Below are 72,089 nucleotides of genomic sequence, written 5' to 3' on the forward strand. Positions count from 1 at the left end.
ATCATAACTCCTTAGTCACCATGAATGCTTTGATGGTCCCTACCATTCTATAGGCCTCTATCCTCCCACTACACTAGGAACTCACCTGATTCCCTCTGCACCACTACAATGTTGAAGCCTGCTAGAATAAGCAATAGGATTAGAAATGTTGTTGGGCCCCTATTTTATATTCTTCATGTTATGTCTAGAATCTAGCTGGTGCAGTCAGTTGGGGGCCCCCTTCTTTCCACCCCAAGCTCCAAGATGTGATTGCCCATATAATAGTAGGGGAGAGAAAGATTCTATATGTAACCTTCCCTACCATTCTATAGGCCCCTACCATTCTAGAGGCATAGGGGCTAGGTGGGTAGATATAGCTGAGCCTCCTATCCTCGAGTGCTAATGCCAACTAGAACTAGAAGTGTTGACTAGATATATAGCCACCCTGACTATAGACCATAGACTATAGATAGTCCCCTTCCCCTCCTAAACTAAGCTAGTTTACTAGAGATAAGATCTAGATGACTATAGAATAGATAGATCTATAGGTAGGGGGGGAAACTCAACTCCATATAGTCAAGGGCAACTAGGAAATAGTCAATAGTCTGCACAAGAACTGGTGATGAAAAGAAGGGGGAAAACTATATATCCTCCACCATAGAATGGTAGGGGCCCTTATAGATAGTAGGGGTAGGTAAGATGGTAGGTTTCCCTATAATGATATGAAGGGGGGCCCTAGGGTAGAGTATAGAGCCATTGGGAATATATAGTTCTTATTCTAGCAGGAGAGAACTAATTAATTAAGAGAGAGCAAGTCCAACTATTATTAACCCCAGTGCAATGAAACTCACTATAGTTCATAGCTATCATTTTTGGGAGGATGGGGGGTAAGGGGTTGACTCATTAAATGAAGTGAGAACTAAGAACTATAGAAAAAGGCAAGTGGGAGGCTATAGATTGGCCATTCCTATGAACACCCAGGCATATTATTGGCTATTATTGACTATAGGGTTTCTTTAGGGAAAGTTAACTAATAGATGTAAGGGGAGGCTGGCTCAAACCACATCTTTCTAACTATGGTGTGCTGGAAGGGGCTGCCTGCTTGTGCATGCATAGGGGTAATTCATAGTTTCAATGTCCCCTGTTGATAGTCAAGTTTTGCCTAGCCCTTCCTCTCCTGCCTCCCCTACCCCTCAATAGTCAATTCAATACTGGGTCTTCTACCAATTAAGGGGCTCTTGCCTTCCCAAACCCCTCAATCAAGAGCTAACCTCTATCTTGCCTACCTACTTGGAAACTTCCCATACTATTAAAGGACTAGGTGGTGTAGAATCATAGGGTTCCTTGCCTGCAGGGTGGGAACAAAAGAGCCAAGTGTGCATGTGCCTCACTATTCATGGGTAGAAGGGCTCCTACTAGTTAATGAAAGTTGTGATTAAACTTAGTTTCTAGTTGGCTCATGCTAATCAATGTTCAGGTGGGAACAAGATACCCCACCATAAGCAAGGATATTACATAGATAGATTAGCCCATAACACTACTATTCTAAGGGAGGGGATTGTCAAAAGCATTAGGTTAACCCACACACCACCACTTCAATCCACTGCCCCACCCTAGGGGAACAAGGTGAGCACATGGGGAGGCCAAGAAGGAAATGATCTGCATCCAAATGGCATCACTAGACTAGAAACATAGGAGTGACAAACCATAGATATGAATGCATGAATCTACATGTAGGGTTATGCTATATGATATATACTAGGTAGTAGGATTAAGGTCCCAACTCACTTAGGCCCATAGTTTAAGAAGGGCCCACTGAGCAACCCATAGAATTTTGAGGCTTAAAAAAGCTCGCATTGGTCACTCATGCTAGCCGAAGCCACCATGGTTACCAGGGGGCACTCTATTAGGGCCCTAGCATTCCATGGGGGCATCGACTAGGACACAAATTACATAGTGATACCAGGGTTTCATATTGTTCTAGAACATGAATTGATGATTTATGGGTGTAACATATAGAAAATAATTGCAACATTGACTCTATGGATACCAAGGTTGGTTCATGCAAAAGAATTGATCAATTCATGCATCATGATCTCCCTTTGGAGCTCCTATTGAAGTGTGAATGCATCAACTTCCTCTCTAATCTCCCCATTGGGATGAGATGATAACATTTAGGTAGAAAGCATAGCTCATTCTCTCCATACCTCTATTTTAGGCATCCCGTTGATAGTCAATATCACTTGTCCCTACCCTCTCCCTATATAGCTTAGTTGAAGGTGGGTTATAGACAACTTGACTGTTGGGGGCCCTACAGCCTAAATGAACTCTTCAATAATCTATTTTAGGGAAGGGGGTCACGGCCCCTATCTATATCTCTTTGAGAATAGGCCACCTAGTATATAGGTAGGGAGCCTAATCGGGGAGAACTTTATAGGTCTACCCCTACGTCTATATTGGGGATCCCACCCTTGCATGTATGCCTATAGAATGGTAGGGATCCCCCATTCTTTGGGGCCCCCTAGAGATATGGATAGGGACAATGGCCCTTAAAATAGATAATTCAACTACTTAATTGGGAGGTGATATCCCCCTGATAGAATGATGGTGCAGAGAAGGTATCTATCCTTTCTATATGTGATACTACATGTAGACCGATGACCCCTATCTATATAAATCATTCCTATAAAATGGTATGGCAATGCATACATACTTTTTCTATATATAAAATAGGGCTTCAGTTGGTTAGCCCTATCTATATCCCTAGGGATTGACTCCTGCATCAATACTATGATTGACTCCTATTTCAATGCCCTATAGATAGCAGGGCCTTACCTATATATTTCTATCATCAGATAAGTAATCCATTGGGAGACCCCTACGTACCCTAGGCCCTACTATCTTGAGTGCATATCTACTCAGATTGAGCCCTACTATTTTTGTGTTGCACTACGCCACACTCTCTTGATCTAATCTATATAGGTTGTGTCTAGTCTAGTTGGGATCAAGGGGCATATTGGCCAACTAGAACCTTTTCTCCATAAAATTCTAGGTTCCCCCTATATTTTAAGGGTGGGCCCTATGAGAGTGTTACATATAGAATTGGCCTAGTAGCATGCCCTTGCAGTCGGCTGCCCCTACTATTCTATGGTCCCTACCCTAAAATAAGATAGAATAACATTAATTAATGCCCTAACCTTACTATTATATGGCATGGATAAACCTACTATAATAAGGGCTATAATCAAGGGGGGGCAGGTTGGGTGAGAGTGATAGAGCCTCACACCCACTACAATTATGCCATTCTGATGTAACTATCAAGTGCAGGGGTATAGTTATTGACTGCTCCCCTTCACCTACTATTCTATGGCATGATGAAAAAAGGGGTATAGTTATTAACTGCTCGTCTGCCGCTACTATTCTTGTGGTGTAGTGAGACCTAGTTCCCCCTATGCTATTAAAGGGGTAATCCAGTCAATCAAGCCCTATATTTGAAAGGCAATGCAATTAGTCTTAGGTTGAGCAAATGATCCAGTCATTTCCCCAATCTCAATGTCAATTATGCTACTATTGACTTAGTGGTGGGAGAGCCTTAGCCAATAGCAACAACCCTTCACTATCTTTGCTGGGCCAAAAGCATAAGTAGTGGAATCCATTGATCCAGTAGCTCTAGATCCAAACTTGGTGTCGGTGTCATATATGGATCCAACATCAGTAATACCATGAGCATGCATCATTTGGCTCTATTGTTAAGCAGTGTGCATGTAGGCATACTAGTGGTAGGTCCTATAGAAGTCAAAATAGAGGTACTTGTGGAGTGCCCAATTGAGGAGTAGGGCACAAATTCAATGGATGGGGACCTAGTTTCAATGGTGAGGTAGGGAGCAAGAATAACACCCATCATCTCTCTCTTAAAGTTCCCATTTCCTCCCACCCCAGCCCCTTAGAATAGTAGGGTGGGGCTAGTTCTAAAGCCCCTGGTTCCCTCTGTAGATTCCATTGATGGAGCAACACTTTATAGCTAGCTATGTTATATACATAATTCTTCTGGCCAAACCCACAACCATCATCCTAGCCATCATGGGCATCGGCCACCGGGGAGGGGAAAAAAGATCTGATTCTTATCCCAATGAGTGACTATAGATGGTTCATTTAAAAGCCAACAAAAGTGCTTGTGCATGCATCAAACTTCACCATCTTGGCAGGGGGCATACGCCCCTTGTATCTATCCCTTCACCGAAAAGAACTTGAGGTTGCTTGCTAGGCTCCCATACCTTGGCTTTTGATACCCAATGGCAACATGTTCTTCTTCATTAGATGGTGCCCATATTATTAGTTGCATCACTCCCCCATCAGTGCCACTCCAAAAGCATTCTTTGTTGGTCACCAGTCCCGTGCCAACCATCCTAGTTAGTTATAGAGGGGAGCATCTCGCTTCCCTATGGTACAATACAAATAGAGGTCAGTGGGATGGGTTGGCCAATGCTAGTATCATGTTGTGCCTTGCTAGTATTGGGCTGTGCCTTGTGGGTATACTGACATGGGCATAAGTAGGCTTGTCTCATGCCAGTGTTGGGGTAGGGGTGCAACGATACATTCTCCATTTGGTCTACATGTAGAGTGAGGTGGAAAATAGATTTTGGAGGGTTGACTGTGGTAGTATGTTAATGGTTTCAATGCTTCTTATAGAGTGAAGTGGGTGAACCTTCCAATATTGTGAATATGAGGGAAGGAAAGACTAGATAATTTTTGAGTCACCTTGGGTTGCCCACTCAGGTATAGGGAAATCCATCTTGGTGGCCCCTAGGGCTAGGATGGTTCCATATTCTAAACCTCATATATGTATGCGTATACTGAGTGAATAGTTTTTAGGACAACAATGCATCTATTGTGGCTTTATTTCTTAAGGCCTTATTGTTATGTATGATAGCTTATCAAAGCCTACTATTTTAGGGACTGAACTAGCCCATAGAGCGATCTTTGAATGGTGGGAATTGGATCGAGCCTAAACTTAGATGGGGAATATGGCTATGGACAATGATTATGGATCAAGGTAGCAATTGAAGAAAGTGTGAGTCATCCCCAAACTCAAGGGGATGACTTAGATTTATGCTAACTAATTAAACTCAACTGAACCCCTCTTGGGCAACTAGACTCAATACGAAATGATATGGAGAGAGCTTACACTCACAATAGGCTTGTCACTTGATTGCTATTTTAAAAAAGGCACTTTATCTAGCCCTAACTAGATAATTGGGCACTCAACCATTGGAATGTTGACCTTAGTCACTGAGCTCAACACCATAGTTCTAAAACCCCTATAATTTTATGCGCCAAAGGTTTCAATCTATAGTTAGCTCAATAGCCATTGTAATATAATAATAGGGGCCACCCCCCTACCATTTTATAGGACCCCCTACCCTACCCTATATTGAGTGATGAGTGGGGACCCCCACAATGGCCCCCACAATTTTATAGGGCCATTATGGGCGAATCTATTCACCATAGCCCCTTGACATGCCAACAATCAATTGAATGAAAGGCTTGTCCATAGAATTGTAGGTGCTCCCTGTTGATGAACCCATAACCCTACCCTATTATTGTAGGGGCCTCTACTATTATATTAGCTATAGATAGTAGGGCCTAGAATGGTAGGACACATGAAGGATTCCTCATCTATTGCCACATTCATATGAAGTTTAAGGTTTGTCCTTCTTAAGAAGACATAGGTGACTTAGGGTTAGGTATATATCAACGACTGTGATTCATCCATTTTTCTACTTAAATCTTCCCTTTATCTGATTGGCTACATTTAATTGCATTGAGATTCCAACTTAATATTTGTCCCTATCTCCAAAATATCATAAATTAATCTTTAAGTTGACTCAAAAATAGTTTACATAGTTGTTTGTGCCATTACAAACAACTATGACAAAACTATGTCGCTCGGCATCTAAAGTCTCTGATGCTCTACATATACTAAATTATATTTTGACTTGACATCAAAGTTACTCAACATGTACTACTTTCTTGGCTCCTAAATCACTTTGCACACACTGTCTACTTGGCACTTGAGTGACTCAACACATGAATGGCTCGACACTCACTATGGAATCAACATGCTCTAATATCTACATGTTCTGCTCAACATGTGTTACTTGTTTGGCATAAACTAAGTAAATGACTTAAGTGTGTAGACACCCATTAGTCAAAACCAATATGAGATCAGAAATCTCTCCCTTTGACATGAGTTTCAAAAACACTTGGTCATGCATTAATATCCTTATCCTTATAAGCATAACATATCTCTTATATCTCTTATCTGGCTTATGTACAAAACTTAAAAACTTCAAATTTTTTAACAACACTTATACCTCAAAATTTGATAACTCCCCCTGATTTGATAGGTCTATTCTGTATTCAAAATTTTATACTCCTACTAAGTAAATGTATCAACTAATACTCTTTCATTTGATACTCTTTTATCTAATCTCCCCCTTTTCTCTTATTCTCCCCAAAATTCTATATCCCCCCCAATACCTTACTCTCTCCCTTTTACTTTATCTCTCCCCCTTTTTTACACTTATGTAAATGGGATATACATGTATAGTGTGTTTGTCTAGAAAATATTTATGGACATCAAGTATTACCTTGAAACTTGTATCCCAATTTTCACATGCTACATCCAAAGACTCGATCTAGATGGCCAACTTGACAGCAAGGTGTACTAGGCCATCTAATGTTGAAAGATTGGGATCTTTCTTTAGAAGTGTTTTAGCATAACCTACTTCCTTGTGAAAAGTTTCCATGTGTGTGGTAAAAGTTGTTTGGATTCTAATCAATTTTACCTTTATATTGGCTTCATCTACAGACAATGCTACTATCTAACTCTAGGTTTGTAGCAAAGTGTTGAAGTGGTTCTCGCTTTGAGCTAGATTCATAGGTAATTTTACACTTGATGAATGAATTTGATTCTCCAAGCTCAAAATGTGACTTTTGGTTTCTTGGGTGAAGAGTTTTGGATTGAACAATTTCCTATATAGTGAGAAAATGTTCTCAAGTACCTTCTTCACATCCTCAACCTTAGTTGCCAATGCAAGTTGTGTGAAACTATGTCACCTGATATTTTCTCATTTAATTTTCTTTATAATTTCTTTCCAAACCATTCTAAAAGTTTAACATTTGTATCTATGTCTACATCACTAACCCTCTCCACTATATATGTCACTTGTTTAATTATTGGCTTGGTCTCATTTGGAGCTGGTAGATTAATGCATCTAAAAAGATGTCTTTAATATCTAGCAATGGTTGCTTCTACCTGTGCTCCCTTTTGAGTACTTCTTGATGCTTCTTTCTTGCTAGGGCTTCCTAGGGTATGCCCATCTACTCAATAGCCATTGTGTCAAATTCATACTTTGGTAACACAATCTCTTCATCAAGGCTCACATTTTCATATGATATCACTTCTTTAGCCTTTGATGAGCTTGGGCCCGACACTGAGATTTGTAATGGTGTTGCATCTGTGCTCTTCTTCTAAAGAGTATGACTTGAAGGTGTGCTAGTTTCTAGTAAAGTTACCAAGGCTTGAATTGCTACTTGCTCCTTCACCTTTAGTGTCATATCAGTCTCTTTAGGTTTTTCCTTGTGTTCCACAATGCCTTGTGATGCACCTTGTACTTGTGCTAGAGGTGCATATAAGATTATTTGACCTGTTTGACTTTGTTCTTCTATAGTGGCTTGCGTTTCCATTGTACTCTTCTCAACTATATCATCTTTTTCAATTGTATCAACATTCTCTAATGTAGCTTTAGGTACCTTATCCAAAGGTTATACATTAGTGACTTGAGGGGTGATAGTAGGTGGTTTGTGTGTATTCACCTCTTCCCTTGGAGTTTTAGTCACTAGTTTTTGTAATTCATCTACACTCACCAATACAAGATTACCGCATAGTTTTTCCTGTAGCATAGACTGATCAAGTATCTTTCTGAGATCTTCCTTTGTAAGGTTATTGATGTTCTGGGTTGATAGATCAGAAGCATCCTTAATTGTTACTATTTTAGTGGTTATACTTGTTACATGTTGAGGGTTGACATTTAACAATTATGTATCTGGTACACTCTATTCTTCTTGCTACTCTACCTCAGTTGTTGCCTTGTCATCTACTTGCATTTCTATCCCTCCCTCAACAGTATTGTCATTGTTATAATCTTCCTCATCATCTTTCACCCAAATAGGCTCTTGTTCACCTTCCTTAACTATAGCAAGCCCATATGTTACCTTCCACATTTGTTTGGACTTCTTAACTACATCTTCAATGTTATTTTGTAGTATGCTAGATGCTCAATATTTAGGTACAAACCTGACTTCATATTTCTTCATAGCCTTAGCAATTTGTGCCTTATTGAGTTTAGGCATGACTTGTGATAGTGATGTTTCCCTTATTTTCTTTTCCATGTCCAAACAATAATGCCATTTCTACTCAACTCTCTCATATAAACCCTTAGGCATAGAGTTAGCAATTTTTAGTTGAGCTTTCTTAAAAATTGCCATCATGACATATATGGCTTCCTCTACATGATTCTTCTCAACTTTTCCAAGATTTTCAAAATCAACATGTGAATATCCTAACAAGTCTACACTATTCTTAATATTCTCACATAAGTTTTCAAGATCTAAGAGTGGATTATGACTCACCAATTTGAATTGGGTATTGCCATCTGATTCTATTCTCTCCTTATCAGATTCAGCTTATGCTACATATTTCCTTCTTGGCCTTTTCTACACACCACCTTCATGCTCTACTAGTTTGGCTTTCTCCTTTTCCTTTTGAGAAGTCACACATGCACTAGCCCTTGTAGTAGGTACTATAGGTTTGGGCTAGCTAGGTTTGACAATTTTCTTAGCCCTTGTCACTGGTTGTACCTTGGCCTTCTTCTTCTGTTGTTTAGTGGGAGTAGGTTCTTCCTTGACTTCTTCTCCCTTGGCACCTTTAGCAATTTCTATCTCCTCCTCTTCTTGATGTTCTCCCATTCCTTGTGTTAAAGTAAGTAGTGCTTGTGCCTGGATGTCTTCTTCCTCTTCATCCTCTTCTTCCTCATCTTCTTCCTACTTGACACCACCACAAAATTTAGCTTTTAGTTACTTTAATAACTTATCCTTCTTCTTTATTACAAAGGTTGTCTTCAATTCCATGGTAATCTTGGACTTAGCCAACTCATAGTTTCCAAATGCCTTGGCATTTTTATCAATTTCTTCCACTAGTAAAGCTTTGATAGCTCTAGAGGCTTCATCTACATTTATTTCATATCCTAATGATCTCAACCATCTTACCCTTGGTGTAGCATCTTGAACAAAAGTGTAGATAACTTCCACTAGGAAAAAAATGTCAACATAATTCTTTTCAACTAGTGACACTGGAAATCTCAATCTTTCCTTCATTGATTGCTTAAAGTCCTAAAAATAGCTAGTCATCACAGACTCAAAGTCGTCAACCAATTGTTCAATGAATTCACTAATCTGAACTGCCACTGACTTGTTAGTTTTCCATGCAACTATGCTATATGTAGGGAATTTGTTTTAAACATAAAAGAATATGCATATCAAAATAGAACTAAATTTCCATTGTGCATTGTTTGTCTTTCTTATAGCTCCTAGGTTCTCTATTAGTTGTTGTAATTGTAACTCTGGAAGATCATATGTGTGATATTTCTTAACAATCTTATAACCCACATCCTCTACAATACAGGGCACACTGTTTAATCTACTTGATTGGTAGAATTTGTGTGAAATAACTCTTACTGCAAAGTCAATCAATGGATCTATAATGGTATCAATTGTCATTCCTCTCTTATTCCATTTTTCTCTTGTGTTATTCTAAATAACCTCTTTTGAGTCACTTCTCAATGTCTCAGGCTATTCAAGGGTTGGATACCCTATTACCTTATGGATTATCCTCTTGGTTATTTTTATAGGTACATTATCTAGCCATAGTGAACTATCATGTATTCTGCTTAATACAATTCTTATCCATTTAGTTTTGAATACATTCACAAAATCTAAGGCTTGTATTAACCCTTTCTTCTCTATGATTTTGAATTATTCTTTCACTGCACCATTATCATAGAGTTTATCATATGCTTCCCTAATTTCCATATTACCAATGCTACCAATTTTACAATTATGACATTTCCTAACATCTTGCACCACTAAAACATTCGGTGGTATCATGGATAACATACCATAGGGGTCTTGTTTGTAAGAAATATTAGGTATGGCCTTGAATATAGGTTGCTTAACTTTATTACTAACTAGCTATACATTTAAAACCTCCTTACCTTCTACATTCTTTGAACTAGAAGCCATTGTGTGAAACTAGGGTTTACAAAAATATAAACATCATAGCTCGGCACGTGATAAATACCTTGCAAGATCTAATGAAATGGTGATAAATAGCTAGACAAATCTTCTACAATCACTTTGAATGGATTTCTAGATCACCTCTTGCTCTCCTCTCTTTCTCAATTTTGAAATGATGAAAAATGAGTTGAAATTGATCAAATACCCTTTTGAAACACTGTAATAAATGCTAGGTGTTTACACAACTATAAGCTTGACATCTATAATTTTCAGTCTCACTCGACATCCATTATGAGTGTGACATCAACTAGCTAGTCTAATAGCTTGACATCCTCTTATGTTTCACTCAACACATACATGAAACTTTTCATGCTCAACAGTAACATGAAAAACCTAGAGATTTTCCTTGGATTCCTAATAACATCTTGCATCTTTGTTCATGCTAATGTAATCTCTCTAGTACTAAATCCTTTTGGAACTAATGTATGATATAACTTTTGAATATCAATCCCACATACCTCTTGATTGCTTAATTTGATGAGGTGTGATCATCAGACCCCATAAGTGAAGTGATCTCTTCTCTATTTGATGTGGTGCAATCATCTTTATTCTTCCATGTCTTGTTCATTTCATTTATGAAATTTTCAACATCTTTCTTTCCTTTTCCTTTATCAAACTCACAACTTGGTGCCTTTGACCTTGTTGGACAATATCAACTACTATGACCAATTTTCAAACAACTAAAACATGTGGTTTGACTCAACCACCTTTTATAGTCACCTCTGAAGAGTGTTGTAATATAATTCTCATGAACATGTCCATATTCTTGACAATAATGACAACTGTATCTTGTTTTACAATCCTAGTTATAAGAGTTACCATAGTTTTTTACCTTTGTTTTCTTTTTTGATGACCACATAGGTTTGGATCTGCACTCAAAAGCTCTATGTCCATACTTTTGATAGTTATAGCAATATCCTTCAAATCTTTGAGTGTGCATGGTCTTAGTTCTACATTCATGTGCCTGATGACCTTTTTTTTGTACTAATAATAGTGAACCATGCTCTTATGTTTGACATTCTGATCTACACTCTTCCTCCTACACACATTAGCAGTATGTCCTTTCTTACTACAATTATGACAAGTAGGTTTGGAGTTCTTACCTTTGTTACTCCTTTCTTTAGCACTTTTGGATGATTCTCCTTCCTTAGTATTTGTTTATCTCAGTCTAGCTTTATCATTATTGGATCTAGGGGATCTCAATAAATGATCAAAGCATTTGATGGCTTCACTTGGTTTATTGAAATTTTTAGTAAATTCCTTTTTCCTTTTTAGGTCATTCTAAAATTTCTCATTTTTCAACTTCAATATTGTTATTTCAATGTTCTTGACATTCAACTCATAGTTGGGATTCATCATTTGACTCAGTGTATCCAATTACATGTTGGAAATCTTGGTTAACTCTGATGATTTCTCCTCCAGTCTATTGCTCAAAACTCTTTTGTCTTCTTCAATCATGTATTTGTCTTCCATAGGTTTCTTCTTCTATTCAGTCACCTCACATAGTAGTATGGCTTGTGATTCTTGCTCTAACTTGAGATTTCTAATTTCCCCAACTTGGGCTCTATTGTTTTCCATTAGATCTTCAACTACTACATCAAATTCATTGGAGTCTCTATTACCAAATAGCTTAGTAGTGTCCATCTCTTTGTATTGTGTGTCATTCTCCTTAATAGCAATTTCCTTCCTTTTCTTTATAGATTTCTTTAACTCTTCTCTTTCTTCATTCAACTGATGTAAAATGAGATGTATTTCAATATCTTGATTCTCAATAATCTTTGCCAACTCCTAAACTTCCATTTCCAAGATCTTTCCTCAAAGCTACAAAGCTTCTCTTTCAGAGAACTAGGCTTTGATACCAATTGTTGGAATTATAGTAGGAAAGATAAACTTCTTGGGCGGGGGGGTGAATCGGTACTTCAAACTTATACCCATAAAAAAATTCACCACATATCAATCTCATACATTCACTTTGTAAATGAAAATACCATGTAAAACATATACATCTAAAACATGTAAACAAGTAAAAATTCACACATGTATGACACCAGTTATGATTACCCACAAACTCTCCAATGGGAAGGTAAAATTGGGGTGGGGATGATAACTACAAATCTTCACTATTATAGTAATAAAGTGTATCCAATTAAGGTTACAATTTTTTAATCATGAGACATGATCTATCTTGTGAAAGGTCTACCTTGTTAAAGGCTTACACAAACTATTAGGTCTCACCCTGTTAAACAATTTCAACACCTTGTTAGAAGTGTGCCTTGCTAAAGGACTTCAACTCACAATTAAGTAAGCACCTATTAAATGATTTCAATACAATCTATTAGGACTACTTTGTTAAGAGATATTGATTGAAATCATCTATTAGAATGTCTAAACATTGATCTTTTAGTTAGCAATTGGTTGCTTGATAAAAAATCACCTCTAAACTAATGTACTCTTGATCCTTCTTGATCAGATGCCTCTTTGCTATAATCTCTTCTCTTTCTCTATTCTACTTTAATTGATTTTGCAATGCAATTTCAGATCATAACTCCTTAGTCACCATGAATTCTCTAGTTGTGCATGCAAACTTCTCTCTTCACTCCTTCCATATTCATATGAAGTTTAGGGTTTTTCCTCCTTAAGAAGACATAGGTGACTTAGGGCTAGGTATGAATCAATGACTGTGATTCATCCATTTTTTTGCTTAAACCTTGCCTTTATCTGATTGGCTACATGTAATTGCATTGGAACTCCAACTTAATATTTGTCCTTATCTCCAAAATATTGTAAATTAATTTTTAAGTCAGCTCAAAAATGGTTTACATAGTTGTTTTTGACATTACAAACAACTATGGCAAAAATGTGTCACTCGACATCTAAAGTCTTTGATGCTCGACATATAGTGAATTCTATTCTATGACTTGACATCAATGTTACTCAACATGCACTACTTGCTCAGCTCCTAAATCACTCGACACACACTATCTACTCTACACTTGAGTCACTTGGCAAATGAGTGGCTCAACACTCATTGTGGACTCAGTATGCTCTAATATTTACATGTTCTGCTTGACATGTGTTACTTTTTTGACATGAACTAAGTAAATGAATTAAGTGTGCAAACACTTACTAGTCAAAACTAATCTAAGATCAACAATGTGTTACCCTATCAAGTGCCTTTAAATGTGGGAATTGTAAAACTTCTATGGTAGATAGGATCATTAGGAGAGACATAATTATTGGGAAAATCAAAAGGTACTTTTTTTCCCCAAGTTACTATTATGCATCATTTTTTTTTGTTAAAAAGGGATGGAGACATTTGGAAAAATTTATAAACAAATATCAAATGGCCCAATCCCATTCTCACTTTATAGACCCAGAGGGTTTCTATGACATACTTAGAAAGAATGAAATCCAAAGCCCAAAAGCATATTGTATATTTTCCTAAGGATATAATTAGGAACAAGTTTTCATTGTAGGAATAGGAAGTTAGAAAGGAGAAGTGGAAAATGCATAGCAAGGTTCTTAATTTCATAAGGCTTCTCACTAGAATATGATACCATTGTGAATAAAAAATAATGGAGTGCCAAGATAGATATTCTTATGGATAATTTTGTAGGGTTCATGCAAACTTTGAATAAAAAGAAGGAGATTTTAATCCTAACTTATCTAGATAAGACCATTGAGATAGAAAATGGATTGGTTAATAGATTGATCATAAACTTGGGCAATACACATCAAAAAGGAAGGCTAGATATGTAGTGGCAAAGAGTATGCAACTTGCACCTCTTTACAAAATAAAACTTTTAGAAAGCCCACCTACTACACCTATTCCCAAAAAGTAGAAGTTAGAACAAGGTTCTTCTTCTTCTAGGGCTGAAGAATACTCTCCTACACAAACCTCTATTTGGATAGATGATGAAATATCCCCGAGAGAATAATTGAGGAAAATGGGAGGGGAGAAAGACATTTTTATAAATACAATAGATATAAAGGAGGGAGTTCTTGAGGAACCACCTATGACAACACTAGCCCTCACTATAGAAGATTTCAGAGGTAAAGAAAATAGATCCTGTAGTAGAACAAGAATCTAAGAAATTTTTGGATGATGAGAGTTTTTTCAAGTCAAGGGCATTTACCTAATTTTTGTGGAGGAGAAATATCAACAATTTTGAGGCAAAGTGTAGATTGATCAAGATAGAGCAACTTGGCAAGAAGGACTTTGAAATTGAGGAAGAGGTAAAAGCTAGTCTTATAGAAGAGTTTGCACACATAACCCTTGAAGGGGGAAGGTCATTGCTAAAATATTTTGGGCTCTTTTTATTACCAGAGAGGGATATTTCCAATGCTATGATTTTTGATACTTTCAGAAAAGCTAAAGACACCCAGTGCAGAATGGAGGAGGAAGTTCTACAAGCTCATAAGGGGCTAAAATATAGTGATGACAATCAAGCCTTAGTGATGTGGTTCATGCATAAAAGTGACAAAAATTGAATTCAAGAGGTTTCTAATATTGACACACAGGTAATCTTATGGTTTACAGGGTGGAATAGGTCAATAGTGATAAAGCATCTTAGATGACCTAGAAAATGGTAAATTTTGGAGCTGTGGTTACAACTAAAGACAAAAATAAATTCTTAGAGTTAAATGCTAAGTTTGAAAGACTATTAGAGGCATATGAGGAAAGAGGAAACATAATATGTCAGATGGAAGGGGCAATAGTTTAGATGGAAAAACAATTGGGGAAAAGGAAAGTAGGAGAAGAATTAGGTCAACCAAGAATCACTTATCCTTCATGTCCTCCACTTGAACCTTTCAAATCAACTCTTCTTATAGAAATACCAACCACTCCATAGGGACTCCAAGCATGTACAACTACAAAAGTAAAAGAGGATAGGGCTAAAATATGGAAAATGCATGTGGAGTTGGGTGTACAATATGAAAGCAAGTTGAGAGATTCAATTATATATTTGGTAGACAAGATAGAATGGCTCGTGTTTCATGATAAGCTGTCACAGTTGATGAACATGTGGAGAATGAGCTGAAAGATAATGAGGCCATTCTAAGGCCAATTGTAAGAAAATGGAATAATAGGGACACTAATGTCACTATCCTGTGCTGTTCAGTTATTAGTATTTCTTATGAACAAATTGAGAAAACTTTTGACATGACTAATGGTCTCTTTGAATTTGATGACAAGGGAGTTGCATTGAAAAGAAGAATTGCTAATTATTTCTCAAAATATCTTAATGAAATTTTTGAGCTTTTCCCTCATGTACTTAAGGTTGTAGATAAGTTGAAAGAGAAAGAAGAATGGGCCAAGAAATTAGATGAATTAATGTGTATTAGACTAAATAATGTTTTAGATGAGATAGAGCACATTTGGTTTGCCAAAACTATAGAAGATGTTTTTTGATTCCAAGAATTTTTAAATTATTTTAAAAAGGAGTTTGATGAGATAAAGAAATTGGGAGAAGAAATTTTGAAGAAGCAATTAGAAATCCTGAACTTCAACTGGCCAGATGATGACATTTTTAACAAATGGATGGCAGATCTTGCCAAATCGAACCAATTGACATCTAAGGAAATTGATGAAAGTAGTGTGGAATTAGATGACTTGAAAATTATAGATCTACTAGAAGTAAGAAGAGAAGATGAGCTAATTTTACTTGTAGAGGCAGTTGGTTAGACTAATGATTTGGTAGCAGAGAAATAAGTCATAACTATTGGTTTGTTAGTTCACAATGTCCTGGAGGGAGAAACACGTGTTGAAGTTAGTTTTCAAATATTTGAACATGGCCCACCATAGGAAATCAAATGGTCCCAAAATTCAAGGAATAACCACTACATCTAGGCCAATCATCAAATGAAATTCCTCAACAACAAGAAACTACAATAGAAATGGTCCCACAACAAGAAGATATATGATGTAGACATTCAGTTGCACAAAATTTTGTCTAATTATGACGATGATATTTTGTTTGTAATATCTTTTTGTCTTTAAGGATAGTTTTCATACTCCTCTAAGCCTAAATCTTGTTACATCTCATGCTATATGAGTGAAATCCCAAGGCTAGAGAAAGGATCTAAACTGTGTGTAAATTTGAGTATCATGCTAGTTTTATTTTTAGTCTAGTGGTCCTTGTGTAATTCTATGATTTATTTTCCTCTATCAATTCTGACAATACATTGACATTGAAGGATCATGTTTTCTGGTCTTGAGTTATTATGAGTTTATATTAGGATTGTTAAACTTTTAAGGAAGATTAATACAAAGGAAGTATTTTGCTATATTTGTCTCCTATAATTTTGTTGCCATTGTTATATGCTGGTAATCTTGATATTGTATGAACAAGAGTTGTACAATTTAATGCAAATAGGGTTAGCTATATATCAATTTATTGTTGCTTTTAATTCAAAGAGTTAAGTAAATTATTCATTAAATTGATAGGGTTTCCAATCATTTAGGAGGGATATCCATAAGAATAGGGTTTTGAGGTTGATTACTAATAAAATTGATTATAAGGCAATTAGTTAGGTCACAATTTTTGGGCTAGATCAGTGAGATCAACCTTACTGCTTAGACTAGGCTATGGATTTAGAAATGCCACATTCTAATTGATGAGGATCTAGGTCTACTTACCTGGTTTGAAGCTAGCAAAGGCTAGGCACATTTTTTAGGGTCTTCATTCTTGTCTCATGATTTTAGCAACCTAAGAGTTCCTATCAGCTTAATAGAGGTCTGCAAACAACTATAAATCAGATCTAAATGTTAAATGTGAAGGTTAATAGCCTAGATTAGATGTATGGCAAAAAAAAACATATGCATCATAGAAAGTTGTAAATGTGCTATAAGAATAATCAAATGTGCTATTTAATAATACAAATACATTGTAAGAATAAGAAAATGCACTACATAAAGCTTCAAAAGTGTTACAAAATACTTTAAATGCATTAAAAGACTAGTTGGATGTGTTAAAACATTGCTTAAAAGCACTATAGCATCAAGAACATGGCAGATCTAGTCTTCGTGAGCTTGGGAACATCTTTGAAAGTTTGTTGATCTTGTTATGAAGCTTCCCAAACACTATAGTACTTGCAAAGGGTTAGATCTGCATTGAAAACTAGAGAAAAATATAGATCTAAAAGAAAAAAAAAGATTAGCAAAAAAACTTGAAGAACAAAAGGGCTTTAAGATAAAGCCCCATGGTGAGTGCCAATTTGTACATGATGGATTTTTATATTCATGAGACTTTAGAGAAGAGTGCAAATAGAATGGTAAAAAACTAATCTAAACACAAGAAATCATTGGCAAATAGAGACTTTACAAATGTCACATGTTTCCCTAACTACAACCACTAAGATGGCTCTCAGACTAGCATCTTCATTATAGTTGTAGAATGGGAGTATGCTATGAATGCAGATCTAGAAGTATGTATGAAAGATCTAATTGAAAATGCAAATTATGTGAGTATAATAGCCCTAGAATACTATGATATGTGCATGCAATGGAATAAAAAAGTGCTAAATAATATCAAATGAACAAATAACAATGCTAAAATGACATTAGAATGACATAAACTTTCTATAATAAGAATGTTAATATGCTAACATGAAAACTCTAAATATGCATATAGTGCAGATGCATCAAAATTGGGTCCTTTTTCTCTTGAACTTTCCTCCTATTTATAGGGTTTTAGAAGGGGTTAGGGTAATAATCCGAGTTTCACTTTTGACTAGGGGTAATGGTGAAACTGTAAATATCTCATAAGGCACCAAGAGGAAGAGTCCAACAAACTTAGATTTTGAGGATAAATGAGGATTTTTCCAATTATTTAAATTTCACTTTTGTGAGATAAATGGCTTTATAGATTTAATAAATATTCTATTTATTTTCAACTTTTGTCTTTTCTTTTCCCTTTTATATTTTATTTTATGATTTTGAATTATTTTTCTCCTGTTTTTAAAGTTGATTTATGTCCTTTTTGATTTGATAGATGATTTTAATGACCTGATGTAATCCTTGATTTAAAAGTTTATTATTTTTATTTGGTTTTATCCTTAATTTACATTGCTTGATCAAAATTTGCATTGTTTTAGGTCTTTGCTAATTTTTGGGTGTCTAAAAATACAAGGAAAAATAATATGCTCTTCATTATCAGTAGGAGGAAAATCCTCAGAGGAGAGGTTAGAAAAGTACTGAGTAGCCTCCTAAAACACAATTGGCAAGGAAGATAACTAGATACCTTCAAAATTAATCAGAGAAGAAATATAGCTTTGATTTTGATGAGATTGCACAATATTATGGAAAAAGACAATGTACCTATCACCTTCCTAGAGCCAACTGACCCTAGCTTTTTTTTTTCTAGAATATTTCCTCATAAAGTTCCCATTCTTCTATATCTCTAGACGCAAGGATTTCAACCTTACCTAGATCCTCTAATAAACCAAGATCCCAAATTTGTCTAGTAATGACACCTAGAAACTCTTGAATGAGCCTCTTCATGGAATGAAGATTCCAAAAAAAATCTCTGCTCCATCTCTTGGGCTACCTTTTGACATATCAAAGTTTTTTGGAAGGAGAAAACATAGTAGTACCGAAAGTAGGGGCACCATCCCTCCACTAGCTAGAAATAAGATCATGATGAGAGGAATCCCAAAGCCACATGTGCTAAAACTTAAAAGGACGACTCTTAGGAATAATCACCCCAGTAGAAAAAATATTAATTGGCCAATGATCAGAACCCCTCTAGTGAAAAATTTTAGAAGAGAGAGTGAGGGCACCACTAACCTAAAAGAAAGAAATTAGAGATCTATCAAGACATTATGAAATAGTATCAGCTCTGGTCCTTCTATTATTCAAAGTAAAGAGACCATTAGATGGCTTAATATAAAAAAGATGCAAGACAAAGATCAGATGAAGGCCCTAACTAGACCAACCCACCTCACTTCTCTTCTAGACTTAAAAGTAAATTGAAATATCCATCTAACATCCAAGGATGGTAAGGATGAAAGTTTCCAACATGCCAAACATTTGTCCAAGTTTGATCTTTCCCACAAAATTAACATGCACATACAAATTAATAATCATGATTACCTCACTAGAATCCATAGAAGAAGCCACGATAGATAGAGCTGAACAAGAAGACAACCAACCAAGGGGAGAAATTTTATGAGGGTCCCAAAAGATAACTAAACCACCATCCATCCCCATAGCCCCAGCATATTGGATTACCCGTGAGGCAAAATACTAGAGCTAAAATGGTCTATAGACTCCACATAAAGCTTAGTCTCCTAGACACAAAAATGTATGGGGAATGATCAATCACCAAATTGTAACTAGCCTTTTGTCTAGGAATGCTATTCAATCCCCTAAAATTCCATGAGAGGGTGATCATGACTGAATAGGATGAGGGAAATAAGCATCTAAGGTTTTCATAGCCCCAAACTCTACCAACATATCTCCTATAAATGCAAGCTTCTCTTGATCCTTTTTAAGCCCACTCTTTAGAGGAGTAAATGAAACCCTCTTAAAAGGCCTTTGTAGAAAACCCAAAGGGAGGGGAGATTCCTTATCCTTACTAGATGCTAGCACATCCTGAGCTAAGTTTTTAAGAACACCGACATTATCTTGAGGTACCATAGGAGTCACTAAAGCTCCAAACTCAGGAGTAACAGGGAGCACATTTGACTAATGAACCACAACTTGAGATGATTCACAGGAATCATGAGGTTGAGTTTCCCCATTGCAAACTAGATCAGATGAGATACTAGGAGGAATACACTTCTCTAAACCATACTTGTTGATAATGTGGTGACTGATTAGGTAGTGGGTGTTGATGTTTCTAAGAAATGTTGTTATAAGCAATTGAGATGCATAATGCATTGTAATGTTGGTGTACATTTTTGCCAAATAATAGAAAGGTTGAAGGCTATGTAGGTGGATGTAGCCCAGGTTTTGGGGTGAACCATGTTAAATCTATGTGTTATCTATGTCCATTTTGTATTCTTCTTTTGTTTATACATATTACTATTTAATCTTATATTGTTCTGGATCTGTCAAACCCTACAATACTTTCCAAGACCTTAGATTGATTAAAACTAGAATTTGGTTTCTGGTCTTTGACTTTGAGCCTTTCCCAACCATGCCCCTTACCTCTTGAGTGAATAAGAATAAAGCCATCTTTATCAATACTAATATCATTCAATTGAGTCTTCCTTTTTCTTGCATTATCTACTTGTACATGCCCCTTAGCCATGTTATCCATATGTGATTTACCTCTTCCTATAGTGTTTGATTAACCACCATTATTTCTAGTAGAAGATCCATATATCCCTTTAGAAGCTAAGATCCAAGGGCATTGACCCTACAAATGACCATACTCATGACATATCTAACATCTAAAAGCAAGGGATTCATAGTCCAATTGTTGTACCCAAGTAGAAGACCAAAGAAAAATTTCCATAGAATATAGTAATGGGTTATTCAAATCAATTTCAACATAGATTCTAGCATAAGAGAGAGCCTTTTTATCAAGGGATTGATGCACAATGGTAGATGACTTTCCAAGTAAAGCAAATATTTTGATGAAGAATGTCTTCTCACCAAAATTCAAGAGGGGATATTCTTAGCATATTTAAATCCTAAATGCCAAGGTTTAACAAATAACCCCACATGGTTGTAAAAATAAGGAACCCTTCAAAAACATGATCCTGATCAGACATGCAAGAGAAAACAACAAAGAAATAACTATTCCCAACCAACATGATCTCCATATCTATTTCCACCTTCCATGAACGATAAATCCATGCCTCAATAGCCAATAAGGATATTAGAATACCAAAAAATTTACGTAGAAAATCATGATTTATCCAGTACTCAATGCCCTCCATCACTACCTCTACAGGAATAAATAGAATAGGGTGATCATGGCTTCATGGGAGACACCTATTAAATTTTTAAAGCCAGAAGCTCTCCCCTACATAAAATGAGTCAAATCCCATTACATGCATGTTGGGAAGAGAACTATGCATGTGCAAAAAAGAGTCATTCATGTTCAATAAAGAACCATCTATTACCACCAGTGCAAAAGAAATTTCAAAACCAGGATTCTAACTGGATTGCTTATCCATGTTATTTGGCAGAGTTGTAGCTATCATGGTACCATTGGTACCATTAGAATCCATAGTTTTCCCAAACACCTATGGCTAATCTGTCAATAGTTCCTGCTTGGCTGAATTTGGCTTAGAACTACCTCATTCTCTGGCTTTTTTCTTCAAGTTATTCAAACTTGCAACCATTTTTTCATTCTTTGTTCTTCTCTCTCTGATTTGTTACATAGATTTACATGAATTAGAAATAATGGACAATATTTTTATTAGAGCTGATAGATTAATTACTACTCTCTATGAGTTACATAGATATCTAAAATATTTCTTCCAAGCTATAAAATTGATTCAAATAGAAATGACATTTCTATAATAAAACAATTAATTGATATCATGACAAGTACAATTAAAATATACATATGTGAGAAATTTTTACAATATACTATAAAGATGTGACATCTTATAGAATATAGTGAATATAGGCATTCCAAATCATAAACAAGATTGGAAAAAACCATAGTTCCTTGGGTCAGTTACACTAAAGATGAGGGGAAAGGAGACAATTTTTAATTCACAACTATCAATTATGAAGGAGAGTAAATAACATGAAAAAATAATTATATTCAACCTCTAATACAAATGGTAAAATCAAATTTAATGATAATATCAAATATGGAGATAAATCTAATGTAATGATATTATAAAACTAAAAGTTCTAATCCATCATATAACTCTATTACAAGAAAGTAGCTATGCCTTGTAGGAATGATAGATATCAATCATTGAAACTCCAAAATTTAAAGATGCTAAGGCAGTGGTCCCATGAGGGTGTCTTGGGCTCTATTTATTAGGAAATAGAGGTCCTATGAGATTATTTGTTAGAGGCTAAAGTATTATTTAGAATATTTTCCACCAAAATAGGAGCCCCTATTTTTTAGCCCTCTTAACTTGAGTAGGTGAAAATTGGGTGAGGCTAGAAATAGCCCCACCAGCTTATGAAAACTTTATGCCTCATGTCAAAAAATAAAAGAAAATTAAAAAAAAAGGGAAAGCGATAGTCATTATTTTCACTATGCCAATTATTTTGAAATTTATTGTGAAAATACTTTAAAATGAGTTGTATTGTTAGGATTTGTTCTATGTTATTATCAATCTTCTAGTGAAAAATCTAACCTACTAGAATTTTTCCCTAGCCCAGTTTGAAATTTTGGCCTATGAATACCTTGTCATGAAGAAATCTCTTTAAATCTGTGATCAATTTTAACCTTTGCCCTAGGTTTTGTGTTCAAGTGGGAGATCATATGTGATTTTCATTTTTCCATCAAGTCTTATGATATTATGATTGAGGGTTTAGTGTCTAGTTGAAACCCTAAGTTTAACCTCTCCTGATGTTATGAAGTATAGGCTAGTAGAGGATCATAAAGGAAAGTGTTGAGTACCTCAATCTCACGATATACCATGTAATCATAACATCGTGGGTGTATGTTTTGAAGTTCTCAATCTCACAATTTTCCTATGACTGTGTCATCGTAAGTGTCTCATGGTAAGTAATAGTCTTTTGATGTTATGACCAGCTAAAAGTTATATGATCACAAAGGCCAAAAAAGGGACTGTTGACCATACAAAAGGAGGATTGTAAGATCACAAGGACATAAAATGCTGAGGCTATTTAGGGTTATGATCTTACAATAAGGAGATGATCATGTAAGCATAAAGGCTTCTTAAGGAGACTTCCAAAGCTACAAAATTGGAGATCATAAGATCAAAAGATGGGAATGTTAAAGATAAGTTGGGCTAGACACACAAGCATAAATAAATTGACATGTGGCAAAGAAAGTCTTCCAAAGATACGATACATAAGTGATTGTAAGATCACAAGAGCAAACAATGAAGATTTCCCATATATGAAGATGAGCTTAGAAAAATCAAAGTTTATAAATAGAGGATAGATTAACTAGAGACCAAATCTCAAGGGCTAGAAGAAGAAGTTGCATCTTCAAAATAGTAACTAACTAATGTAGAACATAATAGAGTGCAAGGTATCCAGGAATAGTCAGCTAAGATCATAATGGAAATTTCTACTCAAACTAAAGAGCTAGAGATAGAGGAAATTGAGCCAAGAAGAATGAGCATTGATTCTCAAATCCCACATCAAGGTGGTGAGGTAAGGATAACTGTCCTGAAAAGCATGATAGGCCATAGAGTAGAAACTCTGAAAAACATATCTCAATAGGCTCATGCTCTTTTCATTTCTTCACAAGATGCTGAGCATGTTTACAATGAAGAAATTGCATGACTACCACCCACTTTTAATCTATGGGGGCCATAAATACAATTCTTGGAGAGGCTAATCATGTTGATGGCAAAGAAGTCAGATCTGCTTGATAAAATTATCAAAGTAAAAGATGGCTTGGACATAGTGAGACAACTAATAGGTTTCTTTACTAGAAAGTTGTAAATTATTCAAGGAAAGATGAAAATATTATCACAGAGCATTGAGCCCCACATTCCTCCAATTTTGGATGTTGACAATAAATTAAAGGATTGGCAAGAGTGGCTAGATTCTTTTCAAATCAAGTAGGCACTGTTGGAAATATAAGAGGAGTAACTAAGAGGGGAGGGGTGAATCAGTTACTACTAAAATAAATCCTAGATCCCTTAGATGTCAAATAAAATGTAGACTGATAAAATTGATTACTATTAATACGTGATAAACACACAAAAATTGCTGCAACTTAGTAAATGTAGAGTGTGAATTACTTTAGCAGATTTTAAAATGTTATTAGTAATTATTTGCAAGCATAAAAGAAATAACATGAACACATGAGACATTAGGATTTAATGTGGAAAACCAATTTGGGAAAAACCACCAATGTAACTAGTTATTGTTTTTTACTCTTCTGAAGTGAGCCCTATTAGGAGCCAACTTTGTTAAAGTTTACAAAATACACTATTAGGTGTGACCCTATTAAAGGATTTAACCACCCTATTAGGAGTGGCCTTGCAAAAGGTCTTGAAAAAATTCAATGGAATTGCTACCTTGTTAGAGGATTTACAAATGGTTGTTAAACCAACTCTATTAAGAGATTTTAGATCATTGCTACAATGGTTAGAGAGTAACAATGAAATGACCTAATTTTGATGCAATTGAATTGCTGAATATAGATCTCTATTTTGGTTCATACTTGATCCTTCTTGATCAAATAACACTTTTTTGCTCCACAAGGATACCTGCTTATGCTTCAAGTTTTCTTCGTCTCTTCTTATCTCTTTTCAACTTATTCAACTTGCATCTCACACTCTTTGAAATCACAACTAGACCTTTTACTTATACCTTCCAAATTGTCAAGTTGACTTGAATACAAATTAGAATAACCAATATTCATCACCTCAGTTAGCTAGAATCAATAGATAAGAAATTTAAGCTGTACATGTAAAAGTAAGAAAGTCCTTTGGTAGCCGACCCAACTTGGTAGAAATTGATCTTGAAGCAATTTCCTGTTTTAACCAATAGAAGCTTGGTTAGCACTACGAACTTACAAAATCCCCTTGGTAACTGAGTGAACTTGGTTAATACTAACTCAGTTCAAATTTCCTTTCATTAACTAAGTGAGCTCAGTTAACACTCTTTTCTACTTAACTTCCTTCGATGCATGAGTGAGCTCGGTAGATACTACCTTCTGCATAGTGTAAACTTAGGAATGCTCAGTAGACTAGGAAAACTATCTTCAATGATCAAGTGAGCTCAGCATGCACTAATTGTTAACTAATATGACATTTGTGTAACATCAAAGATAACACACAATTAATCAATTGTATCCAATAGGCACAATACCAAATTTTGAAGATGACAGTGATATCCCTTTCAATAAATTAATTGATTCATTATTCAAGGTTGAAATTGAATTGAATAAAAATTTAGTAGAATCAAGGGTATAATAGATTCTAGGTGGAATAAGGCAACTAAGGAATTGGATGAAGTCAAAGGTACTGAGTGACCCACAAAAAGAGAGCCATACATTTGGGAAGCAGTTTGGGAAATTAAAGCTATCCCAATATGAAGTGGTTGAAGTACTGTAATAGAATGGTAGAAGAAATAGAGTAAATAAAAGGCAAGGAAAGTGATAGGCATTTAAAGAAAAAAAGAAAGATGGTGAAGACACCTGCAAAAAATGCCACCTGCCAGTTTTTCAACTACATCCTATTTTGTGTTCAAAGTACAAAGAATGTTGTAATGTAATAGTATTTGAAATATCTTTGTATTTTCTTTCCAATGAAATTTTGAAATGTTTCCTCCCATTTGAAGCTTGTTGTGATCCTTCATATAAAAGGATTTCCAAGATGTGGAGAAAGGGTCCAAAGTCTGTACAATTTTTAGTGTTTATGCTATTTTTGTAGTTGGTCTAGTAGTTTTTGTGTGAATTATGTGTTGTATTCAATTTTGCAAATCTAAGAATACAAATGAATCCTGAATGATAGTTTTGTCATGTCTTGAGTTATTCTTCAGTATACACCTATGATGTATTATTTTCAAGGAATATTAATACAAAGGAAGGTACTACATACTTGTGTCTTTGAGTTTTCTCTCCCTTTTCATATATCTATGATTTTGGGATTGAAATGAACAAGGTTCTTTCACTTTAATGCAACTTGGATGGGTTGTATATCTTTTCATTGATTTCTTTTAATTTAAGGAGTTAAGTAAATGCTTTCATGAATTGATAAGGTTTCTAGGTATACGAGAGGGATATCATAATAATGAAATTTAGGTTAACTAGTAATAATTTAATTGTAAGGCAATTCAATAGGTCAATTATTTACTTGTGTGATTCTATATAGCAATGGATAAGACATTGGTCATGAATTCAAATGCAAGTTGACAAGTTCATTTGGTTGCACAAAAAACATATAAAATCAAATCAATATTTATTTTTTTGTAATAAAGAATGAAAGTGCTAGCCATTACTTATTTGTAATAGTATTTCTCTGATTTATAGTTAGCTACTGTAATCAAGAAGTAATTGAAAATTGAAGAAGAATTTTTGACCATTTTTTTTTTTCTGTAGGGGATAGATTTGGAGAGGAGTATGAGTGAAGAAGTTGTGAAGAAGAATATCAAAAAATCTAGTTATTTCCATCCCTGAGGTGCACTCGCCTTGGCCTTGTAGAGCCTAAAGTGTAAAGAGTCTTTGTGATTATGTTGAAGTTGGTCCAGATCTGAAGAAAATCCTCTTGAATATGGGATCTAACTATTCATTAGGCTTGTTTTTGTGTTTTACATCTTGGTATTGGGTTTTTTGCAACTTGATAGTTTTAAAACACCAACAGAAAGTTTTTTTTTTTTTTTTTTTTCATATTTTTAAATTTAAAATCCTCCAAACGTTCTTAAGTCTAGGAATTCAATTTTTTTTGATGAATAGTCCCTTTCTATTAATAAATTAATATACTAGTTACAAATTCACAAAAAACGGGCTAGGGGATACAAGATCACCTTGTGAGAGTTCACACGGCCAAAGTTGGAATTCAAAATTCCAAGTTGTAATACATATGATTCATGAGACCATTCAACTTTAAACATTCCTTAAAAATCTCAGTGATGGACTGCTCTATTTTATAGGAATCCCCCCTCCATGGGACCCTAGCCTAAGATTTCTCTACTCAAGGGCCAAAAGGGAAAGAAAATAATGACAAAGATGAGGTGAGAAAATAAGATAAACCATAGAAAATTTTAGAAAGTTGTAGATGTTGTGATAAATAAAGTAGAGAATAAGATTTTAATTTTTAGTAATTTCTAAAAATATGAAGCTTAAACATCATCTCATAATAAGTTTTAATTTTAAATTAAATTTATTAATATATAATATTAAAAAAAAGTATATATTTAACATGTAAAATTTGAGATTTACTTTTATTAAAATTTTCATAAGAAAATATCTATTTTTAACCTTTTAAGCTTGAAGGATGAGTTTTTTTTTTTATATAGTTTTTTAAAGCTATTTTTTTTGTACTTTGATAGTATTAAATTTATCAATTTATGTAGTAATAATAATTATTTTATTCATCACGATAAATAAAATAACTTAAAGACTAATATATCATATTGAAACATATTTAAGAAAATAATTGTTTTTCATTTATTAATTTGCTACATTAACTAACATTATGAAATTAATGAAAATAATTTTCAAAATTTTATTAATTCACAAATATTATTATTTAAACATAATTTAAGTAATATATTAATATCAATGTATGCTCATTAATAGTTGTTTCATTCTATGCTCTCCAAAATGGTATTTGTATACATGCTCACTAATTCTTTCATTCAATCCGTCATTTTGAAGATTGTAAAATTTGAAACTCCATTTTTAGATAAGGTTTTCATGCTAGTATACTTGCAACACAACATTGTATTTTCAATATCTATTGTAAAAATTTAAAAAAAAAATGTTTACCAATTTTATTATTGAAATGTTGGACCAATAGCAATAAGTAGAAAATATTTGCTGAATCTATTACCTCAAATTTTTACATGAAGGATAATAATAGTACATGATGAAATTTCCATGTTATTTCTCAAATGAATGCATTGAATTATAATATAATGAAAATAATTTTTTATTACCCATATAACGTGTGTTACAGATGATTTGAATCTCAATGAGAGGGGGTCTATTAAGGTTGATTGTAAATTAAAAAGCTCTGTTTAATATTTTGTAATAAACAAAAATTAGAAAGTTGCAATTTGGTTGAGGAATAAAGATGACAATAAGGAAAGTATGATTTCATTAGTGAATAATAAATTTTATTTTTAATAATTTTAAAAAATATAAATTTTAAATGACTAATAAAAAAAGTAGTATGAAAATCTAAAAATTGAGAAGTACTGACCAAAGTACCACCGTATTGACAACATTTCTATTGAGAAATTAAATTTTGGGAGCAAAGCTCCCACAAATAGCCTATTGGCTAAATTACCCACAAGGTGAAGAGGAATCCCTCTTTCAAATTTGAAAAAATATGCATGAAGGAGAATATAAGACAAAATGTTTTCATACCTTAGTCAAGGTTAATAGATTAGCTAACACTTGCCACCCTTAAACATCACACACTAAGGAAGAAATTAAGCTTGAAAAAATAAGTCAACTTTGACTATTTAACACTTTTAGCCTAGGAATTAAGTCTTAGTGTGTGATGTTTAAACAACCCAACAAACACCATCTCTTCAATTCAACATCCCATATCAGCTAAGAAACTCACTAATCCAACTAAAATTAATGAGGAAGGTCTTAGATTTTTTTCCAATTCGTTAGCTCCTCTTCAAGGTGTAAACCCTCTTTAGGATCAAACACAAAATGAGATCCTTACTCATATTCCTTCTTTAATCACACAAGAAGATAATGCATCTTTGATACAATCATTTACCATTCAGGAAGTAAAGAAGGACAATTTATGTTTTCCACCCAATAAGGCCCTAGACTCAAATGGATTTACAACATTATTCTTCCAAAAAGCTTGAAATCATTAGCTTCAATTTACTCTTGGCCATGGAGGAATCTATGAAAAATGGTGCAATGCTTAGTCATTTCAATTCTATAGACATTTGTGGATCCCCAAGACTAAGAAGCCCAAATATTTTGTGGAATACAGTTCCATTTACCTATGATATACAATGTATAAATCATTCACTAACGTAATGCATTTAAGACTTCAAAGTTTTATTCCTAAACTAAAATCCTTAGAGAAAGGTGGAATTCTGTTGAGAAGGGAAATAATTGAAGGAACATTAGAGGATCGTGAAGTGCTACACTCAATCAAAGAGAACATACTTCCCTATTGTGTGGTTGAATTGGATATGATGAAGCCATATGAAAGATTAAGTTGGGACATTTGAGCATAGGTTTAACACAGATTTGGATTCTCTATTAAATGGTGTAAATAGATTTTGGCATCTGTTAAGGGAGATTTTTTTAGTTATTTTCAATGGTTTTATCTTGTATGATTTTCAAAATCTTTGACCAATGCCTTAATCCATTGTTGCAATATAGTGATATCATTGAATTAGATCTATTTAATTGTCTTGTAATTAAATATATCAACTGTTAAACCCTAAGTTCCATACTTATAATATCCCTTCCATACATCAATAACCCTATTACTTTAGAAAATAATTTACTTAATTAATTGAATTAAAAGAAATAATGAAGTAATATACAATTCATCCAAATTGCATTCAAATAAAAATTGGACATTGTTCATTTACTCTCAAAGTCATAAACACATAAAATGGAGATAGAATTTAGAATGAACAAATATCCTACAACTACTCTTTGTATTAATTTTCTTGAGAATGATACATTTCTCTAATGTAAGACTATGAAATATAACAAAGAACTGAAGAATACTTTCTTATTCTATTTCTGTAAACTCTGAGAATACAAGCTAAAACATCATAAACTATGCATAAGACATTGATCAACTCAAAATGATTTAATCATCAAAATTGACTCAAAACTCAAACCCTCACTCCACATCTTGGAAATCCTTTTATAGAAGAAGGATTATAAGAATATTCATATGAGAGGACACATGTTCAAAATTGGATGTAAAAATATTCTCTCGTATAATACAAGACAATTACATGAGAGAATGTTGGAGATAGCCAAAATTTAATAGTTGTCATTCTAGATGTTCATGACCAACTTCATTGCTTGAAACAAGAGAATACACACAACAGGTGAACTGCAAAGATAAGGTAACTTGTTGAGATAGTTTTCCTTCCTCTTCTTGTTATTTAAACTTCTTCCAGCTTGCTCAGTCACTATCTCCAGATGGTATTGCTTTGATATCAACCATAACCTCCCAAATGGTAATATCAGAGTCCTCATCTAGTTAGGTGGCTTCTCTAATAGTCTTCAACTCATTCAAATACTTGTTCCACTTTACATTTGTTATAGCTCGAACCTCTATTATAGTCTTGTTTATATCTATTACATTTTTATACATGATATTAATAATATCAAATATTATAATAATATCAATTTCATAGTTGCAATAAGCAATGAATCTCTCACACCTCAATATATTGTCAAATGAGTTAGACCATTCCTGCCATTTCGTTAAGTTATTTTCATCATCAACAATTTTTGAAATGAAGTCATTTGTCCAATTAGTAATGATCTTCATCTTATTATTTATCAACTGCATTTTTCCCAAAAAGGAAACCATTTAGCTCCTTGACTCTATTTATCACCTTCCTTGTGGGAATGATAACTTTTTAAGGTAATTCTTTCTTTTGTGTCAAAATTGGGACAAGCCTATCAAAGAATGAGATTTAAGGGCCCCATTCAATAAACAATGGAGAGAACAAAGATAATGCTTCTGAACATTGGTATTTTGCACCTTGCAAAGCAATGTAACTACTGTGGAGATTTTGTGAGGCTTGTTTTAGGATGTTTATTCTATGTGACAATTGTATATGCTACTTTAGTCTGCAAATGAACACTAATCTAATGAAATAAAAGCATTAGCATTAAACTAAATTAACATAACCTCAAGATAGACAAAGAGAAGCCCTCAAATGAGAATATGAGCCATTAAGGGGCTCTCTCAATGAGATTGTTCTCTTGGTGAGTGGCTTTGTCTAAATAGATAGGATGTATGCTCAAGCTTATGCTTCAAAGAGGGCTTCAAGTGGAGTTGGAATTTGGGTGTGGTTACATGCAAAAGTATGGATTTGGCTTCAAAATGGCATTATAACTTTAGCTTCAAGATTGTGTTAAAATGGCTTGGGAGAGGATTCCTTAAATAGGCCAAGGGCTTGAGGAATGGAGGGTTAAGATGCAAGGAGAGATGAAAGCTTAGGGAGGGCTAGGATGCACTCAAAGGGGAGCACATGGATTGTGCTTGTTTAGCACCAATCAGGGAGTGACACATGTCACTGGGTCATTAGGTGGAGGAAAGGGCAAGGATGAGTCAACAAAGGAGGCTCAAGGCCTTAAATGATCCTCATAATGGCTTGTAAGAGCTTTTAAGGGCATGTAAGAGCATTGAAGGCTTTGTGGTTGGGATAAAGTTTTATGGTTGGGATATTTTGGAGGGAGTTGAGATTGTTGACTTTGCTTGGCTTAGGAAAGCCTTAAGCTCACTTAGGGAATGTGACAAAGTTAGGGGGGGGATTAGGCTTGGGCTAGGATTAGATTAGGGATGTTAGAGATGTGCAAGTGGATGGCATTCATGAGGGTGGGTGAGTTAGTGGCTAAGCTAGGTTAGTATGGGTGGATGGGGTGGATTAGATTAAATGGAGGATTTAGGATAGGTTAGGGGCTATTAGATTTTAGGGTTTTATTTATTAAAGTGATTTTAATAAATTTGGGATTTGGAATTAGATAGGAGAATAGGATTTAATTGATAAATAATAGGTTATTTGATTTATCAATTAGGACTATAGATGATTAATTAAATTAATTAGCTAGGGGATGGAAAAGGATTAATTAAATAGGAATTTAATTAATGATGCCTTTAGAGATAGCTAAATAGGATTACCGAAGTAGTGTAATCAGATTTAGGTGTCTAGGAATGTTGGGTAATGGCCAAAGTTACTAAGAACAACATGGCTTTTTTACCAACTTTCCAGAGGACTAACAAACTGACTCAAAAAAAACACACAAGGATTGCCCTAGCATCGCACATGAATCCCAGAGGAGGCAGCGTGGAATCGACACTGGGTCACCCACAAACAAAAAAGAAAAAAAAACAAAAGACCTGATCAAGACCTTGCACTTGAATTGCCCCATTCGTAGCACACCATGATATAAAAGATCATGGCAACTATGAGGAGGGAACAACCCAAGTCACTTGGAAGAGATACGTTAAGAAGCAAACTTGAAATCTCAAAAAGAAAATAAATTGAAAGAAAATGTAAATCCATAAAAAAGTTAACCTTTTGCCAAAGAGATCAGTAGGACTAGATACTAACGGACCAAGATCAGATGAGAGGAAGGATGCATCCTACAAGGATCTATTAGTAATATCAAGGACTAGGATGAGTTGGGAAAGAAGAACTCTTTAGGACAACATTTTGATGACAAGGGATCTCATACAAGGATTCGCTAAAGCAGTTAACCAAGAGAACTGCAAGTTACGATCAAGCATGAACTAACATGAAGAGATGAGAGGTATACAATGGGACCAAGATAAGGAGCAATAGGCAAGGAATATACAAATGACAGATCAAAGGATGTATAAGGGATTACCGTACAAAAGCTAAGCATGATAGGATAGCGGTAGGAAAAATAAAGATGAAGAGATAGTGGATGAAAGGTTTGGGATGAGAAGATAGTGGATGAAAAGGTTGAGATGGGGAGGGAGAGGAAAAGCATGGGATAAGGAGATAGAGGGGATGAAAATCTCAAAAAGAGAAGATGGTTTGTGAAAAGCTTAAGATAGTGGGAGTAAGAAGCTTAGGATGAGGAGATAGCGGAGGAAAAGCTTAGGATGAGAGGATAGTGAATGGAAGCTCAAGATGAGGGATAGCTGAGGGCTAAATACCAATGACAAGGGATGTACCAGGTGATGGAAAGATGGAGGTAATGCTAGGAGATGCAAGGATAGATGAAAAAGGGAATAGTGGATAGAGGGATTTGGGTAGAGGAATGCAAAAGGATGGAAAGATGGACACGACATATTCTCCAAGGAATAGAGTGCCCCCAGTTATACTATGCTATTCAAGAGTATTTTTTTATGAGGGATGTAGGGGGATTGGATATTGGTCAACAAGAGGATGAGGGAGATAGATGTAAGCTAGGATGTGAAAGGTTAATGAGGTAGAGGATAAGGAGGATGGGTGGATTAGGGATAGGTGGATACAACTGTGATGGAAAATGGATGTCAAAGAGATGACCAAAAGCATGTATCTAGTGGTGGAGTTTATTTCTATCAAGATCCAAAGGAGGACAGTGAGTGAAATGGATAGGATGTGGTTGGTATGGAGGGATGAGATGGGTATGATGGGTGATGGAACATGCCCCCAAGTGTACAGAGCATTTGGATGGAGGGATTATGCATGACGCTTTTTTGCCAAGTTTTCATCATGGTACTTATCCATGGCATTTGAATTGCCAAGTTTTCACCAATAGATGATTTTTTTGTTTTTATGTTATTTTTATTTATTATTATTTTTTGTCTTTTTTTGATGCATTTTTACTCATAGATGTTGGTATGATGGATTGAAAAGGATTGGATTGAACAAGTGGAATGGTGGGTGGGAGTTTGGCCGATAATGGATGCAAAGACATAAGGCTTTTAGGTAAATGGATGAGGAAAATGGAAAGATCATCATTGGCACACACCTTGAGAGGTGATAAAGTAGTGGGAAAGATGGTGTTGAGAAAGGTTGAGAAGAAAATGGAGGAAGAGAAAGATAAGGACTACAAGTAAAGTTGGAAGATGGAGGACTAGAAATTTAGGATAAGAAGCATATGGACTAAGAGTGGATTGGGGGGATTAAGGATGCATATATGAGGATTTGGGTAAAGGATGAATGGATGAGGCTTTTTGAGTAGCATGAATGGATGCCAATTGAGATTTTTCTTTGAGATGCATTGCTTGTATGAGCATCTTGGGTATCCACATGATTTTTGACTTTTTTAGCTTGGGCCTTTGTGGCCTCTTTACTTTTTCTTTGATTGGGATCAAATGTTTCTCTTCTTGAACATGTTTTTTAGAGGGGACATGTTGAGACTTGGATTTTTGTGGATTTTTGGATTTATGCTTTTTGATTTTGGCATCCAATATGATTTTATTAGCCATGGTATGGGAATAACAACATGGAGGAGATGGAGGGATAATTGATGGAGTGATAGGGTTTAAAGGTTGGAAGGGATTCAAGGGTGAGTGCCTTTGGTGATCTAGCTTGTGGGTTTGAGGGGATGGAAGGATAGATTGGAACATGGGATATGGATATATATAATTGCTCAAAATGGATGGAGGGGATGAAGGATGTGGGCCCAAAATAGATGGAAACAGGAAAGGTGTAGGTCCCAACATAGATGGAGGGGATAAAGGATTCATATTAGGTATATAATGACCCAAAATGGATGGAAAGGGTGTGGGATTTAGATAAGGGATATATGGACCCAAAATGGAGGGTTGGAGATAAGGAGTAGGATAAGGGCCCAAAATAGATGTAGAACAAGATGGATGGGAACTTTGGGGTGGAGATGGGAGGACTTGGGAACATCCAAGGATAGAGGGGATACCAACATCTAGAGATATACTTTTATTTCTTTCTTCAATATGAGGTTAATTATTTGGAACACAAGATGTGAGTCCCTTATTAGCTAAAGGAGTTGGAGCTTTGGATATGATAGTTAGTTCTTTTTCAATGGATCTATCATCATGGATTATGGGAGATGTATGATCATGGAGCAAAGGGGATGGAAGGAGAGGATCTTGATAGAGATGGGTTGATGGAAATGGATCTTGAGATGGAGGAGATGGTAAAAGTGGATCATGTAGGGAAATAAGTGGGATGGTGAGATCTTCTATTGTGTCGGGAGATATTTCAACATGCTTTTGGACAAGATCTTCATAGGAATGGATGGGAGTGGATGGTATGGTAGGAGAAGTATGGATGGTCTCTTTAAGTGAGGTGGATGGATGGGCAAGAGTTTCTTCAATGGGGATTAGCTGATGGGGGAGGGCCTCAAGGATTTGGGTAATGCTAGGAGGAGGAGATGTGGATGGGATTTGGAGGGATTTGATGGATGGGAGGTAGGAGATGGAAGGATTTTGATAAGTGGGGTGGATGCGATAGGGATGGTAGCAATAGGATGAGGTAAGAGGAGTGATAGGGGTGGGAGAGGGAATTGCTTTGGGTTTCCTTGTAAAATTCCTTAGAGACAAGTGTGTTGAACTAGGAGGAGTAAGGGGATTGGGGTGATACATTGTAGAACTAGGATTGGTTTGAGGATTTGGAAGAGATTCGGATGGTGGATTGGGACCAGGGATGTAGCTACTAGAATTGTTCTGGAATGGTGGAGGTTGGGAGATGAAGATGCAGGAAGATGAAGGTATGACTGATGTATAAGAGGAATATGTGGGCACAATATAAGGAGGAGGTAAGGATGAGGATAATAATGGATTTCCCTTGTCAAAGGTATGGTAAGGAGTGCTAGTGGGTATACATGGAGGAAAGATGGAGCAGTTTGGAGGAATGTTTGGATTTTGGGGGATGTTTGGAGGAATATCTCTAAGGCTCTCAAGACAGCCATCATAGTCGACAAGATCATCATCATCATTGGAATAGGATGAGGTGGGAGAAAAGGTGGGATGACAAAACTCATCATAATAGGATTGGGATTTCATGTTTTCATGATGAGTTGGATGGGGATGGGGTCTTAAATATGGATGAACATGGAAGCTCATGGTTGGATTTGGATTAAGCTTAGATTTTTGATTGGGTTGATGAAAGATTTCCTAGGGAGAGTCAAAGCTGCATGACAGACCTAAGGAGGATTGGCTGGGGATTTTAGGCTTTTCTAAGGATGGAAGACTTCAAGGGCATGTTGTCAAAAGGTGAGAGTTTTGCTTTCCTATGCGCTGGATTTGGTGGTGGTTGTGTCAACTTGAGGATAAACTAATGATCCTATGGGCATGACACGAGATTGACCACTTGTGGATCCCAACCTTTAGCTCAAGGTGATGAGGGATACAAGTGAAAAAGCTGGATTACCCTAAAAAATGCTCTGTCAGAGGGATAACCTTGGTGAGATTGGTTGATTGGTAGGACTGATTGGATAGCAAATTCTGGCAGAGTGACAACAATTCTTTAAAGGCTTGGGTGTGATTTTGGATTGTGGATTTTGGTGCTAGCTGGCTTGGGAGATGATTTGGATGAACCTTGGATTTGGGATTGTTCTAAGGCAAAGAACTAAGGGAGCTTGGATGATCTTCTGATGAGGCAATGACTATGCTAAGTGTGCCTTTCATTTGGTTTGAAGGATTGACCAATGGTTGGGTTGTTGCGAATGGACTTGCTAACAACCATTTCAAAGGATAGACAAGTGATCTATGTAGCAAAAGGTCTTGATTGTTTTTGAAACATGGGGAGGATTTTGAACACTCAAGCACATCAAACATACCAATAGCCCTATAAGGTTGTCTAGGATATACAAGATTAGCTAGGGGTGTCCCCAATATACGCAAGGTACGTGAGGCCCAAATCTATAGATGAAATCAAAAAGATGTCACACAGTCGAGAGGAGTGGTAACCCACTTCTCCTCTTTCACTTCTTAAGGGTATAAAGTTCCTTGAGGCTTAGCCCGAGTGAAAAAATCTTGATCCCAAGAGAGGTGTCTTTGGATTCACCTCCCGATCTTTATACTCTTTCAAAATACTGGAGTTGAGGTCATCCCAAGGGGTGATGAAATCCCCAAGTAGGCCCCCTAAAACTAAAAAAAAGGTTTTGGATCCTAGTCTTATGCACCCAAGATGGCCCACAAAGGCAACAAGGGGAGAGAAGATTCATATGAGCTTGGGCTAAAAAGCAAAGTTCTTTCACCAACTAATTCTTAGATTGTCTGATCTATTGAAAACACAAGTGATCAAGACATAGATATTCAATTCCAACTTGACAGCGTCATCAACATAAATGGAAATCAAGAGATCGTCAACATAAGAAATGTGAGCATCATTGAAATGTGTCAAAATCATGCAATGTTCATTGATCTTTAGGCATTCAAGATTGGGTGAATTCTTTTTAAAACCCAAAGTTGAAGTGTGAGGTATAGCAATGATTAATTGATCCGTTGCATTCAAGATTGTGTTTTGTTGTTATAAGCATGCATTTCAATAAAAATTTGATTTTAATCCATGGCATTCGAGAGTGATTTGAGCGACATGCATTCAATGAAAGATGTGTTTAAACATGCAAAAAACCTACGAAAAACATGATTAGGTTTGTTTAAGATGCTCCAACCTGCAGTGCTACAAAAAAAAATCATTTTATTAGTCACCTAAAATCAAAGCTTAACTATGGAGAAATTTTTTAAACTTTTTTTGTTATTTTTGATATGCGTAAAAATGCTTAGAATGGTCCATATCCTACAGAACCACTAAAAGTTAAAATTTGATTATAACTTGATTATGATTATGATTTGATAATGAGCATAAAGATATGATGATTAAACCTATAGAAAACAAGTTAGAATGAAACTTGCAATGAAAGCTATCAAAATTTTGAGAAAAATGAATCTCACAGCGAACCTGTGGGTTAAGAACGCGTTCCCGCAGGTGCGAGAATGTGAGAACTATCAGCGAGAATGCAACAAAGCTGAAGCTGAGTTTTGGATTAAAAGGCAAGGCGATCTCGCAGGTTAATGCAGCAATCTCACGATCGTGGGAATGTGGAAACAGTTAGTAAGGATGCGAGACAAAAAATTGGTGACAGTAAAAATTGAGGCTGCACGTTAAAAGGTTGCAGAGCGATCCCGCGAAATAGCAATCCTGCAGGCAGATTTTTGAGCATTCCCATAGGCAAATTTCTTAGCGAGTTTGAGAGGTCAAAAAAAGGAATTGGTATGCAGGTTAATGATGGCATTCTCACAGGTGAATGTTGTGATCCTGTGGTTGTAGATTCATGTGATAGAAACAAGTTGGTGATGAACTACGAACTCGCAGTCACGAGTTCACATTCCGCTGGCTAATGGTGCATTCTCGTGATCATGGGATCACGTTCCTGGGGTCATGGGGATGCAAAACTTGTTGGTTTTGAAGTCTTCTAAAGTGAAAAGCGATGAGATGGTCGGAAGCATGTTTTCCCAAAAGTGACCTATGTACTTGCAACAAAATCAGCAAATGTAACACAAAAAATTGCAAGCAAACAATGCTAGTTTTGTTAGTTTATCAAACAAAACAAAAAAAATGATTAGATTGACCCAATTGCGGGGTCCCACTGGGCGTTCCAAGATGGATCACCTAGTTTAGTAGTGCAATATTGAATACTAACCATAAATGAAAGCTTTAACCATACTAAACATGGAAAACACTTAAGATAGGACTGAGGGTTATCACCACAAAAGGAAGCAAACCAAGAATGGTAGGATCCTAATGGCATAACACATGATATGAAGGATTTGTCCCTGATTTAAGGTATGTGTGCTCAAAAGTATGGCTCAAGCTTCAAATGGATGGATGAGGTGAGTGAAACAGAGTTGCAATAATGGAGTCATGGAGCAATTTTTCCATTATTATGGTATTTTGGTAGTTTATGAGCTCTCAAAATAGCATTATAACTTTGCATGGAGGATGGATTGATTTTAGTGAAGGAGGATGGTTCAATTTATAGGCCAAGGGCTTGAGGGATAGAGGGATAAGATGCAAGGAGAGGTGAAAGCTTAAGGAGGGCTAGGATGCACTCAAAGGGGAGCACATGGATTGTGCTTGTTTAGCACCAATCAGGGAGTGACACATGTTACAGGGTCATTGGGTGGAGGAAAGGGCAAGGATGAGTCAACAAAAGAGGCTCAAGGCCTTAAATGGCCCTCATAATGGCTTGTAAGAGCTTTTAAGGGCATGTAAGAGCATTGAAGGCTTTGTGGTTGGGATGAAGTTTTATGTTGGAGGGAGTTGAGATTGTTGACTTTGCTTGGCTTAGGAAAGTCTTAAGCTCACTTAGGGAATGTGACAAGGTTTGGGGGGATTAGGCTTGGGCTAGGATTAGATTAGGGATTGTAGAGATGTGCAAGTGGATGGCATTCATGAGGGTGGGTGAGTTAGTGGCTAAGCTAGGTTAGTATGGGTGGATGGGGTGGATTAGGCTAAATGGAGGATTTAGGATAGGTTAGGGGCTATTAGATTTTAGGGTTTGATTTATTAAAGTGATTTTAATAAATTTGGAATTTGGAATTAGATAGGAAAATAGGATTTAATTGATAAATAATAGGTTATTTGATTTATCAATTAGGACTATAGATGATTAATTAAATTAATTAGCTAGGGGATGGAAAAGGATTAATTAAATAGGAATTTAATTAATGACACCTTTAGAGATAGCTAAATAGGATTACTGAAGCAGTGTAATCAGATTTAGGTGTCTACAACAACATGTTTTCCATCATCCTTATTTCTACATTTTTATCTACTTCCAATTATTTTGTCTCCATTTGTTGATCCATACCCACATTTGGTATATCAATGTCTTTTCAAGTCTCTTCATCTTTCACCTTAGTAACTAGCCTTGTTACATTCTTCAAAGTTTTGATCTCATTTTATAGAGAAGCCATTTTTTGTTTAAGAACATATTTTTTCTTTATTTCTTCTTCATACTGCTTTCTTACTTCAATATACTTGTTGTAAGTTTCAAATAGTCATTCCTCTAATAGGTCCATCTTAATTTTCCCAATAAGTGAGATTGTATTCATCATGTTGTGTATCTTGTCATTAAATGTTGTAGTAACATTCAAGAACATCACATTTCCTTTTAGGGAATCTTTGACATCCATAAGTGTTGGCTTACCTAATTTAGGGGCCAAACTCCATATTGCAATTGTCTTAGCATTATTATTAAAACCAACACCTTACAAGTCTATGATGATATTAACTTCTTCAAATGAGATAGAAATATTGTGTCTCCTTATTTGATCCAACATGAAAGATGAACATTACACTTCTTATAAAAATCTCTCTAGCTTCATCTATAGTAAGAGTTTCACTACTTGTATCATATTCTTGCAGTTTTTCACTAATTCTGAAACCTTTTCATTTGAATCTCTAGGTTGCAATTGTAAAAATAATTCATTTTGCTTTATCTTGAAAAGAAAACTTTTAAAATCTTCAAAACTAATAAAGTTATCATCCTTCATAAAATCCCGAGCTTGCAAAATCCTATCATCTATCATTCTAGCCTCAAGCTGAGGTTTATTTGGGATTCTTTAATTCTCAGTGGCTTGGTTCATTAGGATGTTGTGCCTCAGATCATCAAAATACTTACTACCTCTTGGAAGAATTTGGAGGGCCCATTCTCTTTCTTTTCATGGTATTTCAATTAATTTCAACCTCTTCCTACCACCTTGAGCCCAAGATGAGCTTTCTGGTTGTTCCCCTTCTTCCTCAATTTCAATTATGATGTCTTGTTTGGGACAATATTTCCTATCCTATTTTTGACTTCTGGGGGCACATAATACATAATGTTTTCATAATTTTGGATGTATTTATTGAACCTATCTAAGTATCTCTCTTCATGATTAAAAAACACTTGAAATAAGGATCTATCCTCTTCAATGTTCATTATCTCTTTCCACTTGAAGGTCCTATCTCTGCATTCCTTAGTCTCCAAGTAATCTATGATAAAATATTCTTCCCATAGAGGATTTCTATTGGGAAAGTTATACTTTGTCATTTGCCTTAGAGCATTTCTAGAAAGATCATTAGGATCATAAGTTCTAGTAGGAGTAGAAGTCAATAGAAATTCACTCATAAACTCATCCAACTCTTCTGTTGCATTTTTACCTATAATAAAATCCCCAACCCTAATACTTATACACACAAAATATCATTTTGTGACTACGGGTTCCAAGTATTTCCAGATCATCATAATCAATTGCTGAAATAATTTAATGATTCCCATCCTTTCTTGAATGTGTTTTGGTAAAAGATGAGGTGGTTGGAGGCATCCATAAACCCTTATAATGGAACAATTTTCAAAAATAAAATTACCTCCCCAATCATGTCCCAACTTCCTATAATCATCATAGCACCTAGAGGCTTTAATTAATCTCTTAACATCCATTGGGACCCTTTCAGTAATATCTACTAACATATTTAAAATTGGATGCAAAAAATTCAATATAAAAGGCTAAATAATTAGAAAAAGGATAAAAAATTTTCCATACCCAGGTACATTATTGTACTAGCAAGATTTCTTCCATCTCCTCTGTTCCTTTAATGAAATTATCATTCATGTATCCTATATTATTATACAATATTATGTGCATTAACAATGAGCAATGGTGGAATTTAAAATTCCCCATTTCCCTTTTTTCTCAATCATGATCTCATTGTACATAAAATTGATTTTATGGGTAACAAAGTCATGCCCCACATTGGTGTATAAATCTTGTATACATTACCAAGAGCATCCATGGTTCCATCTAGCCTATCACCTTGTCCACTCCAAAGATCATATATAATAAAAATATCTATTCAAGAACTCCATGGGCGTGAGGTCTCCTACCTTTTTAGGGATTTCACCCTTTTCTTTTATGGACCTAGGAATGTGTCTTCTCATAACTTTGCCAAGAAAAATACTCTTTTGATTTTTAAAAGTCTCATCAAGTTTGTCTTGCTCAATAACCTTAGTCATAGGCTCTCCCAACTCAAAGACTTCTATGAATTTCTCACTATGTAGTATAATAACCAAACCTTGGATCACTCAGCAAAACCTTAGCAATGAAGTTTCCTTCACTTCCACTCTGCTCTACTCAACTTCACATTCCACACTCTTTGTTGCTTGAAAATATCATCCACATCAATTCCATACATATCAATCCATACTTTTTGATAAAGGAAAATGTCTTTCCTTTATACTGAGTCCATAAAACAATTTCTTGAGTTGGCTGTTAGACCTTCTCAATTAATTATTATAGGACCACATTAAGAACACGTTACACTTAGTGATAACATTTATCTTCTAGCTTTCCACTTGAATAACTTTTTGTACATGTAATATCATGATGAAAAAGCTTAACCATGTCATCATCAACATGTCTTCTACACATCCTAAATGTTGATTCTTAGAATAAAAATTTTGCTAAGAGATATAACAAGTTTACCAGAACATGCCTCTATAAACTCTATCTCAGAACAAACATCACCAAAACTTACATAACTTATTCTAAACTTATCATTTCTTCTTCCAACATTAACTAAATATAATAGATACTCAAAAGTATCTCCCATAACTTTGGATAGTGTCAATACTCAACTAGCCATTTGTACCAACTTGATCTTTCCATTGTTCTTCTATTAGATGCCATAGAAAATTGCTAAGTTAACATCAATGACAAACTTAGTCATGAATGCAACATATCATCAAAGTAATATTTCTACAATACTCCCCCATAGGAATATCATCAATATTCATGCTTCCAACTAATCTTCCACCAATCTCCCCCTTTGGTATTGATGGCAACATAGATGAAAAACATCTAGTTCCAAGAATACCAACAAAAGACTATTTATCTTTCTTTTTCAAATCCTTTTCATCAATCATTCTCCCCATTGATTCATACTCTCCCCCATTGATATAACTCAATGTTCTTTCCATAAAACTATCATTCCATGTTGTACTTCTTCCTCATGATCTTCTCATAATGTTTTTCATGCTAAACTTATTCCCCATTATGTTTTTCATGGTAAAATTCTCCCCCATTAACATCAATGTCAAATGTTTTAGCAATGAACATATCTACATCAAAATCTACAACAAATAATTCTTACTAGCTTGAGCGTCCAAGGACACTATTCAAAAACAACATCTAACAAGAATCCTAGATGACTATTGATCCTAGATACTCCCTCATATAGGAAGCATCAAAATTAAATCCAAACAACAATGGTACTTTGTTACACTAGATTGATGCATCCTTTCATCATCTACTCTGATGTAGGGAGGGGCATAACCCTAGCATACCTTGTAAATACTCAAAAGTCTCTTTGGGAAGAGGCTTAGTGAATATATTTGCAATCTGCTCTTTAATACTTATATACTCCAATCTGGTTTCCTTTTCTATAACTTTCCCTCTCAACATGTGATACTTTTTAGAAATGTGCTTAGTCTTCAAATGCAACACTGGATTCTTAGACATATTTACCATGCTTGTGTTGTCACAATCTATGAAAATAGGCTCACTAATTTCTATACTTATATGCTTTAGCATCTGCTTCATCCAAATAAATTGATTGAAATTGTTTGCTATTGCAACATATTCTCCTTCTATTGTACTTTATGATGTACAATCCTAGTTCTTTCTCAACTAAGAAAATAATCTTCCTCCAAGAAAGAAGGCTCCAACACTGGTGCTCTTTCTGTCATCCATACTACTTGGCCAATTAGCATTAGTATAAGCACTTAGAGGAAAATCATTAGATCTATCATACCACAATCCAAACTCAACTGTTTCTTTCAAATATCTAAATATCCTTTTGAATGTTGCATAATGTGCTTCTCTAGGATTAGCTTGGATTCTTGCAACAATTCTAACTACATTTTCTATATCTAGCCTTGTGTGAGTTAGATATTGCAAACCTTTGATCATAGATCTGTACTTCTTCTACTCAAGAGTACATGTCTCATCCTTTGTAGATAACTTGTGTCTAATTAACATAGGTGTTCCAATGGGTTTACATGTTTCCAAACCAAACCTTTTTAGTAAATCCTTCAAGTACTTAGTTTGAGAAATAAAGATTTCTTATTTATTCTATGCAATTTGTAATCCTAAAAAATATTTCATTTCTCCTATCATACTCATCTCAAGTTATTTCTTTATCTCTTCTGCAAACTTCTTAGTTTCCTCATCATTTCCTCCAAATATGATATCATAAAAAAATATTACCAAAATCATAAAACCATCATCAATTTCTTTCCAATATAGATTACTTTCTATCATACCTTTGCTATATCCAAGATTTGTCAAATGCTTGTCCAACCTCAAATACTAGGTTTTGGGTGTTTGCTTCAAGACATATAATGCTTTCTTCAATCTACATACTATGTCCTTGTCACCTGTCAAAGGACATCCTTTAGGTTGTTCAATGTATACCTCTTCTTCAAGTTCTCCATTTAAAAATGTTGACTTGATATCCATTTGATATACTTTGAATTTCTTTTGTGTTGCATAGGTTAAGAATAACCTTACTACTTCTATTCTATCCACTGGAGCATAGGTTTCATTGTAGTCTATTCCTTCTTGCTGTAACCTTTACATACCAATATTTCTTTATTCCTTACTGTAGATGCTCAAAAATGGTTTGCATCTATAGTTTCATCACTTCTTTCATACTAATTCATCCCATTTTCTTATTTCACTAACTTTGATCTTTTGGCCAAACTGATCATATTTCATCATTGGTATCCTCTTTCACATTAATTGTATGTCATTTCAAAACCATTTTAAATCATTTTGAAACCATTTCAAATCAACTCAAAATCACCCAAACTCAATCCAAAACATATCAAACATCCAAAATCAATCATCATCTATCCAATCCTAGGCATTTTTGTGGCTTTCAGTGCCTTGGAAACTTGTCAATCTATCCAATCCTATCAATCTAACCTTACTATTGTCATGGCTCTCAGTGCTAGGTCAAACTATCATTCATGTCATCCAATCTTTGACATTGTTGAGGCTTTTAGTATCAAATCATGACATCATCAAACCACTTTAATAATATTGACTGTGTCCATCGATATTATTATGATCAACCTTATCAATCAATCTTGATCTTGTAGCATTTACAATGTCCATTAAATGTTACATATCTTTAGTTCATGTCATGTGTCCTTGGCATGTTATCAATTTCAATCAATCGATCAATTTGACCATGGCTTTGGTCTACCTATCATTATCCTATTCAATCCATATCATCATCACATTTTCATCAAAGGATATTGTTGCACTTATTTAATCAAATTGGCCAATCATCTACTAATTTTCTCTATAGGATTAAATGACCCATAATTTAATCGTATGTCATTTCACTAATCATTCTTCTTAACTAACCTTCTCAATTAATTGATATTTTATTAATTAATTGATTTATCATTCATAAACCATGGAAATTCTCAATTTCCTAAGTCATATTTTCCTCCATTAAATCCATTTTCACTAATTTCTATTTTGTGGAATAAAGGATTTTTAATTCAAATATTCCACATAATATTGACATCATCTTGACACATGGGTGTGACACTTCGTGGATTCTCCTTTGACACTTGGCTAAGATATGTCATATTTCATATATTCTTATTCTCTTATGCACGTCCATATTTGACCTTCTTCGTCATAGATTCTTGGCATTAAGTGGGCTTGAGGTGTCATATAATGCATCATAGATTCTCTTCTCTCTTTAGCCAAGTTTGAGTTCCAAGCGTCATAGAATATTATGCTTGGCATCTTGTGTCATATGTGTCATGGATTCTCAAAGGAATCTCATGCCAAGTTTCATATCTAAGGGTGACAAATCCTATGCTCCCACCTTGTGTGTTGATGATAAAAGGAGCACTCTTTCTCTCATTTTCGGTCCTTAGCTTCTTTGTATTCTCACACCATTTCTCTCAAGCTAAAATCACAAATTTAGGTATTCTCATAGCATCATCATTATCTTAGGCTTTTGCCTGAACATTGTGGGCATGATAGCCAATTTGGAGCTACATCATTTGGAGAAGAAAGAAGGACATGGGAGCAACAAATGAAAGAGGGAGTTTTAATTTTTTTTTTTTGCTTCATTTCTATTAGTTTGGCTTTCATGGTAGACTAAAGGGTGCTAGCGTATGTTTATTGAGTTTTTGATTCGCTCATAGTATGTTATGCATTAGCCCATTTTTTGGGTCCTACACTTACAACTTCTCCTTGTTCATTCATCTTTTTCCTAAATACCCATTTAGTTCCTATCACATTCTTGTTTGCTAGTCTGGGGACTAATTCCCATGTCTCATTCTTTAATATCTAATCTAGTTCCTCTTTCATAGCTTTTTTCCAATAATTATCTTTACATGGTTCATCTATATTCTTTGATTTAACTTGAGATATCAAACATAGTTCTTCATTGTCTCTGCTTCTTGTCATCGCACCTTTATCCTTGCTTCTGATGATCTACTCAGATGTGTGATTCTTTATCATATTCTTTCCCAAAGTAGGAGTTGCTATCTCAACTCTTGGCTCTACTAAAGGTTCTGAGCTTTGTTCCTACCTTAACTCTCCTTCATTCTAAAAATTATTATTAGTCTCAAAAAATACTTTATCATTCCTTGGCTTAGTAACAACATCATCATCTAAATTGTAATCAAATATTCTCTGTTGTATCTTGAATTTCTCATCAATTCTCACATTTTCACTTTTCATAATAGTCACCCAAGTTGCCTCTCCTTTTACTTCCTCTTTATTAACCAATCTAGGCTCATTATCATAGTCATTCAATACTCTTTCCATAATTTTTAAAAAATCTTCAACTTGATTAGAAAGAAAACTCTTTCTAGTTTTCCTTATTCTCTTAGGACATCTAGATGAAAAATGACCAAACTCTTTACACGTCCAACAAACAAATTTTTTCATACCGTTTGGTTCTCTCTTTGTAAACAGATCAATAACTTCCTCTATCTTCATGTCTTCTTTAGATCTAGATTCATCTTTGCTTGAACTTTTGTTAATATGTGTACAATAGAAAGATTCTAGATCTAAAAACTCAATACTCTACACAAATCTGATAACTCACCAAGAATTTCCACCATTCGGGTGTTGAAATTTCCTTTGCCAGACATCAAACTATCTTTCCTAAACATGCTTGCCATGGATCTACCAAAATTTTTAAACTTTATCTTCAAGGATCTAATGCTCTGATACCAATTGTTAGAAATAATAGTCCACCAAGATAACTGAGGGGGGGGGGGGGGGGGGGGGGGGGAGAGAATTAGTTATCAAATTATTGTAACCATTCAACCAAAGTAAAAACAAACCATAATAAGATGCACATAGACAATTACACTAGATATGTCAACTATGGAAACTCTCGATCAGAGGAAAACCCTGATGGTAATGATGCCCACAAGATAATGTACTAATATAAATATTCCTTGTTAGAGGATGGACCTTGTTAGGAGTCTATTACAACATTTAGTATAATGAATCCCTATTAGGAGACTTTGAATTACTGTTAGGAGATTTCAACCCTATTAGGAGTTGTGCCAACCTTGTTAGGAGTTGTAGTACAATGTATGCAAGAAGAGCCCACTACCCAAACATGCAATTTCAACTACAATAAGACCGTTGCTCAAACATGCAATTTACTATTATGTTCTTCTTTTCTTTATTCTATCAACCAAACCAATGACTTTTAGACCTTTTAGACTAGGTCATAAACCTTAGATACAAATATCAAACCTCAAATCATTTAGCAAAACCTTAGAAATAAAGTTTCCTTCACTTCCATACTGCTCTGCTCAACTTCACATTCCACTCTAGATTTGTACATTTGTACAGCTTATTCTCTTGTCCAAATTGTATTGCATAAAAATGTAATAAATAGAATAAACATTAAGCAACTAACATATATTCCTACATGATCATGCAAACCTCAAAATATGGAAGTGAACATGTAACTAAGAATGACATGAAATAAAAAGAGCATAATCTACTAATGCAAACCTCATGAAATCACCAAGTGGAGATGATTATACATTATGGGATGTGGTTGCTCACTATTTCTGCAATATAATAATGAGGTAGATGGTGCTTGTGTAAATGAGGAGAGAGCTCTTCTTTTATAGGAAAAGAGATGCAATGGATGGCTGAGATTTAATGCAAGATGAAGGGCTAGGATCTCTCAGGATCAATGAGGTGTCCATGAGGTGGAGGCTAAGTAGACTCCACATGGATTAGGGTTTTTGACCATTCAAAGGGGGCAAGATGCTCACACATGTGTGAGCAACCTTTGATGGTGACATGATCAAGGGGTGTGAGAAGCATGGATTTTCACACATGTGTGAGAAGCATGGCTTCTCACACATGTGTGAGACAACTTGATTCTCATGCAAGAGGAAAAGAATGCAAGAGGTGTGAGAAGCATGGCTTCTCACACATGTGTGAGACACCTTGATTCTCATGCAAGAGGACAAGTGTGCAAGAGGCATAGAAGGCATGAGGGGTATGGGAAGTGTGAACATCTCTCACATGTGAGCACACACTTAGGATTAAAAGGGGATTAGCAAGGTGATTAGGAAAAGAAATCATGATTAAGGAAGTGGGTAGGTTTAGTAAGGTGGGTTAGGTTAGAGTAGTGAGGTTAGGTGAGGGTTAAAGGTAGGAGCCATGTGCTCAAATAGGATTAAATGTAATATTTAATTCCAAGTGGGATTAGGAAAGGGATTAATTAAGTAAATTAAGTACTTAATTAAAGTGAATGGGTTAGGATGCAAGTGGAAAGGATAGGATTTAAATAAACTTTAGCTTATTTAAATCAAGGTAAGGAGAAAATATAATTAAATAAATGAAAATTTATTTAATTAAAGGTAGGGTAATTAAATAAATAATAAATATTCATTTAATTGGTCAAGAAAAGGGGATTTGAACAATTTTAGGTGTCTACACAAATATATCATGATAAAGGATAATGTCCTTCCTTTATACCAAGTCCATAAAACTTTCCTTGAGTCAATTGCTAGACCTTCTCAATTAATTATTACTGCACCATATTAAGAACATGTTACACTTACTAATAACATTAATCTTCCACCTTGCAACTTGAATAAATTTTTGTACACATGATATCATGGTGAGTGAGCTTAAAAATGTCATCATCAACGTGTCTTCTACACGTCCTCAACCTTGATTCTCAAAATAACAATTCTACTAAGAGATATAACAATTTTACCAGAACATGCCTCTGTAAACTCCATCTCAGAATAGACATCACCAAAACTTACATAACTTCTTCTAGACTTACCATTTCTTCTTCCAACATTAACTACATATAATAGATACTCAAAAGTATCTCCCATAACTTTGGATAGTCTCACTACTCAACTAGTCATCTATACCAACTTGATATTTCTATTGTTCTTCTGTCAGATACAATGGAAAACTGCTATGTTGATAGTAATGAAAAACTCACTCATGAATGTAACATATCATCAAAGTAGCATCTCTACAATACTCCCCCATAGGAATATCATCAACATTCATGCTTCCAACCAACCTTCCAACATGGTTCATAGGATTATATGTCTTTATGAGAGCTTTTACCAAATCTACATTAACAACGACTTCTAGCATAATCAATTTAGCAAAATTCATGTTTTAGGGGTTTGAAATGGGCAGCTCTCATAATCTGTTGTTATAGGAAGACCAAAATAATTCTTTACCATTAGTTTTTGGTACCTTCACACCCTTGCAAAAGCTGTAAGGATCTTTTAGGATTTGTGAACTAATTGACTAGGCATTTGATGACTCTGGTAGATTTTAGAGCTATTCATCAACAAATACACTCACTATTGACATTTTTCCTTGCTTAGTACCTAGAGAAACTTCTTCAATACTCACTTGATCAATAAGCTTTCCTTCTTCCTATGTCATGTTTTCTTAATCCAAGACTTCAAATTCTTCTACAATTTAGCTTCTCTAAATAATTCTATGCACAAACTCCTTAGCACTGAAATTTATGAATGTTGGTTCCAAAATTCTATTACATCACCCTTTCAATGGTATTTGAGCTTGGGAGTGGCATTAATGGTGTTTTTAAAGAAGCATTCATGAAATATTTCAAACTCTTAGAAACATATCATATTTATGTTTTACGGTGCCTATACTACTAATGTTTAAATTTTTACCCTTTTTAAGACATTTCTTTATTCTTTTAGCCATTATGAAATAATAATAGCCTTTTATCTCTTTATCTTCATTTCTTGCAAACCATTTGCAATTATTTATTTTAAGCTAGTATAAGGTGTGTTGGCTCTTGATTTTACAGAATTTGAATCACCAAGTATGCAAGGAAAGAATGCATCCATAGGTAGCTATCTCCAATAATGGACACAATTCACCAAGAACCTAGGCCAACTATAAGGCTACACTGCTTCTTCACTTCAAGCTTTGCAAAACCTAGGCAGGTGAACCTCATAAGATCTGATTATGTGACCACTATAATAAGCATAATCGAGATCTAGAATAATAGATGAAGCCCCTAAATCTTCTATACTTAACCAAGAAATAACAAGCATGAAATAGCTAATAGCATGACTCATGAAACCAGTAAGCTAAGTGAGGGTTTGACTTTGAATAGATTTCAACATAAAAGGGAAAATGATTTAATATGTTGATATTAGCAAGACCCAGGTATGAGCAACAAAACCTAATGATCCTATCTCTAATAAATGCCTTATCTATTGCGAAATTACATGAATTACAACCATACATCTCATGGAAATCTTTAACATAACTCCTACATCAAGATTCCTAATCTATCTTTCACCTTGTGAATAGATATCTGCATCAAAATTGAATCTCATACCCAAATTATCCCATCATGAAATATTAAAACCTTATGATAAACATCAAGAAATTACATGGCTCTTCATTCCACAAGCAAGACATTTCAACCACATGCATTTTAAAACAAAATGCAGCCTAATTTATGATCTTGGTTTACAAATTAGAAGAAATTATAGATCCATGAACAGGAGACAAGATTCAAGATGAATGTAAACCCTTTTTTGTGCTTTATTTATTCTCCTTGAAAAAAAATACATGAAAGATGTACAAAAATACTTCACAAATCACCTAACAAGTGAGAACTATCTGCATAAAACTTAAACTATTGTTCATACAAGAAGAAATGATGGGTGTGTGGCTTTCATAGCCTGAGCAGAGCTCCTAGAACTAAAAATTGAAAACCAACCAACCCCTCAAAAGAGAAGAAGAAAGAACATATAGCAAGGAAGCAATTCTTGGATTTAATCAAAAGATGACAAGTGTCCCCTCAAAATTCTTTCCTAAGAAGCTGAATCACCTCTCTCTACCTTCTCCCATCAACTGCTAATCATATCCCTTTTGTTTTGTCTTTCCAAAAGTATAAAGTATCTTAGATATTTTATGGAAATCATAACTAATCGAAAAAGATAAAGAATTCTAAGAAATTCCATCAAATTCAAGCAAATTATGAAATACTTGGAGCAAAACATATCATAATGCATCAAATTTTGAACAGGCTAAGCCAAAAAAACATATCAAATGCATCCCAAATGAATTATGTAACTGCATTGATGAAATCATTTCCTAGAACTAAGCATCCCACTAAAAACACAAAACCCCCTATAGCATGCATTGGTGACCATCTGTTTAAAACTAGCCCAAAAATGGATATCTTATCTCCTCCTAGTTCCATGGTATGCTACACTGCATATTTTGGATAAAAATTATGGCCTTGAGATGAGTTCAAAATTCTGGCTCCCAAGCCATGAACAGAGCTAAAATAAAAATTTAAATGATTGTATAGTCAAAACTATATAGAAACATTAAAATCATTTAAATTTTTAAACCATTTGAATATTGCATTCAAAGCTCACACCATGTTGTAGGATCAAATCCCTTGCAAATCTAGCTTCCAACCACATGACAACTTGCCATTTGTCAACATTTGATTTTCTCTTGGGTCCATGTATTCTGCCACCTCATTTCTTGATCATCACCATGTCATTACACAATCATTGCCACGTTACCCACCACTTAGGTTGGTCACTATGTCACCATGCATGTCAATCGAGAAACTTCCCTTGGTGACATAGTGACTACCATAGGATCATGCACGTGTTGCAATCTCCTTCCTCAAATTCCATGTCATCACATGTCATTGCTTGGTCAAAATTTTTCTCATAGTGTCCTCTAGCTAGCTGAGCATGGTAGGCCCCTCCTTCATGCCTGTGGCTTACAAAAGCCTCATGTCTTAAACACACTTACAATCTACATGATTTTGTATTTAAAAGATAACATTACCCACCTTGAAATGAATGTGGGATTAAATGTTTTTCAAAGATATGCCTCTACTCTATGCTTGATTCCTTTTACCCATGTTCTTCTCTACCTATGTCTTCATCTTTCCTTGATGTCATCCTCCACTATGCTCCAAACTGTAGTTTTGATGTTGTCTTCTTGCTCTATGCCATTAGTGCTCTCTCTCTTTGGTGTAGATGCCTAGATACCTATGGATGCCACCTAGGCATTTTTTCTTGCTTGGGGTGTTTGATGTTATCAATAGTACTCAAAATTAGGGCTTCAATTTTGGGTCCCAATAGTCTCTCTGTCTAGATATGCATGTCCCTTGTGGGCATGGAAAGAATTTAGATCTCTGGAAGAAGCAAACCACACACTTGACTTCTCTTGAACAAATTTATTGAAAACAGGAAAATAGTTACTCTTATTATGTACACACGATGACCCCAGGCCATCGAACTTCAAAAAAATTTCTTACCTATATCATAAACCTGATTCTCATTGATATTTTATTAAGGTAAACATAAATTATCTTATTAGTTCCACCAATCAGATGAGCATCTTGAAACATAACACTTAGCAAAACTGAATCTACAACTTCACTTTCATAATGCATATAAAAACTAGATTCAGTTTCAACTACTTGCTCATTATGAAAGTTCTAATCATCATGCTCATAGCTATCAATCTCAAACTAAAAATCCTCTTTGTCAAATGAAAATTACATGCTATCAGTTTTGAATACAAAAGTTCATACTCAACATGGAGAAAAGGGTTACACATAACTTCAAATTGTATATCCTTATGCATAAAAGGATGGTATTTGGAGGAGCAATCAGATTTATACTCACACATGTCATCAATGTCAACATCTAAAACTAATCCATAATTTCAAGTGGTCTTTTAAAATCAACAAATGAATTATTTATCAAGTTAGAGTACTCATCATGAAACTTAGTATAAGGTGTACACTGATCTTCAATAACAATCTTATCAAACACCTTATTCTAAATCTCATAAGATGCAACATCATCATTTTCACTATCATACTCAAAAGAAGAACAATCTAATCTCTTGCAATAGTAAGACAAGGTATCATCATTAAATTCATTCTCCACTAAATCTGAAACTTCCATGTGCTCTTCAAACAAAGGATTGATAACTCCATGTAATGATCCTCTTTGAGCATCTTGACAAAATATAATTTGATCATCATTAGTATCTTCATCATATAAAGCATTAGTGTACACTTAAAACCACTACCCATTTCATCTTTGTGGAGACTTTCAGCATGTGAAGAAAAATTAGAACTACATAAAGACTCACCATACACTCCATCAAAAAAGCATGTAGAAAATAGATCAAAGTTATCCTCATTGTCTTCATGAAGGTGATTCAAATGTCTTGCAAACCAATCATCTTTAGGTGCTGATGCATTAATCTTAGAATCATTTGTATGCTGATTACTACTACATATATCATCAAGACATTCATCTACACAATTAGGTAATCCATCCTTATAGATAATCCCTTTACTTTCATATTGTGTAGACAAATCTTCTTCACAAATTTCAACCTCAAGCTGATTTGCATAATCCTGAAATGGAACTTCATGCTTAGATTTAGAAAAAGAACTCATACTTCTACTAGCATAAGAGTACTCACTTTTGTCATTCCTTTCTTCTTCCCAATTTGTATCAAATTCATGTGAAGGTGCACATGTACTATCACTATCCTCTTCTTGACTCAAGAAAAAAATCTCATCATTGTCTTCACATGCGGCTTCTTCATAATACATTGGATCAGCAACTTCACCTTCATCACTTGACACATCACTTCCAGCTTCTTCATCCTCATACTGAGATGAGTGTCTTCCCTCTTCATGATTGGTTATGTTTTCAACATAATGAAAATCATCAGTAAAAGAATGAATAACTAAACTTATATCTTGCATGTATAACTTGTCAAATGAATCAACTCTATCATCTACTATTGTAATATTGGAAACACGTGCATTCAATTCAGCAAGAACAAGATCATATCTCCTTTGAGACAAAGAGACTTCAACTTCAACATCACATTCTTTTTATTTTGAATTTTCAATAAGATCATCTACAACAACAGGGGTACCTATTTTCTGATCTAAAATTAAACACTCCTTTTGACATTGATTTTTTCTTTGCACCTCATCTTGCCAGCAAATTTTTTTAGAGAAATGACTTCTAGTTATTTCACACTTTATATTGTTTTCAATATCTATTGCTATTATGAATGCCTGACTCAAATTCTTAGGTTCATTATCTCTTAATAGGTAACTCATCTTTTTATCAAATGTATCAAGATAAAAAAATAGACACACTTGATCATTTGGCATATAACTTTCAGGAATGTCTTTCAGAACTTTTGCAAATCTGATATTAGATTCAAGAACTTACTCATCATTCTTGATTTGGATTTTCAAGAACTCATAAAAATAATTAGAGATGCTTATGGTTTCCCTAAACTACTTCATGAAGGCTAAAATTAATTCATCCCAAGATGAAATTGAACATGCTAACAGAAAGGAAAACCAATCCCTAACATCACCTTCTAAAGTCTGAACAAACAACTTCATATGAACATCTTCATGAGCAATTTCAAAATCACCAACCAAGTCACTAAACAAATGAACATGATGGCTGGCTGAAATTTCATGGTTCCCACTAAATTTAGGCAAATACTTTATGAGGTTATACCACACAGGGTTTGGAAACCATGAATGCAATTGGAATTTAATGGCATATATCTTTTGGTAGAAATAGATCTACAATCTTTACTAACCGGCTACATACTAGATGAAAGGAAACTTGACATTCTTCAAAGATTTGAAACTCATTCACCATAGATACTTTTAGAATTCATTAATTAAAATATATCTAAAAATACCTTCTACTAATTTCAACTTCAAACATAGTTCAAAATATGACAACACTTGCTGAATCTATTTCTCACAAACTATGTTGAAATGTACCAAACCAATCTCCTATTTACTGCTAAAAACCATTTGATAGAGAATATTTTGTAAATCTTACTTTCATGGAAATGAAATCACATGAAAGTGGAAAATACCTTTAGTGTTGTTGCATGAAAACATTGATTTGCTGATTGGCATAGGTGCTAATTTCAAATCTTCACCCACTGATCAAATCCTTATAGAGCCACCATCTCCTTGAGGAGAACAAAGTGAAATCACTACTGTGATTCATTTTAACATTTGAATTTCTTATGATAGCAAGCCAATCGACACTTAAAAACTAATCAGTCAAAAACTTACATAGTCTCTCTTCATGCCTAAAACTTATCATAACTTTTAGAGCTGCACGATTCAATTGAAAAGTCCTAAAAATATTTAGATGTAACCATTCTACACTAGTATAGAGATCTTTTAGAGAGTTGCCACTCACAATTGTGAGAAAGATTTAAAAAATAATTCATAACATGACAAATATGAATTGGATTTTCAACTTGTAGAACTTTGTAGATCTTTAAAAACTTAGAAGAGAGAAACCATCTTGAAACAATTCTAACTCTGAATTTACAATAAAACTTTGATAACCAAACTAGATGAATTGATTGAAAATAAAGCTTAGTAGTAATATAATTTATGTTCAACCTTGAAAGATACTACTTTCTTGAAAAAAGTATCATTGGGGTGCATGATATTAAGTAAGAAAATTGGAAAACACATCAGATAACTTACTGCTGCAATTTTTTCACACATTTCTCTTGTTGTATTGAATCTCCTTCTTTCAAATTCTAAAGGTTTGTCTATCATTCAAATTCAATACAGTCCCCAGCAAAGTTGCCATTTTTTTGGCTCCTAATTTAACATATTTTGAATCACCAAGTATGCAAGGCAAGAATGCATCTATGGGTAACTGTCTCAAATAATGGGTAGAATTCACCAAAAACCTAGGCCAACTATAAGGCTGCACTCCTTCACTTTAGACTCTACAAAACTTAGGTGGGTGAACTTCTTAAGATCTGATTATGTGACTAGTGCAATGAGCATAATTAGGATCTAGAATAATAGACGAAACCCCTAAATCTTCTATACTTAACCAACAAATCACAAGCATGAAATAACTAATAGCATGACTCATGAAACCGGTAAGCTATGTGAGCATTCAACTTTGAATAAATTTCAACATAAAAGGGAAAATTATTTAATATGTTGATATCAGAAAGACCTAGGTATGAGCAACAAAATCTATTGATCCTATCTTTGATTAGTGCCTTATCTATTTCGCAATTACATGAATTAAAACTATACATCTCATGGAAATCTTTGACATAACTTTTACATCAAGATTCCTAATCTATCTTTCACCTTGTAAATAGACATTTGCATCAAAATTGAATCTCATACCCAAATTATCCCATCATGAAATATGAAAAACCTGTGATAAACATCAAGCAATTACATGGCTCTTTGTTCCACAAGAAAGACATTTCAACCACATGCATTTCTAAACAAAATGCAACCTAGATGTTTTCAAAGAAGGGTAAACGCTTTGACCTAGAGCTATGAACCAGTGAGGCCACAAATGGGGGACCTCATCCCCATGAGATTTGAACCTTGATGGCAAGGATAAAAACACAACAACTTAACCATCACAACATGCCACTATTGGCAAACAAAATGCAACCTAATTTATGCTCTTGGTTCACAAATTAGAAGAAATTATAGATCCATGAACAAGAGACAAGATTCATAATGAATGTAGACCCTTTGTTGTGCTTTATTTATTCTCCTTGAAAACAAATACATGAAAGATGTATTGAAATGCTTCACAAAGCACCTAACAAGTGAGAACTATCTACATAAAACTTAAACTATTGTTCATACAAGAAGAAATGCTAGGTGTGTGGCTTTCACAACTTGAGCAAAGCTCCTAGAACTAAAAATTAAAAACCAACCAACAACCCCCCAAAAGAGAAGAAGAAAGAACATTTAGCAAGGAAGCAATTCCCAAATTTGATTAAAAGATGACAAGTGTCCCCTAAGAATTCTTTTCCAAGAAGCTGAATAACCTCTCTCTACCTTCTCCCATCAACTAGTAATCATATCCCTTATGTTTTTTCTTTCCAAAAGAATAAAGTATCTCAAATATTTGATGGAAATCATAAATAATTGCAAAAGACAAAGAATTCTAAGAAATTCCATCAAATTCAAGAAAATTGTGAAATACTTGGAGCAAAACATATCATAATGCATCAAATTTTGAACAAACTGAGCCAACAAAGCATATCAAATGCATCCCAACTAAATTTTGTAACTGCATTGATGAAATCATTGCCTGTAACTAAGCATCCCACTAAAAACACAAAACCCCTTGTAGCATGCATCAGTAACTAGCTGTGTTAAAACTAGCTATAGAAATGGATAGCTTATCTCCTCCTACTTCCAATGGTATGCTACACTACATATTTTGGATAAAAATCATGCCCCTGAGATGAGTTCAAAATTTTGGCTCCCAAGCCATGCACAAAGCTAAAATAACAATTTAAATGATTATATAGTCAAAACTATATAGAAGCATTAAAATCATTTAAGTTTTTAAACCATTTAAAATATTGTGTTGAAAAATCTGAAATAATTTTTTGATTTTACTAATTTTATTTCTCCGTCTTATCTCAATGCCAAGTGTCCACCTCTGAGTAGCTGATTGTACCCAGGTAGGCCCCACATCATATTATGCATTTGAAATATTTAAAATTTATGATATTATGATCAAGTCAATCATATTATCTTAACCATAGAATTTTCTTTCTCTGATCACATGATACTCAAGTTGTTGTAGCATCATAATATTTTTTCTTCCAATTTTTGATCACACAATTGGGTAGATGAACACATTAATATATATTTAATATATTAACCATCATGGGATCTTATTTCCTTTTATTTTCTCCTCTGATTCTATGAACCTACCATATTTCGTGGTATCTTACCATCATTCCTTGGCTTTCCCTGATGATACAATGAGCAAATTAATATATTCTCTTGTCATAGCATCTTATGGCATGAAATCTTACCTCTTGATCTCCTGACAAGGCTCACCTCGTAACATCACTGGCCATTAAATTTTAATTCTTGATCTCATGATGACCACTAAACCATAACCTTGGAGAACCTTTGCATTGATCTTCATGATCTCCTAACTTTTCGTAACATCGGAGCCTCTTGCTTCCCAATTTAGTTCCATGATCAGATAACACTATTGTAATATCAGAGCTCAACCTCTTCCAATAATACACAAAATCATAGCATCTTCCACCATGGGCACCCAATCATAATATCGTATCACTTCTTGTTGCATCTCTTGACTACATGAAAAGAGGCCTAATGTAGCATCATAAAACATTGGAAATCATCTTTCAATCTCATGAAAAGGCTAGTTGTAGCATCTCTTCCCCAAATTCTACCTTCCCAACCCTACAATCCCTCTTCTCCCCCTATACAATCTTACAAAATTTTGTAAGATCGTGGAGCCTCAAATTCACTTCTCTTGATCTGGCAACTAATTGTAGCATCACACAACATATTTTTTACCTCCCTGATCTCATGGAAAATGGGCTTCATTGTATCATCATATCTCCTTGGAAATTGTCGCCGATCTCACAACATATTGTAACATTGGAGTCGTTTTGAATTTGGCTTTTGAACATGATTGTCGTCACATCGTAGAGCTTCAACTTTTAACTTATGATCTCATGCCATGTTGTAGGCTCAGAGCCCTTCCAAATCTAGCTTCTGACCATGCAATGGTTTTCCATGTGTCAACATTTGATTTGCTCTCAGGTCCATGTCTTCTACCACCTCAATTCCTGATCATTGCCATGTCATTACATGATCATCACCATGTCACTTGCCACCTGGGTTGGTTACTATGTCCCCTTGCATATCGATTGAGCAACTTCCCTTGATGACATAGTGACTACTGCAGGATCATCCATGTGCCACAATCTCCTTCCTTAGATTCCATGTCATCACATGTCATTCCTTGGTCAAAATTTTGCTCATAGTGTCCTCTAGTTGGTCGACCACGGTGGGCCCCTCCTTCATGCCTGTGGCTTATATAAGCCTTGTGTGTTAAAGGAACTTACGATATGCATGTTTTTGTATTTAAAAGACAACATTACCCACCTTAGCATGAATGTCAAATTACACATTTTTCAAAGATATGTCTTTGCTCTGTGCTCAGCCCCTTTTACCCACATTCTTCTTTGCTTGCAGGTTCATCTTTCCTTGATGCCATCCTCCACTATGCTCCAAATTGGGGTTCTAATGTTGTCTTCTTTCTTTATGCCATCAATGCTCTCTCTCTTTGGCATAGATGCCTAAATACCTGTGGATGCCACCTAGGAATTTTTTCTTGAGTGAAGTGTTTGATTTTCTCAATAGTACTCAAAATTAGGGCTTTGATTTTGAGTCCCAATAGTGGCTTTGTCTAAGGATGCATGCTCCTTGTGGCCATGGCAAGAATTTAGATCTTTGGAAGAAGCAGACCACACACCTAACTTCTCTTGAACAACTTTATTAAAAATAGGGAAAAAACCACTCCTATTATGTACACACAATGACCTCTGGCCACCAAACTTCAACAAAACTTCTTACCTCTATCATAAACCTGATTCTCATTGACATTTTCTTGAGGTAAACAAAAATTATCTTTCTCATCAATTCCACCAATTAGATTAGCATCTTGAAATAGAACACTTATCAAAACTGAATCTATAACTTCACTTTCATAATGCTTATAAAAACTAGATTCACTTTCAACCACTTGCTCACTATGGAAGTTCTAATCAGGATGCTCAAAATTATCAATCTCAAATTGAAAATCCTCTTCATCAAATGAAAATTACATGCTATCAGTTTTGAATATGAAATCTTCATACTCAACATGGGGAAAAGGGTCACACATACCTTCAAATTGCATATCCTTATGCATAACCAAATAGTACTCAGAGGAGCAATCAGATTTATACTCACACATGTCATCAATGTCAACATCTGAAACTAATTCAAAATCTTTAAGTGGTCTTTTAAAATCAACAAATGAATTAACTATCATGTTACAATACTCATTATAAAACATAGTAGAAGGTGTACACTGATCTTCAATCATGATCTTATCAAACACCTTATTCTCAATCTCATAAGATGCAACATCATCATTTTCACTATCATACTTGGAAGAAGAACAATATGATCTCTTATAGTTGTAAGACAAGGTATCATCATTAAATTTGTTCTCCACTAAATCTGAAACTTCAATGTGCTCTTCAAACAAAGGATTGATAACTCCATGCAATGATCCTCTTTGAACATCTTGACAAAATATAGGCTGATCATCATCAAGATCTTCATCATATAAAGCCCTATTGTACACTTTAAAACCACTACCCATTTCATCTTTGTGGAGGCTTTCAGCATTTGAAGAAAAACTAGAACTACATGAAGACTCACCATCCACTCCATCAACGGAACATGTAGAAAATAGATCAAAGTTACTTTCATTATCTACATGAAGGTGATTCAAATGTCTTGCAAAAAAATCATATTTAGGTGCTAATGCTTTAATCTCAGAATAATTTGTATGCTGATTACTATTGCATATATAATCAAGACATTCATCTACACAATTAGGTAATATATCCTTATAGATAATCCCTTTATCTTCATATTCTGTAGACAACTCTTCTTCATAACATTCAAACTCAAGAATATTTGCATAATTCTAAAATGGAACTTCACGTTCAGATTTAGAAAAAAGAACTTATACTTCTACTAGCATAAGAGTACTCACTTCCATCATTACTTTCTTCTTCTTCCTAATTTGCATGAAATTCATGTGAAGATGCACATGTACTATCACTATCCTCTTCTTGACTCAAGAAACAACTCTCATCATTGTCTTCACATGAGGCTTCTTCATAATACATTGGATTAGCAATTTCACCTTCATCACTTGACACATCACTTCTAGCTTCTTCATCCTCATACTAAGATGAGTGCCTTTCATCTTCATGATTGGTTATGTTTTCAACATAATGCAAATCATCAATAGAAGAATGAATAACTAAACTTATATCTTGCATGTATAACTTGTCAAATTAATCAACTTTATCATCTGGTATTGTAATACTGGAAACATGTGCATTAAATTTAGCAAGAACAAGATCATCTCTCCTTTGAGAAAAAGAGACTTCAACTTCAATATCACATGCTTTTGATTTTGAATTTTCAATAAGATCATCTACAAAAATAGGGGTACCTATTTTCTGATCTAAAATTAAACATTCCTTTTGACATTGATTTTTCCTTTGCACCTCATCTTGCTAGAAAACACTTTTAGAGAAATGACTTCTAGTTATTTCATACTTTATATTATTTTCAATCTATACTGCTGTTATGAATGCCTGATGCAAAGTCTTAGGTTCTTCATCTCTTAATAGGTAACTCATCTTTTTATCAAATGCATCAATGTAAATAACTAGACACACTTGATCATCTAGCTTATAACTTTTAGGAATTTCGTTCAAAACTTTTTCAAATCTGATATTAAATTTAGGAACTAACTCACCATTTCTATTTTGGATTTTCAAGAACTTATCAAAATAATCAGCGATGCTTAATCTTTCCCTAAAATCCTTCATGAAGGCTGGAAGTAATTCATCCCAAGATGAAATTGAACATGCCAATAGAAAGGAATGCTAATCCCTAGCATCACCTTCTAAAGTATAAGCAAACAACTTCATATGAATATCTTTGTGAGAAATTTCAAAATCACCAACCAAGTCACTAAACAAATGAGCATGATAATTCTTTGAAATTTCATGGTTCCCAATGAATTTAGGCAAATAATTTCTGAGGTTATACCACATAGGGTTTAGAAACCATAAATGCCATTGAAATTTAATGGCATATATCTTTTGGCAAAAATAGATCTACAATCTTTACTAATGGGCTGCATACTAGATGAAAGGAAACTTGACATTCTTCAAAGATTTGAAACTCATTCACCATAAATACTTTTAGAATTCATTAATTCCAGTAGACTTGAAAATACCTTCTACCAATTTTAACTTCAAATATAATTCAAAATATGACAACACTTGCTAAATCTATCTCTCACAAAGTATGTTGAAATGTACCAAACCAATCTCCTATTTAATGCTAAAAACCATTTGATGGAGAATATTTTATAAAGCTTACTTTCATGGAAATGAAATCACATGAAAGTGAAAAATACATTTAGTTTTGTTGCATGAAAACATTGGTCTACTGATTAGCATAGGTGCAAATTTCAAATCTTCACACTGCTGATCAAATCCTTATAGAGCTGCTATCTCCTTGAGGAGAACAAAGTTAAATCACTGCTATGATTCATTTTAACATTCAAATTTTATATGAAAAAAAATCAATCAACACTTAAAAAATCGTGACTTAAAAATTGAGATTATCTCTCTTCATGCCTAGAACTTATCACAACTTTCAAATCTGCACAATTCAATTGAAAAGTCCTGAAAATATTTAGATGTAACCATTCTACACTAGTATAGAGATCTTTTAGAGAGTCACCACTCACAATTGTGAGAAAGATTTAAAACATAATTCATAACATGATAAATTTGAATTGGATTTTTAAATTGTAGAACTTTGTAGATCTTTAAACACTTAGAAGTGAGAAACCATCTTTAAACAATTCTAACTCTGAATTTACAATAGTACTTTGAAAACCAAACTAGTTGAATTGATTGAAAATAATGCTTAGTATCAACACAATTTACATTCAACCTTGAAAGATATTGTTATCCTGAACAAAGAATTACTTGGGTGCATGATATTGAGCAAGAAAATTGGAAAATACATCAAATAAATTACTGCTGCAATTTTTTCACACACTTCTCCTACTGTATTGAATCTCCTTCTTTCAAATTCTCAAGGTTTGTCTATCATTCAGATTCAATACAATCTCCAATAGAGTCACATTTTGTTGGCTCTTGATTTAATAGAATTTGAATCACCAAGTATGCAAGGCAAGAATGCATCTATGGGTAGCTATCTCAAATAATGGACACAATTTGCCAAGAACCTGGGCCAACTATAAGGCTACACTCCTTCACTTCAAGCTCTGCAAAACCTAGGCAGGTGAACCTCTTAAGATCTGATTATGTGACCAGTGCAATGAGTATAATCATGATCTAGAATAATAGATGAAACCCCTAAATCTTCTATACTTAACCAAGAAATCACAAGCATGAATAGCCAATAGCATGACTCATGAAATTGGCAAGTTAGGCGAGGGTTTGACTTTGAATAACTTTCAACATAAAAGGGAAAATGATTTAATATGTTGATATCAAAAAGATCCAAGTATGATCAACAAAACCTAATGATCCTATCTTTGATTAGTGCCTTATCTATTGGGAAATTACATGAATTACAACCATACATCTCATGGAAATATTTGACATAACTCCTACATCAAGATTCCTAATTTATCTTTTACCTTGTGAATAGACATCTGCATCAAAATTGAATCTCATACCCGAATTATCCCATCATGAAATATGCAAACCTTGTGATAAACATCAAGCAATTACATGGCTCTTTGTTCCACAAGCAAGACATTTCAACCACATGCATTTCTAAACAAAATGCAACCTAATTTATGCTCTTGGTTCACAAATTAGAAGAAATTATAGATCCATAAACAGGAGACAAGATTCAAATTGAATCTAAACCCTTTGTTGTGCTTTATTTATTCTTCTTGAAAAAAATACATGAAAGATGTACAAAAATACTTCAAAAATACCTAACAAGTGAGAACTATCTACATAAAACCTAAACTACTATTCATACAAGAAGAAATGCTCATACAAAGAATTCTATGAAATTTCATCAAATTCAAGCAAATTGTGAAATACTTGGAGCAAAACATATCATTATGCATCAAATTTCAAAAAAATTGAGCCAACAAAGCATATCAAATGCATCCCAACTAAATTTTGTAATTGCAGTAATGAAATCATTTCCTAGAACTGAGCATCCCATTGAAAACATAGAACCCCTTTTAGCATGCACCGATGACCACCTATGTTAAAACTAGCTCTAGAAATGGATAGCTTATCTCCTTCTGGTTCCAACGGTATGCTACACTACATATTTTGGATAAAAATAGTGCCCTTGAGATGAGTTCAAAATTCTATCTCCCAAGCCATGAGCAGAGCTAAAATAAAAATTTAAATGATTATATAGTCAAAACTATATAGAAGCATTAAAATCATTTAAAGTTTTAAACCATTTGAAATTTTTAATCCAGCCATCCCCAGCTTAGCCTATCATACTCATGCTTTTGGTCACATCTTGCCATCTAGCTCCATCTTCCAATTTATCCACCTATCTTTCATCCTCCAGCTGTTATCTATCACTATCCACTTATCTTCTGCAACCTCACCCCCATCATCCCAGCTATCATCCATCTCCCTAGCACTTTAAGCTTTTCCATCCTAGCTTCAATCCTATCACATCCATCGTAAGAACTCCTTCTACATGTCATCTTCTAACTGGGGGCACTGTATTCCTTGGAGATCTTGTCTTGTCCATCCTCCCTTGTCATTGGTATCTTTCTCCAGGCTTTCCTCATACAAATCCAATGTCATCCTCTCATTAGCCATTTACTCTAGCACCATCTATCAGCTCAACTACCACTACCCTTAGCATTGTCCCCATCCTTGGTAGCACATCTATCATCATCATTGGATGCATCCTGCCAAATCCATATCTTCCACTATCACCTCATCCTCAGCTTCTGCATCTTGCACTAACTTGAGCCATCCCGCTATCTTATCATCTGGAGCTCCTGTACAACTTGTAAATAATCTTGTATCCAATGCTTGTATCATACCTTGTATATCCAATCTTGTCCAAAACAACTTGTACATTTGTACCATATCTTGGTTTGTTAGCTTGTACATCATCTTTAGCTTAGTACCATTGTATCTATCTAGCTTTCGTGTCAAGTTCATCCTTGATTTGCATCTTGCACACATCGCACAAATATTGGTTAGCTATTCCAATGCATCCTTTCGCTAGATCTCCTATCACCAAAGTGTTATCCTTCTTAGTTCAGCTTGCCAAGTGCATCACTCAACCAAATCCACCAGATTAGGTGCTCTCTGATAGATCCTTGTAGGATATAGCTTTCCTCATGTTTGATCTTGGTCCATTAGTACCTCATCCTACCCATCTCATTGGCAAACAGTTCTCTTTTTTATTTTTGCTTTCTTTTGATTTGGAATCTTCCCTTTTGGGTCTTGAAGTATCTTTTCCAAGAAATTTTTTTGTTCCCTCCTCTAGGTTGCCATGATCTTCCATATCATGGTATTCTATGAATGGGGCACTCTGAGCGTAAGATTTTGATCAAGTCTTTCGTTTGTTTCTTTTTTTCTTGTGGGTTACCGAGTATCGGTACCACGCTGTTTCCTCTGGGTTTCATGTGTGATGCTAGGTCAATCCTTGTGTGTTTGTTTCAAGTCAGTCCTATAGCAAATATAGTGCTCAATTACATGGTGGTACTTCTCTTTGAAGTATCCCCCTTCTCAAAAAGCTTCAATGGATTCCCTTCATCTCCATTATCCCCATCCATATCCAACATCCGTCTCTCCTACCCCAGCTTGTGCAACTGTATCTCCCAGAATCAATCATCACTCTTAGCTTTAGGGATCCATAATCCTAGTCTTAGGGATCCACCCATCAAATCAATCCACCAAGCCTCATCTTTTGAGATCCACAATCCTAGTCCTAGGGATCTCTGAAACCCATCTCTCGCCAATCTAGCTCTTTGAAATCTTGTTGCATCAGCTTTATCATCCCATCATCCCTTCCCTTATCCTGGATTACTTTTTATAGCACTCCACTCCATCCTCCACCTTCCCTAAAGTCTTAATCTTACTTCCTCTTGTGCCTCTGATTCTCTTATATCATTCTCCCATAGTGAGAGTTTGAGCTAATTTAGCCCCTTCTGTTTGCCAATTTGAGTCTCCTTGCTCATCCCAGATTCTTTTATTTTTCAAGAAGCAATCAAGCCTCATTTTCTCTCCCTGCTACCTTCTTAAGGGGGCATCATGTAGTCCATTCTCTCTCTTCTACCTGAGACTGGGGCAACTGTGTTGCTCCATAAAGTCATCTCCATGTCGTTTATATCTAAACTTCTTTGAAATAGTGTTGTTTCAAGACTATGTCAAAGAGGGGCAAAATGTAGACACCTAAAAATCCTTTAGAAAATAAAGTATTTTTATTTTTTGAAAAAGTCCCTGATGACATCATCATTTATTAATTAATTAATTTTTATGCCATTAAATCCCTTTATCTTAATTAAAAATATTTAAGGAATCCCTCCCAAAAATGTTTAAATCTTATTTAAACATTATTTCCTTATTTATTAATTATTTAATTAATAAATTGACAAAAAATTTCAAAATAAATAATTAATTTATTTTTTGCCCAAAACTTGGCCAATTTCCTTAAGACCACTAACCTCTTCCAAAATCTTCTAATCCTTCTTTAATTTTGATTAAAGGCTAATTCCATCATTTCCTACCCCTAATCCCAACTCAAAATATTTAATTGAGATTAAATATTAATCCTCATGTTTATTAAAAATATTTTAATAAATATCTCCTCAACCCAAACCCTTGAAATAAATAAAACTTTATTTATTTCCTAAAAACCCTATTTATCCTCATCCTAGGAAGTTTTAGACTCTTCTAGAAAGTCTTCATCCTCATCCAAAGCTTAGACTCTTCTAGAAGATGTCAATCCTTATCTTTGACCCTAATCCTAATTCCCCCCCTAAGCTTGTCACATTCCTTAAACATGGGTTAAGACCTGCTAACCCAAGCCAAAGTGAACAAATATCTCCTCCTTCACCCACCCTTATTAAATGCCATCCACTTGCCCATCTCTAACAAGCCTAATCTAATCTTAACCCAAGCCTAATCCAAGCCTTAATCATTTGCACATTCCTAAGTCAAGCTTAAGACTTTCTTAATCCAACCCAAGTCAAAATATCTCAACTCTCTCACAAATATCCCAACCATAAAACTTTATGCAGTCCACAAAGCCATAAATGACTCTTACAAGCCCATTCATTGCTCTTACAAGTCATTATGAGGATCTTTATGAGCTTTGAGCCTCCTTTGTTGACCCCTCAACCCCTCTTGCTCTAACTAATGACCCTGTGACATGTGTCACTCTCTGATTGGTTGTAAGGAAGCACAATCCATGTGCTCTCCTCTCATTCAATCTAAACCTTCCATAAGCTTTCTCCCATCCTTGCATCCTAGCCTTTGATCCCTCAAGCCCTTTGCCTATTTAAGGAATCCTCTCCCAAGCTATTTTAACACAATCTAGAAAGTAAAGCCATAATGCCATTTTGAGAAGCCATTTTTACATCAAATCCATTCACCAAAATCTATCAAAAATTCTCCATTGAAGCCCATTTGAGCATACATACATAATCAAGCCATCTTAGCTATTAGACACACCTCTACATCAAGTGATCATCCTCATTGAGAGAGCCTATCCATGGCTCATATTCTCATTTGAGGACTTCACTTTGTCTCTCATGAAGTTATGTTAAATTAGTATGCAAATGCTTTTGATTATTTTAATTTAGTGTTTCTAACATACTAAAGTAGCGTATACATTTTGGCACGCCCGGTGGGACCCCGCATGGGTTATCTTCATTAGCTTTTTTAGTCAAGTTTTGTATGATATTTGCTAATTTTGGCTAATTTTTATTGTTTTTGTGATTGGTAGGATTGTATAAATTGGTTTTGTAGGTCCACATGAGCATGAAGAAGACAAAGGAACTCATAGTCTATCTCATAGTGTTTGCAGATTTTTCAAGCTTATAGGTGGACGAAGCACTTGAAATTCTTCTTCCTCTTCTTGTCTATATTCTTCTTCTATTCCATCTACTACTTCTTCTTCTTGAGGGATCTTGGCCTTTTTTTTTTAAGGAAGCAAAATCATACACACTTTTTTTTAAGTGCTTAAAATGAACCCCCAAATCATACTTATATCCATTAAAAACTAAAAATTTGCAAAAAAAAAATCTTTTAACAAGTAAAACTAAACCAATCCAATCATTTGCATCCTTGCAACATCAAGGTTTTAGATGCATTCATGCAAAGTTAGGAACGCTTCATTTTTGGGAATTTAAAAAGAACTTCAAGTTTCCATTTCAAAAGGTTCAAAATCAACACTAAGTGCACGCTAAAATCTAAACCAAACTCAAAGCATCAATCAAGGATAAAATGAACCTCATTTGCAAATGTTTTAAAGTTTTTTTAAAAATCTCATGAAAACTAAGAGTCCTAAATGGTTGCCAATATTTTCATAAAAGCTTTTTTATTTGTTCCAAACAAATGTCTTGTTGCAAAATCTTGAATGTTTCTTAGTTTTTTCATGCATCAAAACAATCTAGGAATATCATTTTTGGGCTTAAAACATGCAAACTAGAACACAAAATCTTGAATGAAAACCAAAATCCAAATTTTTTTTGAATGATCTAAGGTTAAAACAAAGCACTTCAAAATTCTTAAAACAACATGCAAAATCTCAATCTAGAATGCTCAAAGGAAAAAACTTGAATGTTTAATCACTTGTCTTTGAATGCATGTTGCTAAAATTACTCTTGAGTGCCATGGATTAAAATGAAGTTTTTTTTTTTTAATGAATGCATGATTAAAACAAAAAATCCAATCTTGAATGCCATAGATCAAATAATCATCTTTTGGGGCATAAAAAGAATCTACACTTTAGAAGCTTTCTAAGTTATAAAAACAAATAAAGACACTTTGAGTGAATTTTTTGTTGGACTCACCCTCTTTAATCACCCATCATTCTAACCATTGGTTTCAATATCAGCACCATATATGGGGATGGGTCTACCTAAGAAGGTGTTAAGTGATCCACTAAAATCAAATTCCACTCACTTGAGTTTTTATTGGTTTTTGTAAGATAGAAAATTTCTTGAATGCACATTAATCTCACTAACACTTCATTTGGCCATAAAAATTGAACAAATCTTGACGTGGAGGGCCTTTGGGTGCGCGCTTGAAATCAAAATTTACACACATCTTTGTTTTGGGCTTAAAAAAAACTCACACTCAATCTTGAATGCCTTAAAGAAAATCAATCGATACTTGACATGGAGGGCCTCTGGGCGCGCAGGTTTACTTTCTTGTTGACCCTAACTCTCCTTTGTGTATTCATTCTCCGATCACTTCTCTTTTGTTGGTGCATTTCAAATTGGAATTGAACCTTTGCATCTTAATCACATGTATTTTCAAAAGTTTTAGATCAAAAAACTTAAGCGTCAGTTGGAAAAGAACTCTGTCTTTTAGCCCAAGATCATCCAAGTCTTCTCTCCCCTTGTCATCTTTCAAGGCCATCTTGGGTGTATAAGATTAGGATCCAAAATCTTGTTTAAGTTTTAGGAGGCCTATTTGGGGATTTCATCACCCCTTGGGATGACCTCAACTCCAATGTTCTGGCAGAGTATAAAGATTGGGAGGTGAATTCAAAGACACCTCTCTTGGGATCAAAATTCTGTCACTCGGGCTAAGCCTCAAGGAACTTTATACCCTTCACAAGTGAAAGAGGAGAAGTGGGCTATTGCTCCTCTTGGCTGTGTGACATCTTTTTGGTTTCATCTAATGATTTGGGCCTCACGTACCTTGCGTATATCGAGGACTCCCTAGCTAAACCAAATTTCATCCTTGTAGAAAGCTTCCTAGGATGTTGGTGTGTTTGACGTGCTTGCTCTAAAATTTTGTCTGCTTGTTTGTTCATAGCTTTTGAATGAATTTTTTTGCCAACTTTGGTCAAAATCCTAGAAAAGCAGAAATCTCTTAGCTCAAGGCATACTTAGCATAGTCACTGCCTCATCAAAAAATCATCCAAGCTCCCCTGCCGCAACCGAATCTATCTAGTTCTTTGCTTTAGAACAATCCCAAATCCAAAGTCCATCCAAATAATCCCCCTAGCCAGCTAGCAACCCAATCCAATATCACCCAAGCCTTTAAGGAATTTTTGTTACTCTGCTAGAGTTTTCTATCCAATCTATCTATCCAAATCCCTTAATCTCCCCAAGGTTATCCCTTTGATAGAGCTTTGTCTAGGGTAATCTAGCCTTGTCAATTGTCATCCCTCATCACCTTAAGCTAAAGGTTGGGATCCACAAGTGGTCAATCTCGTGTCATGCCCATAGGATCATTTGTCTATCCTCAAGTTGACACCAAAAGCCACCAATCCTACACATAGGAAAGCAAAACTCTCACTTTTTGACAGCATACCCTTGAAGTCTTCCATCCATAGGAAAGCCAAAAATCTCCAGCCAATCCTCCTTAGGTCTGTCATGTAGCTTTGAATCTCCCTAGGAAATCTTTCATTAGCCAATCCAAAATCTATGCTTAATCCGAATCATACCATGAGCTTCTGTGTTCATCCATATGCAAGACCCCATCCCCATCCAACTCATCATAAAAACATGAAATCCCAACCCTATCATGATGAGTTTGGTCACATTTTCCTTTCTTCCACTACATCCTATTCCAATGATGATGAAAATCTTGTTGACTATGATGGGTATCTTGAGAGCCTTAGATGCCTTTTGCCAACCATCCCCCAAAATCCAAGCATTCCTCCAAACTATCTAGTCATGCCATCTCATATCCCAGCTTCTCCTCCATCACCCAATCAACCAAGCTTCCAATCTTCCACCCCCATCACACCAGCTATTCCTATCAATCCACCACCTCCACCTCCGACACACGAGTCTCACAAGAATCTCCTAGAGGAAATACAAGAAAAGTCACCTCTAGCAGTCAATAAGCCATGTCATCTAATCCAACCATGTGAAGTAGTTAGTGATGAAGCTTCCCCATCTATAATATCATCTCCATCTCCCATAGCTATCATCCCCTTACCATCCATCAAATTGCTTAAAATCCTTCCACTTCTCACAAGCATTAAAATCCCACCACCTGTCAAATCCCTCCAAATCCTATCCACATCACCTCCAAGCATTTCCCAAATCTCCCATAATGACCCTTATGCATCCATCTTCTACTCACTCATCTCCACTACTAAATCTCCCATCTATCCATCTGCTACCTTTGAAGAATCCATCCCTTCACCTCCTATCGCACCATCCACTCCAATCCAATCCTATCAAGATCCTGCCCAAAAGCATGTTGACATCCCCCAAAGCATAAATGAAGATATCATCATACCATGTATTCCATCCATAGTACAGTCACCATCCACTCCATCTCCAAAACCTCAAGCCATACCTCCTCTACTATAGGATATCTTTTCATCCCATTAGCTAAATCAAGATCCTATCCTACCATCTCCTCCACTCCATGCTTCCATCTTACTACCTATCCAAGCTATTCCACCATCTATAATCTACCCTCTTGGTTCACTTACATTTATCCATGGTGGCCCCCTCTCAACAGAAGAATTAAGAACAATATCTCACCATTGTAGTACATCTAATAAAGCACTTCTACCATTTTCTACAAGCAAAAAGATTCCTCAGCTTGTTCGAATGCTCAATTGATGGCATTATCAAGGTCAAGGTTTAGGACCACAAGAGCAAGGAAACAGAAAGCCTATTATTGCACAAAAGAATCCAGGATTTCATGGTCTTGGATATATATCCAAAAGCTCACCATCTAAAAGTGTTGGTACACGCCATCCC

The sequence above is a fragment of the Cupressus sempervirens genome, chromosome 8 (genome assembly GCF_028749045.1).
Source record: "Cupressus sempervirens isolate cs-2001-9-10 chromosome 8, ASM2874904v1, whole genome shotgun sequence".
Classification (NCBI taxonomy): domain Eukaryota; kingdom Viridiplantae; phylum Streptophyta; class Pinopsida; order Cupressales; family Cupressaceae; genus Cupressus; species Cupressus sempervirens.